We start from the raw sequence: 72089 nt of genomic DNA on the forward strand, positions 1-72089 counted from the left end.
ATCACCCCTGGCCTGTTGGGAGAGAGGTGTTCTGAAGCTTTTTTCCTTCCCATACAATGGCTCTTCTTTCCTCTATCATTCGATATCGTCTTTAAAGAGGAACTCGATGAATATCAAAAAAAAGGGACAGTGGCCATAAGTTAATTTTTGAAAGTTTAAGGCTAGTTGTAGACTCCAGAGATTTCAGTGAAACTCTCCAAACACTGTGCTTAATTGTAGTTTGCTTTTCCAAGCCGATAAAGACTAACAGAAGTCCTGCCTGCCAAGGCACCTTTGCAAACTTGACCTTCCTAAAATTAGAGTGGGGCACCTGTAAATATTTACTAACCAAGCCAAGGCACTGCCAGAGCACACTGCCAGCGTCTATGAAAGTACACCGTGCCCAGAACAAGGGCACTCCCATTCTGCAGGCCTGGATGGGCCTTGGAGGTGCTCTGATAGAGGGGCAGAACCTTTGGACTCTTTCTATTAGCACACGAGGGAGGCAGCAATTCACTGATAAAAAGAAATACACACAGGATTGCCCCCAGCCTTTTCCGCGTCTTCCCTCCAAAGCTACAACTTGGGAGCAAGTAGTGGGGCATCTTTGTGGAGAGACGACACTGGATTAGGATCAAGATTTCTGCTTTTATCAGTCCGATGGCATCTATAGGCTAAGCCTATATGTCCTCAAGTCAGCAACATGGAACTTTTAACCCAAGGGCATCCAGGTGAGAACCACGATTACGACAATCTGTTATCCGTTCTCTTGTAAGTACTTTTCGTAGTCTTCTGGGGCAATAGGAAGATGAACCAGATGTTTCCTGATTGGATTAGAACTGAGTTTTGATAAACAATTTGGAAATATATGTTGGTCAGGAAGGCCTTTGAGGGCATGTTTATTCCATTTGCATTAGTGTTGGGTTTTTGGGGGGTTTTTTCCTCTTTTTCAATATCTATTTTTCTCTAGAGGTTAAAAATGCTTATTTCTCTCTCTAGATTGAGTTTTCCACAAGTACTAAATGGTTACTTCTTGGGAAGAAATGCGGGCTTTTCTGAATCATTTGGCTTTTCTGAAGCATTTGGCCTTTGGTTCTAAAATCACCATTTACCTGAGGAGACTGTGATTCAGGTGTTGGAGTTGATGAGATGGCTTCCGAGTGTCTAAGACATTCCCCTCGTGCTTTGTTCACCTCAGCACAATCTCTGACTGACCCTCTCCTCTCTAGATGATCCAGGTCACTCAGGGACTAAACGATAAACCTGGGAAGTTGGCCTCATCGTACGGACAACAGCATTTCACATCTAAGCTAGTTAGATCCAGGCAAATTCCCTTTTGTGGGTTTCACCAACATTTGTTGATGATGATGATTATTTTCCTTGATGTGGGATCCTTCACAACACTTCCCCCAACTCTTACAAGACAGCAACACCTGAAGGGCCATGGCCTTCCTAAGGAAGTCTGGAGAATATAATCTTGCTTGGAACATGCACTAGGATTTAGCAAAGCATTCTGTTTTCTCTCTGTGGATATTGATTGTGTGTCATTCCCCTGAGGTATTAAACAAATAAAATCAGCCACATCATATTTGTTTGCTCTGGGAGCAAGGCATGGTAATCTCGCTTTTGCGAATTTTACTTCAGGGAATTCACTAGTGCGTGGATTTCTCTGATACCGAATTGCTCAAATGAATAACTCATTCCTCATTCACTTTTTGTTTTCCATGATCTGTTGCCTCCTAACGACTTGGGTGGGGACCAGCTCATCTCATTTTGTTGCTGGTCACCCAGATTGTGCTTTTGACTAGAACACAAAGCCATCAGGGAATACATGGAGGCCACACTGGAAAGTTGGTGGGGACGCCTGAGAGGTACCGTCACTGTGTCAGTATCTGCTGTGTGGTGTGGGCCTCCATCAATCAGGAAGCACAAGACACATGAGGAAGCAGAATCCCTGGAATTATTAGTCTCTTGCCTGGTTGCTAAGGCCCCTTGGGTCATGGGTGGGAAGGAAAGTAGGTGAAACTTTTAAATGATAACTCTAAACAAGGGTGTCTCAACTGCAAAGCAATTAACATTTGGGGCCGGTAATTCCTCTCTTGTGAGGGCTGTCTTGTGCATTGTTAGGATGTTTAGCAGCTCCCCTGGCTTCTACCCATTAGAGGCCAGTAGCACCTCCCTCCCCAGTTAGGCCAAGCAAAAATGTCTTCAGACATGGCCAAATGTCTCCTGGGGAGCAAAATCTTCCCAGTTGAGAACCACTGCTGTAGATGGAGAGATAGCAGTTTGTTTACTGGGGTTTTTTGGTTTGGGTTTTGTTTTTGCTTTTCTTTCCTTAGTCATTTTAGTTCTAGCATCTGGGTTCCCTTGGTTCAGATAAGGCACTTCCAAACACTCTTAAAACAGAGCAGTTGCGCATAGCACAAAGCCTTGTGGGATATTCTGGTGGTTCTCAGAGAAGTGGGAGGCTTAGGAATAAGAGTTTTGGATTAACTATTTCTGACCCTGTTGTCTTCTCATGAATTTTGGAGGATTTTAAAAAATCTGATTTTACTGAGGTATAGTTGATTGACAGTTTCTGCTGTACAGCACAGTGATTCAGTTACACGTATATATACATTCGTTTTCACATTCTTTCCATTATAGTTTATCATAGGATATTGAAGTATATGGTTCCCTGTGCTCTACAGTAGGACCTTGTTGTTTATCCATCCTATATATAATAGTCTGCATCTGCTAATCCCAAACTCCCACTCCAGCCCTTGGAGGAATTTTAATGTTTCCCTCTCTCTCTCTCTGTTTAGCTATATTCATTCATTGATTTGACGTAAAAGCAAACAGCTTCCTAGCTCACTTTGGAATGTGAAATGCTCATCCTTCTTTGTCCCAAATCTCTCTACCTAACCTAGAGCCCAGGCAATGGGCAGGCTCCGGCTGTCCAGGAAACAGGCAGGGGTTGCCAATCCTGTATTCAACCCAAACCATTTGATGAGACTCCAGAAACCTCGCTGCAGCAAATATCACTCTGGATCCCGCCCACGTTTTCTGGATCCCGAGCTGCCTCTCGAGGGAGTCCACTCCCCACCGGGGGCAAGGTTTTCCTGCCTTGAGCCCAGAATAACACGTCAGCTGCTGAGAACACCTCGAGACCTTTTGATTTCTCCCTCTAGTCACGTTTTATGTTCCGTTTCCCAGACGGGATGAACCAGAAATCATGCTTTTGGGGGGAACAGATTTTTCACAGGAAGGAACTAAAACACCCTGAGTCGTCAGCCGCCTAGCCAGTGCCCTGAACCCCCCAGCCTCGTGCCATTTCAATTGAATCAGATGACAACTTCCCAGTCACCTGCTTGGGGCGTTCACGCCTCCTGGTGTTTTTTTTTTTTTTTTTTCTTTTTTTTAAACAGAATAACAGGAAAGCGTGAGCAGCAGCTAAAACCACGGAGCCATGAAAAACGGGCCCCTTTTCTAGGCCTGTCTCCTTGTTCCAGGAGTAGTGAGTAAAGAGACCAATTAATAGCATGGATGGAAGCCGAAGGACAGACGGTTTGCTTGAGAAGAAAAAATGAACATTCCCGCTCCTTGATCTATGCCAACTTTGTACGGGGACAGCTGTTGCCACGAGTAAACGCCACTATAGGTTAGCCGTGCCCCAAGGTGTGTGTCACCGCGGGCCCCAGGATGGCACCGGGACGCTGGTCTCTCCCCCGCTCACACCCCTGAGCTCTTATCCTTAAAGGAACTTTGGGTTTTGACCAGCTCACTAATTGTGATCGAAAACACCAGCTTTCCCAGCAAGGCACAAGCCCTGGAGTTTAGCAGCAGCAAGACAGGCCCTAATTGCTCCATTTACATAAAAGTAGAAACATACAACTTCTAAATATACATCTCTGGCACATCGCGCCTTTTGCAATTACAGTAAAATAAGGTACCACAGTTTCCCTCCCGGCTCCTCGAAGCAAGCTGCTCCGCCGGATTCTCCAGGGGCCGCTCCTCCAGGCGAGAACAGAGCCCTGCAAAAGGCTCCAGCGAGGAGTCGGGGAGCTTTGTGAAGTCGCCAGTAAATCAGGCCGCCTGCACTAGGTGAAAAGCGCGGTGGCAGCGGGCCACCGCGCTCGCGCAGTGGCTGGGAGGACCCGGCTCCGCGATCGGAAAGGGGACAGAGCTGGCGGGGCAGGAGCGCTCCCCGCGCGCGTCTGTCCGCCCCGGAGCCAGCCCGCAGGTCCCGGTCCTGGTCCCTGACATTGGCCGTGCTTTCAACCCTGGCCCTGATGGCTGGGTTCAGAGATTCCCAGCTGCCCTCCCTGATCAGAGATTTTTTTCCCCCTCCCTCTCTGAATTCTCTAGCTGCCAAAAGGGGGGAAAAAATCAAGAGCTGCTCTTAAAACAGAAGTTGCCCTTGCTGGTGCTCGGGGTAAAAATAGAGGCGGCCGCTTGCGCACTGCTTGGCCCGGACTCCGGCCCCGCGAGCCGGGCCCGAGCAGCGGCCCCGATCCGGCGTGATCCCCGGGAGCTGCCAGCAGGTGTTGCTCAAGGTACAGTAGCAGGCCGAGCAGCGCGACCGCAGGGCCGGGGTCGGGGAGCCGCGGGGGGGGAGGGGGGCAGGAAGTGAAAGAGAAACCAAGCCGAGGACGGAACGGGAGACGCTGATCAGGAGCTGGACGAACCAGCTCCCCGCCCCTGGGCCCCGGAGTCCGGGACGGAAAAGATCATTCCGCCATCCAGAGTAGTCGACAGAAGTTATTTTAACCTGCCAACTTCCCCTCCCACTCCCACCTCATTTCCACTGAGTGAGGAGGCATTTCCAGCGTGGCTCAGCTCTGAGGCTGGGGATTCAGGTGGAGAATGACATCACAGCTGGTGGGCTGACCGAGGCAGGTGGGCCCTTCGGTGGCATCCGTGGCCAACGCGATCTGAGTCACCCGAGAGAGGGTGTCTCCTCTGGTCGGGGTGCCGCAGATTCCTGTGACACAGATTGTTCAGAGAGAGGCACCGGGGCATCTCAGAAATCATATCACCCAGTATTTTCTGAGCACCGTGCTTGACCCTGCAGTGGAGTATTGTGGATCCACTTTATAGATCAGGACACTGAGGCCTGATGTTATCTGGTTAGTAAGCAGTGGAACCAGGGTCTCATCCGGGTTGGTTTGTGCCCCCAGACTCATAAACATGGTGGTATTTCCAGGACGCCAACGTTCATGTTGGGGGGAGGGGTGCATTTAGATGCCCGGCCCGGACACCGCTGTCCCGGACGGCTCATGCAAAAAGGATGGGGAAATTCCTTTCTTATAGAGGGGCTGGGTCCGTCCAGTTTGAAACTGATGGGCAGCTTTGGAGTTAACCAACACTGATCCAGTTTCTATCTTTCCTTCTCAGATTCCCTCTGTTCCTGTACAACCTAACGATTTTATTTCCTACTTCATTTCTGCATATGCAATTCTTAGAATACTCCCCCCACCCCAATACACAGCTCAGCACCCACACTTTCTCTGTGTTTAGCCAAGACAGACCCCCTGAGACAGACTTCTGGTGTCCTAAAGGAACCTGCTTAAACTACACATCAGGAGGCCAGAGCCTCTATATTTTGCTTGTGGGCACAGTGAAAAGTTTATTTTATGCATGTTAAATCCTGCATACAAAACAGCATATCTGGTCATATGGCTTTCATTAGCTCCCAATTTTGCACATTTTATTCAACTTGTCATGAGTACCCGGCTTAGGCTTCAGCTATACTCCTTCAAACAACCATTCCCCAGCATTCTTGTCTGAGGGGTCCTTTCTCCTGTGTTATTTCCCTGGCTTGCTAACACTGCCTCTTCCCTCCCCCAAGACACCCTGACCAACTTAAGTCCTGTTTCAAGAAACGTTCACTTCTTTTCATTAATCTCATGTTATATTTGTAACAATTTAGAAATCATAGGACTTGACGTTCTGGTAAGGAAGAATGATGTAGTATTTTTTTTTTTTTTTTTTTTTTTTTGCTAGTTAGACTGGGATTCTTAAGACTGGGAAGGATACACATAAAGTTCACTAGCAGAGAATGACTATTTCCAAAGTTCTTGGTGATAAATGATTTATAAAGCAGGCATTCAATTTCAAGATGTAAAATAATAGTGCAAGTCGGCAGAGGGGAGACTATCAGCCTGTAAGTATACATATTTTCCTTTTCTTTTTCTCAATACAGTATCTTATTTTTAAAAATTCAGTTATTCAAGATGGAAAATAATAGTGTAAGTCAGGGGAGGGGAGATCATCCCATATAGGTATACATATTTTCCTACTGTTTTTCCCTTCCTGAACTATCTTATTTTAAAAAGTAAACTCAGAATCTCTCTGAAGAGCGCTGTGAGTTCTTCTTCCCTGTTAGAAACAATAAAATACTTTGTAAATAGAGGCAACTTCATGAAGTAACAGATGTTTTATGTGAAGATATAAAACCAAGCCTGAATATAATGAGAAGTGTGTGCATGATTGGTCAAAGAAAAGTTGAAAGTTGGAACCTCAGTGAGATAGAGCTGTTGGATTCCGGGATTTTTCTAAAAGGGAGTCCAGTCAGTCAGAGGTTTTTCACTGCCTCAGTGATCACCCAGTAGTGTCACAGCAGCCAAGAAAGGCTTTCCATTAGATAATGAGTTATGAAATATGTCTCACACTGGAAAAACCAGTCATCTGCTGATGTCATGCTGATCCTAACCAATCCCAAACAAAGCCCCAGCCCTCTTCTGCTTGACTGGTACCCGTGTGTGACTGTACAAATAAGTAGTACAGTATAAAACTGCTCAGTGCCAATACCATGAAGAGGAACTTGGACAGCTCTTACCACATGAGACAAGAGTCTGCTGGTGAGAGGACCGGAAAGGTAATGCTTTTTCACTCTTACTTCTGAGCTCTTTCCACGTTCATAGTCAGATGGTGAGCAGGACTTTTACAACTTACTGGCACCTCCATGCAGATTGTGATCTGTACCTTTTTACGTATTCAAGCAAGTTAGTAGAGCTTTTAATAGTACAGCATGCAAATAGATTATGTGTTTCTACAACCCAGTTCAGCACCTCTATACAAGGACCTGTGCCAAAGAGAAAGCTGATTTTTAAGTTACATTCACAAACAGTAAATTCAGGGAACACAGACAAACTCACATACAGAGAGAGTTCAAATGATGGGTTGCTCTTACCTAAATGCAGCTATTGGGACTCTCAAGTTGTTTGGAGTCGTGAAACTTTGAGTTCTAGTTCAGCCTCTCTTGTAAAACTTAATTGGGCTACGAAATGCTTTGGGTATTGCATATGTGACGCCAAATAGGTAGATTATAAGTCTTCTATTTCCAGGGTATTTTATTAAGCGATGATTAACACAAATGCTCCCCCTCTTTCCCCATTCTCTTTCACCATCCCCCAATTTAAAAAAAAACTAGACTCTTTAGGGAAGGTCAACAAAATCTTAAAAATAGTAACAGAGTGTAATTGATGGTAACAGAGAAAGCCTCGCAGGCAGATGCTTCAGCAAAGGGGGGCAGGGTATCCAATTCAGAAAAGCATTGTTACCTGTGCAAACTGTAATTGTAACTTAGTATCACACTGGTCTCACCCTCCTCCCCTTGCCCTCAGCTCTTCTGCTTGCAAGTAATGCTGTTTATTAACTTTTCCCACCCAAAGTGCATTGCTTGATTCTAATGCTCTGAACACACTAGGTGTCAGATATAAGCTGACTGTATCTACAGAAACTCAGAGGGCTTACTTGTGGGGAAAAAAAAAAAAAAAAAAAAAACCCGAGAGGGAAGGAAAGCTTTAACAGATGGACCTCTTAAAGATACTTCTGCAAGATAAAAGCAATAAGACAGAAAATGAAAAAAAGGGGGGGGGGGCAGGGGGGAGGAGAATTTAAAAAACTCAGAGAGGCATTGTTTAAAAATTCACATTTTTCTTTTTCCGTGAACACTGAAATCCATGATGATTTCATCTGTGTTGTTCCTTTGAGAGAAAAAGAAGCCATCAAGAGGCCAGTCCGTGAACAGACTGGTCCGGGATGGGGGTGGGGGGCAGGCTGAACAAACTACCACATGACAGAGAAAATAATTTGCCAATATATTTTAGAGATTCTTTCCCCCTAGGACCAGTTATTCAAGTCACAGGAGTGCATTATTTGTATAAAATAATGTGGGAAAGGCCAACGGAATTTTGCATTTTGCCTGTGAAGTCAGGGCCAGCGGTGGTGGGCTGTCATCCCGGAGTGTGTGTGCCGGGCAGGAGGGGCGGCGGCTAAAGAGAGGGGACAGAGCTTCACATGACGAGAGCATGTACCGTGCTGCCTGCCTGCCTGTGGATCTTTCAATGCCCGGCTGCATTCTGCAGTTGGGAAAAGTAGAGTGTATTATATGACCCCAAACAAAAGTTCTATTGGGCTCCCCTCTGATAGCCTGCCACTGTTGACGGCCCTGAACATTGAAATATGAATGAATGGGGGAAAAGGAGGGTATGCAGGATTCCCTCTGGCCAGCAAGATCAGTCTGGCCCCAGTGACCCCTCTTTCCGAGCCCCACCTTCCAGGCTGTGGCCGGGCAGGATGGAGGGGTGCTGGGGGCAGGCTGTTTCCATCTGGTCCTCCCTGTCGATGGAGACAGGCCATTGATTGGGGCTTTGCTTTCCCCTGCAAAAGAGGAAGGAGGTGAAGCAAGGGGACTGGGCAGAGAAAGAAAGGGGAAAGCAGCAGCAGCAAATCAGGAGAATTTCTTTCAGAAGGGAAAGTAGAACTCCAGAGGAGAACGGTGATATTTGAAGAGAGGTGTGTGTGAGGGAGCGGTACGCAGAAGGCAGGCAGCCTGTCAGAAAGAGCTGTCCCTCCCCTTCCTAATCACAGCCTTTACTCACAGACAAACTCCCTCCCTCTCCCATTCACTCACTCACTTAGGGCCAATCACTCCCTCTCTCTCCCTCTCCCTCTCTCTCTCTCTCTCTCTCTCCCTCTCCCTCTCCCTCTCTCTCCCTCTCTCTCTTTCCCTCCTTCCCTCCCTCCCTCCCTCTCTCCCTCTCTCTTCTCTCCCCCTCTCTCCTCTTTCCCAGTCTCTCTTTCCCTCCCATCCATTCTCTGTCTCTGTCTGTCTCCCCCCCCCCCACCCTGTCTCTCCCTCCCTCCCTCCCTCCATCCCTCCCTCCCTCCCTCCCTCCCTCCCTCCTTCTCTTTTACTGGGAGACAGTCAGAACTCTCCTCCCTGACAGCCACAAACCTACAGCACTGACTGCATTCAGAGAGGGAACCTGCAAACAAAACTTCACAGAAAACTTTTTGTTCTTGTTCCAGAGAATTGACTGAAGAGGAGAAAGAAAAAAAAAAAAAAAAAAAAACCCAAAAAGGAAAAAAAAAAAAAAAAAACAAAAAAAACAAAAACCTGTGCGTGAGTGGGGGGGAGGAAAAGCAGAGCCTTTTAAAAGGGCAATCACAACAACTTTTGCTGCCAGGATGCCCTTGCTTTGGCTGCGAGGATTTTTGTTGGCGAGTTGCTGGATTATAGTGAGGAGTTCCCCCACCCCGGGATCCGAGGGGCACAGTGCAACCCCCGACTGCCCGTCCTGTGCGCTGGCCACCCTCCCAAAGGACGTACCCAACTCTCAGCCGGAGATGGTGGAGGCCGTTAAGAAGCACATTTTAAACATGCTGCACTTGAAGAAGAGACCCGATGTCACCCAGCCGGTACCCAAGGCGGCGCTTCTGAACGCGATCAGAAAGCTTCATGTGGGCAAAGTCGGGGAGAACGGGTACGTGGAGATAGAGGATGACATCGGCAGGAGGGCAGAAATGAATGAACTTATGGAGCAGACCTCGGAGATCATCACGTTCGCGGAGTCAGGTGGGTGCCGGCCCTGGGGGGATGGGACGGGGAGGGGGGGGGGGTGGTCACGTTGGTCTGACAGTCCTGGGAGGAACTTCTTGCCCTCCAGGGGTACCCTGCCGGGCAAGGTCAGGAGTTATTAGGGGACGCAGGGGAGGGGGAGAGGACCGCACAGAGCTGGGCTCCTGGGCTGAGCCCCGGCGGGAGGTGACTAGGTCACACTTGCGTATCTCAGCCCGTCGCCCCGGAGGAAGCTCTCGGCCCGATCTGGAGCAGGAAGCCGCTCTGAGAGAGGCTCCCTCGGCCTGCCGGGGAAACCAGATCAGAGCAGCCCGGAGGAAAAGCCGGGGCATTTTCGGGTGCTGGCCGGGGGGAGGGGGGGTCGGGGGGGAGCCTGGAGGCTTCCGGACCCCATCCCAAGTTTTTACTGGGGGGAGGGGAGGGGCGGCGAGCGCGGGATCGGGGCGGCATGGCACAGATGAAGTCATTGTCTTAAAAGCAACCCCTTTCCTTTAAAAAATCCAATCAGGGGCCACATCCGAGAAGCAGGGCATATTAGTGACAGTCATTTTGACCTTTAGAAATTCTGCCTGTAAGAGCACAGACATCACATTCTAGGCAGCGAAGAGCAACTTTGGGGGCTGGGGGGTTTAGGGAACAGATGACATTGAACCAGCAGTCCCTTTCGGAGCACTGACTTTTGCTCTCTGAACCAAAAAAAAAAAAAGAAAAAAAAGAAAAAAAGAGTTTTGTTCTCTGTAAAGTTACTAAGAGCTCTCGGCCAAGGAATGCAACCTTGACAAAGTGCTCTCAGATACTACGCTGAGCGCTCCCTCAATCCTTAAGAGGAAGAACTTTAATAAATAGATTCTCATCGTTGGCTCAGGACCCAGCTAACCTGTTGCTGAAGAAAAAAATTACCTGTCAAAAGGGCGGGCTGGAGACCCTGGGGGCCAGGTTATTTTTACAGTTAGGTGACCCAGATCCTTTTGCCAGCCTACAAGCCCCTGCATGCAGCCCAGGCACACAGATGTGTTAATTTCATGTTACTTTCATGGTAATGCCAGGCTAAAGAACTGTCTCCCTTGCCAAATCCATTTGAAAGGAATGCCATTGTTTTGTTTGGTGGAGCATATGGCCAGTAAAGTATGTGCCGGGACTCCCAGCATTGCTGTTTAAAAGTTTGCCGCAGTAGTATAAACAATTAAGGCAACACTCAGAATTTCCAGTCCTGAAAACCTGTTGACTCAGATGTTATATTTCCAAGAAAACCATGAGAGACCTGGGCATCCTTCTGGGGGAGATAGCCTGCTGGTTTGCTGGCTTCCCCTCGTAGGAAAAGCCCTGGTGTCCTGTGGGCAGTTTAGCTGTCTCACCAGAAGCTTCTTTCTTTTCAAGAACGTCTGACTTCCTTCGCTTAAAGCTTTTTTTTTTTTTTTTTTTTTAATGCAGCTGCAAAGGACATGATACTTTTGACTTTATCTCGTGAAGCTTATTGAGTGAAAAAAGGCAGGTTGGAGTTTTTGAGTTGCCACCCAGTTTTTCTCAACCATTCCTGGGGTCCTGAGCAGGGAATGGATTCCAGTGGTCTAGGGACTGCTCCTTCTGCCACAGAGGGACCCTATATATGTTCCTATATACCAATTGCCACACAGAATGGCCTTAATTGCAGCTCTTCCTCAATTGGCTTTTCCCACATCATATGACTAGGTAGACCTCTGCCTTTGGCCACTTTTAACTCTACGCCTGATGCTAGCAATATGCCCACTTTCTGACTTCTCTGACTTGTGTAGCAAACTACTCTCTTGGCACTGAGAGATCTTGCAGTAAAAGAATTTGACTCTTTACCGTCTTTCTCACTTATGGCCCTCATCTGAGTGCCAATCTTTTTCTCAGTTATATGAAATCTCGTCATTTTTAAAAAGATCTTTTCTGGTAGGTGTTTAGTTTGAAAGAAATTGAGCTACTTTTTGAAAAGGTGGATTCATTTGACTCACATGTGGACTGAAGTTTAAGGTCTGTAATGCAAAAGTCCTCCTGGTTGAGTTTACAACTTGACTTTGGGTGAGCCGCTGGATTCTTAGAAAAGGTTTATGACGCGCTTGCTTGTTCTTCTCGTTTGAGAAGTTTCACGCCTCAACTTTAAGTCGATTTTGTATGATTTCACAAAAACGATTGCTCTGTGGACAATCTACTCTCCAAGGAGAGTAAGTACCATGTGAGTATTTTGCTGTTCTTTTGCTGACCCAGGAAAGAGATTTATCTTCGGGATGATTGTAGTGAATATATGAAAATGTCTTGTTACTTTTGGAACAATTCAACCTTAGCAATGCTCAAATGACGTCAAACGTCAAGGTTCTGGGAGGTAGCAAAGGGCATTCATTTTTCTTTTCTTTAGAAACTGTTCTGTACAGCATAGAATCCAGTCAGTAAGTCATCTGTCACCTGCATGCATGTCACGGATGTTCACCCCTAGATGCATCCTTCAGCCTCAAAATTCCTCATTTGGGGATTCTTGTTTAATTGTGGCCTCTGCTCATCAGGATGGTTGAATAAGGCCAAGACATGGCCACCGCAGTTGAGGAACTCCAAGAACTCAAGTGCCAGGAACTTGTTGGACTGAGTCTGTCCCCTAGTGCTCAGGTGGAAAGCACCCCATCTTGGTAAAGCTGATATGAGCTGTTATTGACTAATCAGCGAAGCCTTGCCCTCAGGCTCTCTGAAACGTATTCCCACAAACAAAAATGATTTTCAAGTCTGTCACCCCAGATTGCTCACCGAGGTGACTGTATTCTTTGCAAGGCTGGCAACAGAATCCTCTGTTGTTTACTTTAACACCTTAAAGGAAAAGAGGAAGGGATGGGTAGGGCCAGGCCAACTATCACCATAATTGTCCTTGAAGTCAAAATCAGTGGTCTTCTTGACCGCTCTATCTTAATTTCTCTCTCTTTTTTTTTTTTTTTTCATTTGTGACAATAGCTGGTCAAAGTACAATAACACTGTATCCTTGAGTCCTCCTATGAGGCCAAATTTATACTCTGATTCTGGTAATGAAGTTAGCAATTGATAGCACTTGTTGAAGAAAGGATAGGGGAAGAAAGGCAAATCAAGCACCAACAAATAGAAAATGCTCACATAGCCCAGCCATGTGGGTTTGAAAGCAACACATAAAGCTCCTCCCTTGGAAGATACTAGGTACAGAAGATTTGAGTTAGAAATGTACACAAATGTTCCCAAACAGGGGTCGAAGGCAGCTTGCTGGGATGACTATTTTCCTCCACCCCAAGAAAGCCATCTCAAGGTGGAGTTGACTCCCATCACCCCACGCCAGTCTTCTGAACTTGCCTGGGAATGAATTCACCCTCACTGGAGGGTGTCTTTAGGGGTTACACACTTTCTTCGCTGAATAATGGGACATGATCGGCCACAAGAGGGCGCATTCCAAAGACTTTTGCTCCTTAATCAGTTAATCTTTTAGGGAAACACAATTTCACCTACTGGAAGCCCTAGCCTGAATCGCCCTAATCTTGGTGATTATCAGCTACCCCCTCCTTCCTACCATTCTGCAGGAAAAGTTAGGATTTTATGGGTTGGGAGGGACATGACTACTACCTGTAACATTTTAAATGAGACAGAAGGAAAGGAAATGGGAATTCTAGTGATACATGTGAACATTCCGGAGCTCTACGGAAGACAGAGGAATGAGAAATTTCAGAAGCAAACAAAGCAGAGCGGGGAGAAATGTGACCGTGAATCATCAACAATACTGCTTTGCTCACACGTCTCTCCCTAATACGGCCGCCTGGGCTTTTACAAAAAAACCTCTTCCATCTCCCCTGATGTTGTTGCCTAGTTGTCCTGTCTCATCAACGGTTTTCACCAGCGACAAATGACAAGTGACTTCGAACAGGGAGGAGAAAGTCTATTTATTTAACACCTTGTGGGAACAGAGCTTAGGGCTTTGGAGGATGCGTTTGTTTCTGAACCGAGAGCGTAGAGAGAAATGGTTGGGAAAAGATGTGAAAAGAGATGTGTTAGTGGTTTGGGCCGGTGGAGGAGGTGCACTGGAGTCGGGGTGCGGGTAGAGCGTCAGGGTAGAAATGCAGTTTTCATATTTGGAGAGCCAGGAATCGTACCTTCCTAGGACTTTTCGTCTTGCCCCCTCTTCTGCTAAAATATACTCAGGCACGATCTCTGAGCTGTAGTTCAGAACGCTTCCTACCCAACTGATTCCTAGCTCCAAAAATTCATAGTGTAAGAGTTCTCAGGAACTTTGGAAGAAGTCTCTGAAAGACTGTGGGTTGAACCTTCAGGATTTTTTTCTACTTCTTTTAGGAAACTAAAATCCCTTTCTCTCTAAATATTTAAACTTTTTCATCACCCTTCAAATGAAAGATGCAGGAATGTGGCCGAGCATTTACAATTCAATAGCACATCCTAAGAAAAGATATTTCAGGCTAAAAAAATCAAAAGATAATTTATAACCAAACTTGTAGTTCTGCTACAGGCAAGACCCTCTCCTGTAGGTTAAAGGAGGCATAACCTTTAAGGCCTCACTTGCTGCTTTTTGCAGAAACCCCTGGGAACAGTCCAAATGCAAAATTAGTGCTTCAGGGAACACACATGCCTTCAAAGGTAGCTCTGTCTTCTCCCACCCATGACTATACCACATCTAGGCACAGGGAAACCTTGGTGAAAGGACGGAAAATTGAAGTCATAGCTGCGTTTTACACCGAGGTTTCCCTCCATCCCCCATGGTGACTTTAACTTCTCCATAAGCAACAAGGCTCTTTACGTTAACATTAGGGATTTAATCATTACCCACATGGAGAAGGGCAGCATGCTTTGAGCAGGACCCCGGTGAGGAAGAAACCATATCAAAAATGAAACCCTGCTTGTTACTATTGCTTATTTCATTGGAGTTGTTCAGGCGCCCATGAACCTGAGATGCTGGAGGGGGGTGTGTGGGGTGGATGAGCAGTGTTTTGTATCCTGATGTGGGCGGAGGGGAACAACCAGGAGCCTGGCTGCTTAACCCTTGGCATGCCGGTTCAGTGAGTGAGTTCTTAAAAACACTTGAAAAATTCTGAAAGCACAAAAGCCAAGGAAAATGTGCTTTCAGGTGTTGTCCCTTCCAGCCTCCCAAAGTCTTTCCTCCCGTCCGGCAACATTTCTGAGGTGTTCCCTATAAGGTGCAGTAGTCGTCCCTCCTACCCATTTTTAGGCCCTTTTTTTCTCTCCTCTTGGTATGTGTCCACCGAGCTCAAGAGAGGTTTAAGTGATGAAATATTATCACCCACATGGGTTTGCGTGGGACTTTCTTAGTGAATTACTCAGGCGGAGCAGGCTGTGATACAAGCCTTGCTCACAAGCCTCGGGAGAGAAAAAATAGCACAGAGGATGAAAAGAATATTATCAGAGAGTAGGTAATGAAAGGTTAGCAAAGCCTCCAGCTCTATCTAGATAGGCAGGTAACAGTGTAGGAACCCAGTGCACACCTGTATAAACTGATGCTGTACCACAAAGCACTATGGGAAGACTTCCATTCCGAGATTTTATAGCAGGAGATATTTAAGTCAAACCTGAAACTGACTAGCAATTGATCCTAAACACCTCAGCCTTAGGCAACCTCCTTCCATTTTTCGAGTTGCTGTGCGTAGAGATTTGAGGATTGGAGCATACTGAAACCATCACTGCAGTATAGCCATCTGTCTCAGGTAAAACACAGATAAAGCAAATATAATCAAGTGGCTGACTACTTATATTTTTCATGCCTAAGAAATTTGAGGGTTGTAATATCTTTCTGAGACCTACAGCCCTGGTATATATGAATTCCATCCAGCGTCTAGCTGTCTCATTCTCCCCACCCACTTCTGCAATGAAAGCTAGATGTAAAAGAAAAAAAAAATATGCACTGCTGAATAAGTCAGAATACAATAGAACTTTGAAAATGTACCTGCATGTAAGGTAGACATTAGGAAGCCTTGAATCTCTCTCTTCCCCCCGTTCTCCTGAGCATTATGGCAACAGCATTTTCATGAAATTGGATCTCAGTTTTATTTTTTTCCCTGATAAAACCTCATGCAATATACAAATAGCAGTTCCAGAAATGGACACCAGGAGAAGGAGGCGACAGGCATGTCAATTAGTAGGGGGAAAATCCAAATGTCAGAAATATGGGGGAGAGATCCGTCCGCAGGCAGTGGAGGCAAATACAGGGAACCGAGTCTTTCTGCTCAGATCATTAAACCGATGCATATTTCAGCACGGTGTCTCTTCCCAGGACGCAGGCGATGCCATGCAGTTAATTACCAGCCAGGACCAGGATGAAAGTCATTTTATGATGACTCTCTGATCCTAATATAACAGCACCTGACAGATTGAGCCCCCTCTAATGAGTACTCTCTTTGTACAATCCTCTCTCAGGAACACTAAATCATTTGCTTCCAAGTACGGCTGCCTGTGAAGAAGGGGTGGAGCCATATCTTGCTTTAGAAACCAGCTCTTGTGAAATGAGGGGCCGCCCTGTAGGCTGTTGCTGGAAGCAAGGGGCCTCGGCCTCGCTGACCCTCCAGAGGCAATTTGCATGCGCTCTCGCTTGTACAGGTCGGCCAGTGAGCATCTCACCACCCCCTCCCAGCATGTGTAGACTTCTCTGGATTTTATTCAAGGAAAGTCCAGTGTGGGTGGGTCCTCACTGCCACCTGGACCCTCTCTTTACCCGGGGACCATCTCCCTTCACCCTCAGCGCCCCGCTGGCAAACATGGGTTACAGCAGAGCAGAGCCTGTGGGAATGAGTTAACGTCAAACCCAGAGGGCTCTCCCAGCCCGGGGACGGACAGACTCTCCCGTTTCACACTCTTTCCTAGAAAAACAAAACAGAACCTTGTGGCCTCTGGCTTCTCTAATTTTGCAGCTACTACCTCTTTGTCTTTAGAGTGGCACCCTGTGCGGTTTAGGGTTTCAGAAGCCGGCCGGGGGCGGAAGCAGAAGGGAGAACAGCGGGGGGCTTGTCTAACATCCTCCGCGGGGCAGGGCGGATGTGCGGGAGCTGGAGGGGACCACACTCTCCTCCGGGCCGGGTCGCAGAGCCTAGGGCAGCTTCCGGCAGCTTTTTCCTCTGGTCTCGGCAGGACCCTACCACTACAGCCGACCCTCTTTTTAGATTTAAACCATGAAGCTCGGTCTCCTGGACTCACCTCTTTTGCTTTCTTAAAAGACCAACAACCACTACCATCCCCCTCCCCCCAACCCCCCAGCACCCCGCCGTTTTTTTAGCAAAGGAGAGTACTGGATTCCCATTTTGGAAAAAAAAAAAAAGTCATCATGCTTCCTAAAAAAAGACAGTTTCCTCCTCTGACTGCTCCCCGCTCTGGTGATCTAATCATAAACCTAACTTCATGATTCATTTCAACTCCCGCCAGAGATGCGAGGTCTGCCCCTCGCCACCACCGCCATCAGGGCCAGTGTCCTCCCAAGTTTCTACAGAGATGCCGGAGCACCTTTCCTATGCAAACCTTCTCGGCCCCGGCCTCCGTGAATTTACCACTAGCACAATCACACTGTGCAGAGCGTGTTAAATTAAGAACAGAATCTACAGCTCGCCATGCACAGAAGAGCCTGCATTCTGCCGCAGAGAACTTGAAACCGGGCCTAAAATTTATAGTACCGTAAACATCTCAGGGCTGAGAGTGATAAGTATGGCTGGATTTCCGTTAGCTATAGAAATCCAGGCAGGGAGACCACCCCCTACCCCCCACTCCCCAGGGAGTTGCGAGTTCTAAGATGAACTTTCAGATGGTTGTCAGATTTGGACTCGGGATGCGTGTACTCAGAGTGGGAAGCAGGTACATGCAGGCAGTGGTCTGGGGGATGTAGGGGGTAAGGAGATGGACCTCTTAATCTAGCTCAATGCTAAGGGCACCTCCATGTGTTAATAAGGAAGCAAGTAATTGCCTACTTTCTGCTAAATTCTGGGCTATGACAGTGAATGAGACAGACAGGACCTCAGACCTGGGGCGTCCTAAGCTAGACTGGCAGGAGGGTGTGGGTGGAGATGTCAGAGGTGGCTTAGGAAGAGGGTCGTCCCGTCGGAAAACTGAAACCTTATTAAGGGCAGCCACCGAGGCTGGTGTTTTGGGAGCGGGAGTCTTCTGGGCAGAAAGAACGGCAAGTGTCCCTGCCTGGAGGTGAGAGATTGTGTGAGATGCTCAGGCTGCGTGGCTGGCCCGTGAGGATGGGGCAGCGGGAGACAGCTGAGCTGGAAGGTGGGAGCAGCTCAGGCAGAGCCCAGAGCTCTGTGCAGTTTCTGTTTTATACTGAGGGCAACAGGAACTCAGTGAAGGATTGGAAGGAACAAGTGATGCAAACAGATACACCTGTGGGAAAGATTCCTTTACCTGCTTAATGGAGAAATGATGGGAGAGGGGGCCTGACTCCATGCTGGCCTGGCGGCTTGCACATAAAAGAAAAGGCTGTCGCAGTGACCCGGGAGAGGAATGATGGGGAGTGAAGTGGCTTGTGGCCGTGGAGGAAGGGGAGGCTAGCTCTGTGGGTACAGGCCATGCAGACTTACACGGTGGGGGTGTGTGTGTGTGTGTGTGCATATTTGTGTTGGGGATAATAGTATTCCCACAGCTTGCTAGAGTTTATAGTGTGTCTTCATCTATGTTATCCCACTGGGTCCTTCCAAACCTATGGGATAATGGGTCAAATGTCGCTATGTCATTCCCCTTTTATAAAAGATGAAACTGAGGTTAAGTCAGTTAGTCAACAGACCCAGTCTCCCAGACACACTCAGATCCAGACCCTCTTCTTTCTAGAGCAAGAGTTGACAAACTTTCTCTGGAAAGGGCCAGAGAGTAAATCACTTGAGCTTCGTGGGCCAGACGGACTCTGTCTGTCACGGCTCCTCAAATCCAAGTTCTAGTGCAAAAGCAGCTGTAGACAACCTATAAAGAAATGAGCCTAGCTGTGGTCCAGTAAAACTTTATGGGCACTGAAATTTAAATTTCATATAATTTTCACATGTCACAGCATCCTATGTTTCTTCAACCATTTAAAAATGTCAAAACCGTCCTTAAGATCTGTGGGCCTTCATTTGAGGAGCCCGGTTGGAGATGGTCTGTAACAGAGCTTGCCTGAAGTTAGGGAATGGCCATGAACCCCAGAACTAACCGTATCCCCGCTCTCTCTTGTGCTGTTTCGTCCTCAGGCACAGCCAGGAAGACGCTGCACTTTGAGATTTCCAAAGAAGGCAGTGACCTGTCCGTGGTGGAGCGTGCAGAAATCTGGCTCTTCCTGAAAGTCCCCAAGGCCAACAGGACCCGGACCAAAGTCACCATCCATCTTTTTCAACAGCAGAAGCACCCGCAGGGCAGCTGGGACGCAGGGGAGGAGGCCGAGGAAGTGGGCTTGATGGGGGAGAGGAATGAAGTGTTGATATCAGAGAAGGCGGTGGATGCCCGGAAGAGCACCTGGCACATCTTCCCCGTCTCCAGCTGCATCCAGCGGTTGCTGGACCAGGGCAAGAGCTCCCTGGACATTCGGATTGCCTGTGATCAGTGCCACGAGACCGGTGCCAGCCTGGTGCTCCTGGGCAAGAAGAAGAAGCGAGAAGAGGAGGGGGACGGGAAGAAGAGGGACGGAGAAGGAGGGGCGGGAGGGGACGAGGAGAAGGAGCAGTCGCACAGACCCTTCCTCATGCTGCAGGCCCGCCAGGCTGAAGACCACCCTCACCGGCGCCGGCGGCGGGGCTTGGAGTGTGACGGCAAGGTCAACATCTGCTGTAAGAAACAGTTCTTTGTCAGCTTCAAGGACATTGGCTGGAATGACTGGATCATTGCTCCCTCTGGCTATCACGCCAACTACTGCGAGGGTGAGTGTCCCAGCCACATAGCAGGAACGTCGGGTTCATCCCTCTCCTTTCACTCGACGGTCATCAACCACTACCGCATGCGGGGGCACAGCCCCTTTGCCAACCTCAAGTCGTGCTGTGTGCCCACCAAGCTGAGACCCATGTCCATGTTGTACTATGATGATGGGCAGAACATCATCAAAAAGGACATCCAGAACATGATTGTGGAGGAGTGTGGGTGCTCCTAGAGCACCCGGCCCGGGGGGGATGGGAGCAAGATGGTCCAGAGAAGACAGTGGTGACATGAAGACATGTTTAAGGTTTCTGACTGAAACAACCAGAAGAATAGAAATTTAAAAAAATAATAATAAACTTAAAAGAAAACCTGAAGCAGATGAAGGAAGATGTGGAGAAATTCCTTAGCCAGGGCTCAGAGATGAAACAGTGAAGGAGGTGGGAATTTGGGGGGAGAGGGAAAATGGGGTACCCTTCACTTCTCCCTCCAGCATTCAAGGGGTGACAGCAGTTGCTCAAATGGGAATATTGTCCTCTCCTTTTCGGTTCCCTTTCGGTATGAGCCTCGAAGTCAACTTGTCCGGTCTGCAGTAATGTGGGCTGACACAACCCAAAAAGCATCTAGAAAGCCATGAGTTTGAAAGGGCCAGTTATAGGCACTTTCCCACCCAGTAACCCAGGTCGTAAGGTATGTCTGTGTGACCCTCTCTCTGTGTATATCAGCCCATGCACACACACAAAGACACAACCGCACACACACACACACAACCCACCACACACACGGACACACACACAGACACACACACGCTGCACAAAGACATGCACAACCCCCCCCCCCCCACACACACACACGGACACACGGACACAGACATACGCACCGTACAGACACCACACACACAGAGGCATTTCCACACCACACGCACACACACACACACACACACACATTCTGGTAAAAGAACACTCGTGTGCAGGTGGTCACACCTTCTTTTTCTGCACCACTTCCACAACAAAACAAAAACCAAAATGAAAAAAAAATTGAGAACAAGAATGGGAAGCATGAAAGATCAAGGAAAAAAGAATACCAAGTTACATTTCGTTAAGGTGCTTATGATCTTAGAACTATGCAACCTAATAGGTTTGAAACTGTTTACCTGAGAGAGAACAAAAAAGAGAGACTTTTTTGTATTGGAAGTAACCTGATTAATTTTTATTTTCTTCAAGGAGAGATACTTGAAAGGAATATGTTTGTCCATCTGTTGGATCCAAACATTTCTATATTTTGTAAATGTTGTGTTTTTTTTTTAATCGTTTACTATTTGCACTACAATGGTGTTCGACCTGTCTAATCCTTATTTAACAAGTATTTTCTTTGGGTGGGGCGGGGCGGGTTCTGAGCTGCACTTAATGTGAGCTATAAAAGAACTGCTACAGCACACAAAATAGCTATTTTTATTATTATAATTCTAATTATTATTATTATTTTGTACCTTAAAAAATAGACACATACACCAAAGACATTTGTGTGAGCCTTTAAACAGTCTGTCTGTGGTTGGTATCATTCACCGTCGATGAGTCAGGGGTTGGGATCCAAGGTTGAGTAAGGTGGATTGTGTTCAGGCTTGAAAGACCTGAGAAGTTTGGTTTTTTGACTCCTTTTACATCCATGAAACAGGACATTTCATACTGGATGTACAGTAGTTGTACACTGTTGGCTATCAAGTTCAATCAGATTCATGGAACGCTCCATGCTTGTATGTGTATATATACAGTGCTCGGGCACATGCATGTCTGTGTGTATGTATACATGTGGCGCACCATGTCCATACACATTTTAAGCACTTCAGGCTGTCATTTTTTAATGTTCTTAAAGCAATGAATGTTTGTGTGCAAAACACAGTATTTTTAAGAAGGATAGGCTATCGTTTTTGCTTTTACTCTGAACTAGGTGGGCACATTTCAGAAATTCGGATGGGAAAAAGCCTGGGAATTCCAGTGAATATTCAACAAGACCCTCTTTCAATGTACAGGGATCCAATTCCCTCCTCTTTCTTGTCCCCCACCCCCATTCTACAAGTTATTTACTCCCTGCTGGGAAAACAAAACAGGAGACTCATGTTCAATCTAGGCCGATTATTTTTGGATAACATATGTATTATCTGTTGGAATCAATCTTAAATCAGAAGCTTTTGCAGACAAAAATTAACCTTTAGGCCAGGATAAAAGAGGTGGTTGTGTTTGTTTGGTTTTTTTTTAATCTTTTTTTTATGATTCAGGCCTGCTTGTGAAAAATACTACCCTACACAGCTGGGCTCAATAATCATGTTGTCACTAGTAAAACAATAAATAATTCGGGGGAAGGTGTTTAAGAGAGCAGGAGTAAGGAAAAGAATGGGGAGCAGGGATGGGGGGCAGTAGTAAAAACTGCGAATATTTTAATTTACAGCCCAAACTCTTGATGTATAGATTGGTATGCGTTGATTCGGATGCAAGAAGGAAAAAAAACAAAAAACAAAAGCCACTTTGTTTTATAAATATCAAAGTACCTGCTTAAAGCTAAATTGTTACTAATTTATTCTACAGTATTTAGCTTGCCTAGATCGGAAGTTATTCATTTATGTGCTTTTTAAAATACAGAACCTTATTTGTACTGACTTGTTTGAAGTTTGCAAAAATTGGAAAAACAAAGTCTAATTCAGAAAATCACGTTATTAGCGTTTTGCAAAATATTGAAGCTTTCAGCCCTATGTCAATTCATAGATTTTTTAAAAATATTAATAGTAGGAAAATAAAATATCAGTGAGAAACCCAATATTACTCAAGGTGGTTTAGCTCCTCTTGAGAAATAGACCAGATCAGTCTGCTATCACACTAGGCTGTATGGAGGCAGATTTAATGTCGTTACCTGGCTATATTTACTAAAGTCTAGAGGTTGGAGGGCTTTTTGAACTGCCTCTTTTTTTGGCACTGGAACTAATGGGAACCTGTAAATAGCCTGGGAAACCAAGTCGTAGTTCACTGTGTGATAACAGAGCTGGCCCAGGCAATGGCCAAAGCAAAAAGAGGTTAAAAAAACAGCTGATCCCCCTTTGTGGCTTCCATTCATCTCAAATACATATGCCATCTACTAAAGCCTTTAAGTCCTGGACGTATTGAAGGTACGATGGGGTTTGTTGAGTGGCCACAGTAATTAGAAGCAGAACTAAATGATATTCCATATGACAATATTTTAATGGGAAGATTTCATTTACATTAAATTACACATCTTTGAACTTTAACCAAAATATTTTATTAAGTGTATATGGCCTTGAAATAAAATGATAAACTACTAACTATCTTTAATAATCTTGGAAGTTATGCAGCTCTGCGAACAGCCACACTTTTCGTGGAACAGTATGAGGTCAAAAGAAAAAGCTTTTAAATTCTACCAGATTGGGTCTTCCTTGTCTGTTTTCCTAACACAAGTGTGGCTTCATCTGATCTTTGCATCTCTTTACTCTTTCTGTAGGGCCATCTCTAGGCTTTTAAAAATCTACCCACACCAATCTTCAAAGCTCTGAAAAGCCTTTATTACCAAATTTTTTTTTTTTTTACCAAATATTTTTTTAAGAATGATAAATATGTTGTAGATTGGATTAACATTTTCTTTTCTTTTCTTTTCCAAAAAGTAAGGTGAATTCTGGCACACTGAGTTGGGATTTTCTTGTCCCTGAAGATCAACCAATTTCATACTTATTTAAGATTGATTCCACACTCTGATTTTAAGGAGAGTACCTGCCTTCTCCTCTTAGATAGAGCAAGTGAATTTTTTGTCACCCTCGTGGGATTGCACATCAAGATGACTCTAAAAATCAGAGAAGGTATTAAGCTTAGATTCAAATTATCATGTTCACTTGATAAAATGATTTCCTGTGGGCCTTTTGGCGACTTCCCTTTTCAATGTAGAGAAAACTTAGTCACCCTGAAAACCTACACAATAAATGGAACTTGTAGAAGTGGGCAGAAGTCTTGGGGGTGGACATTGTGTGTGTTTAAATTAAACCCTTTATCACTGAGAAGCTGTTGTATGGGTCAGAGAAAAATGAATGCTTAGAAGCTGTTCACGTCTTCAAGAGCAGAAGCAAACCACATGTCTCAGCTACATTATTATTTATTTTTTATGCATAAAGTGAATCATTTCTTCTGTATTAATTTCCGATGGGGTTTACCCTCTATTTAAATGCTTTGAAAAACAGTGCATTGACAATGGGTTGATATTTTTCTTTAAAAGAAAAATATAATTATGAAAGCCAAGATAATCTGAAACCTGTTTTGTTTTAAAACCTTTTATGTTCTGTGGTTTATGTTGTTTGTTTGTTTGTTTGTTTTATTTTGATTTTTATTTTGGTTTTTTTTTTTTTTTTGGTTTTTTTTTTGGCATACTACATGCAGTTCTTTAACCAATGTCTGTTTGGCTAATGTAATTAAAGTTGTTAATTTATATGAGTGCATTTCAACTATGTCAATGGTTTCTTAATATTTATTGTGTAGAAGTACTGGTAATTTTTTTATTTACAATATGTTTAAAGAGATAACAGTTTGATATGTTTTCATGTGTTTATAGCAGAAGTTATTTATTTCTATGGCATTCCAGCGGATATTTTGGTGTTTGCGAGGCATGCAGTCAATATTTTGTACAGTTAGTGGACAGTATTCAGCAACGCCTGATAGCTTCTTTGGCCTTATGTTAAATAAAAAGACCTGTTTGGGATTTATTATTTTTATTTTTTTGTCTTATTGGTTCCCCAAGATCAACCTTGCACACATATTGCCACGTCGTTTGCTGGGTGATAATTTCATTTCTACTGTAATTATCTGGAAGAGTATGAGAAAAACAGATCGAATGGGAGAGAGAGAACAAAAGCTGAATTGAGAGAGCGCATATAGAAAAAGAATATATATTGCTGTGGCAGAGGTTTGTAATGGGCTGCAGGTACTTGGACCAGCAATATTTATATTCGATTCATTTTTTAAAATTTCCCATTTCTCAATGGGAAAATTCTTGTAGTGGCAAGTAACATGAAATAAAGAGACATTCCCTCTTTCCCTCCCTCCCTCCCACTTTCCTCCTTCCCTCCATCCCTCCTTCTTTCTTCCCTCTCTTTTTTCTTCCTCTTTTTCTTTCTGGATAAACAACTGGAATTGCATGGAACAACCAGGGCTCAAGAACTGCATACATAGGAAAGAAAAGTACTGGGACCAACCAGACCAATTTGGAATCATACAAGTACAGTCCAGAATGAATTGATTGTACACCCTTTTCTTCTATAGGTTTTTCCTTATTATCTGTGCCCATCCCAGAGGTTATATGGAGAAACTAACTTCCATAAATGCCCATATGAACAGGCATGTCTCCATTCATCATCTTATTTGCTGTTCCCACATTGTTGTTTCAGCCAACCAGAACAGTAGATACCGACAACCCTGCTTTTACAGATGAATCTGAGGCATGGTTAAGTAACATTAATTGGAACTAGGATTCCAAGCCAGGTCTGTATTCAAGTCTCAAGTTAATTTTTTTTTTTTTTTTTTTTTTTTTGCTGTTCCATACTTCCATTTCTTTTGTTAGTTTCCTTATGTTCCAAGGAAAAAAAGGTGGTGGTGGAGGTGAGGGTTGAGAGTTGAACACACTTCTAACTTTTTAACACAGGTCCTTTATTTATACTCACCAGACAGCTTACTTATCTCCAAGTGAAATGCCCAGTTTATGTAGATTCATACCAAACCCTTCTTATCTGTTTTAGGTAGGAAAGTTACAATTTTTTAAAATTAGAAAAAGAGAATGGTTATAGTTTTGCTTTATATTTATTAATTTGTCTTTTCTATGCTTATATTTTGCTAGAGGAAACCTTTCGTCCGAAGTATTTTACTTTATGGGCTCAGTGATGTGTGTGTGTGTGTGTAATTGTGTGTATGTGCACACATTAGCACATGCATTAGCCTTCATTTCCTGCCAAGTTTAATAATGAATGTATATTAGGAACTAAGTAAAAACCCCACTGAATTACAAATGAGTAACATATTATGAAATTTATACAGATGTTATCATAAGTAAGAAAAAGTAACTAAAAGGAAACAAAAGTCAGTTATAGAAAAAAATATAAATATGTGTACGTGTAAAAACACATATATGTACATGTAATGCATATATTACACATCTAACATATGTGACGTATATATACATATATATGGGGCAGAGAGAGAGAGAATTTGTCATCATTTAAAGCAACCACCTAAATCCATTTCATTTAGAGGTTTGATCCTTTCTCAGAAATCAGTTGCCTGAGGATGTGTTCAAACAAAAGGGAAGAGAGCAGTGCAGTAATTCCTTCCTGCATCAAATCAAGTGTCTGCTCCCTTAAAAGAATTTTGGTGTTTCTTCTATGATCTGATGTTTTCTTCTCTTTGGTCCATGAAGAGGCAGGATCCATAGAAATTCTCCATAACTCCCTTTCAGGGTTTCTTTAATTGTCATGTCACCAGTGCCTACAGTAAGAAAAAATAAGGAAGACAAATTGTTTATCCACAAGCAAGGCTCACAGAGCTGTTTCAAGACTTCTTAGTTATAGACGATTGCCCCACTTGACCGTGTCCACTTTTGAGAAGAGCCTGTCATCCTAGGAATCCTACCACGCCTTCAATTCACTAGAGGGATACCAGAGAAGTACTTTTCTTGCAGAAGACTTGGCAGATAAAATCTGAAAGGAGTTTTGGGAAATATTAGGACAACCGATTGCATAAAAATGATGAAGGATCGTCTTTTTAAGAAACTGATTTCTGCTCGGGAAGCAGTTAGAGGAAGTGTGGAGAGAAGGTCTAGTCACTGTCAGAAAAGAGCATCAGAAGAGCCACCCAGGGCAAGAGTTACTTTGCTGCTGTCATTCTGACTGTCATGGTGGTGGTGGTGCCCGCATCATTGTCATGTGGGGGACACAGTGTTTTAAGACAAATACAATAACGAGGCAACAAAGATCCCAGGGAGTACGCCTTTCATTAATGAAGTTGTCCACAAAGTTCAGGACCATAGCCTAAGCTGTTTGAAAAGCTTGGTACTCACATGGGAGAAAGACATTCATTATGGGGAAACTCTTCCATTGTGAAAGAGAGAAAGAAAGAAATAGCAAACACCACTAATTTATGCCAGAAAGGGCAGGCCTGAGGCAGGGGAATGACAAAGCATTGGGCTTCAAAGTGTTTATTGTCCTAGAGTTGCCAAGCACTTTGAAGACAATCATCAAACCCTTCTAAATGGAACCAGGGAGGCTTCTCACCATTGATCTCAATAACAAATGTTTGTGTTTCATGGTCAATTTTTTTTTTAATCCTTCAAAGACTCTAAGTAAAATTGTCATTAAATAGGCTATTTTAGAAGATAAAACTAATTTTCCATCTGAGTAATCATATCCCAAATATGATCAAATTGCCAACTAGATGAAATGGCTTGACATGGTATCGCAATAATACACTTAGTAGCTATTTTTATGCCAAATTATTATGGAGATTCACAATCCTGAAATCAACTAACCCTTATGAAATCAACTAACTAAATCACCAGTCTCCATAAGATCATGGACAGGCCCATGTTGCCAGGAAGTTACTACTAATGGCCTCAGATTAAAAACATGGAGCAAGCAAATACAGCCTCTTCCTTTTGGACTTGGGATAAGATTTGAATTACATTGAAGATTCTAGCTAATTTGGTTGATTTAATCATTCATTTAGCTGCTTTACAAAAGCAGTCTGGGCAGAGGACTCAAAAGAGTTTTCTCCAAGTTAAATGTTGCCCAGTAGGTAGGATGGCCCTGTGACTCCTCGAAAGCACATGCTCGATGGCCCCATCAATGTCTCAGCAAGCCAAGTGTCAACAGGGTACAGAGAATCAGGATAAGCATGGCTTCCTTTTCCTAAGAGAGCTTGTTCTCATGCCTGTACCTGGGGCCCCTCCAGATCACTCCTGCAACCAGGCATCATAGGGTGAAGGTGAGCAGCTTTTATCTTTGGGCTTTAACCACTTCACAAGACAGGAAATGTAATGGGAACCCATTTTATAAGGAACAAGTACCCAATGATGCTTCTGATTCGATCCATCCATCATTTGGAAAACTGATGTTCAAAGTAGTCATCCCAGAACTGGGAGAACATGAATTAAGCACTGGAAGTACATTCTATGGAAATCCCTGTAAAAAAACATCTTTCAGATGATCAAAAAATGGCAGGGGGGCAGGGGAGAAGGAGATGAAACACAGGGCTGGTAAGGATGAGGTCAGCTGTGACTTAGCCTCACCAGGAAGTGATCTGATCAGTACATGTGCTGACCCCTAGGAATCAGATTGCTTGAGGTTTCTTTTTGTCGTTTTCCTGAAGGAGGAGTAGGTGCCCAGGGGAAAGCAGAGTGGGGAAAGCTGCACCCTCCACCTGTCAGACTTCCAGGACTTGGGTCTACACCAGTGGAGAGAAGAGGCTGCAGGCAGAAAAGGAAGAAGCCTTTACATCAATGACTTCGTGTAAAGGGGCCATTCCTTTGGTACCCAAGAAACAAATTGAGATACTCTATGGAAAAGAGGACGATATTCCCAAATTATGCATTGAAAATAGCACTATGGGTGATGCATAGAAAATGATCCAACAGCTTTGGGAGCCGTGAGAGATAGGACCTTCACCAGATTTTGGCATTGTCAAGGTGGCCTCTGGAAGCAGTGGCATTATGATGGATCCCCACTGGAGGTATGGAAGAACCTGAGAGAGACCTTGTAGGAACTGAAGCTGAATGGGTGGTTTACGGGCACATGTGAAACACCTGAGGTTTCCCAGGCAGAACTGGATAAAATTTAGGGATGGGCTATGGACTTGACTCAGTTCCATCTTTGAAAAGGTGGGGGCAAGAGCTGATGAAATTCAGCCTGTTTTATTCCATGCTACCATCTCTGCTTCTACAGATTTGTAAGGGTGGAGGAAACTGGGTTTACATTGGCATTATATATGGTGACACAGAAAAGTGTGGTAGGTCCTCAGGAAATATTTTTGAACCCAAATTCAAGCAAATCACAAAGGTATTTGTCTTATTAATGAAAGTCTTTAAAAGCAACTCCTTATAAGAACTCTAGGGGGCTTCCCTGGTGGCGCAGTGGTTGAGAGTCTGCCTGCCAATGCAGGGGACACGGGTTCGAGCCCTGGTCTGGGAAGATCCCACATGCCGTAGAGCAACTGGGCCCGTGAGCCACAATTACTGAGCCTGCACGTCTGGAGCCTGTGCTCCGCAACAAGAGAGGCCGCGATGGTGAGAGGCCCGCGCACCGCGATGAAGGGTGGCCCCCGCTTGCCGCAACTGGAGAGAGCCCTCGCACAGAAACGAAGACCCAACACAGCCATAAATAAAAATTAATTAATTAATTAATTAATTAATTAATTAAATAAAAGAACTCTAGGAGGTGGGACTTCCTTTTCAAAGATGGACCATAGCCACCATTTTGCAGGTGAGAAAACTGTGGCACAGAATAGTTAAATAACCCATTCAAGGTGAAACACCTAGCATCTGACAAGAAGTAGGGTTTCAACCCAGCGAAACCTCGAACTCACCATTGCACCCTCAGCCATATGCTTTATTGCCTTTCCACCAAGAGCATGATTGCTCTTACCCTATGATTCTGCTGATTACACACAACTGCCTTATTCTACTTCTGCCTGTGGATTGTGTATTTACAGCTGATACAACCAACTACTTCTTCAGCTGGTAACCTGCGGAGCAGAGACATTTTAGTGAGGAGAAATAAAATGCTGGAGCATGAGTCAGGAAATCCAAGCTTTAGACAGCCTCTGTCATGAAATAACTCTGTCTTGTTCAGTCCCATTTACATCTTTGGGTTTCAGTGTCCCTGTCTATAAAAAGAACTGCGTTAGAATCTCCCCAAGTGCATTTCGGCCTCAAGATTCTAACATCCATACTGTCCAGATCTGGGTTAGACACATATCTTTTGGCCAGAGGACCTGCTTCTCCCTTTGTAACAGATATTACCCCCAAGGACCTACCTAATTATGAGATATACTTTTAAATTGATTGTCATTCTGTTTTTGATGTCCCATTCAGTGCTTTTGTTGTAACAGGAACAACAGTGAAACATTTGGCTTAATTACTTCTTGTGGAAAAAATAATTGTCAAAAACACTCAACCAAATTGGCTAGAAGAGGTGCTTCAGAATTACTCATGTTGCTATGAAAGAAGAGGTCAAAGCAAAGAGATGAAGTTTGGCTACACGGCAGATGTATTTACGTACAACTTAATGTTCTTTTTAGCCTATCTGGGTGTTTCTTGAATGCATTTATGTATTTCTGGACTGTGTTTCACTCTGCACATCACTGGATTTCTACCTCTTTTCTCTTTCACTATAAAGAGAGTGTAAGTTTTTGCTTCCGTGTTTTTATTTTCAATCATTCTTTATTTCTTTAGAGTATTCTTCTGGCTTTTTCTGAAAGCCAGGATAAGGTCATTAAGAGTAAAACAGTTAGGCAGAGAAAGTTTCAAATGGAGCTTCATGTCCAAGGCCAGAAATTCTCCAACTTTAATGTACACAATCACCTGGAAACCTTCTTAAAAATACATATTTCCGTGCTCCACTCACCAAGATTTTTGAGACCGTGGGTCTAGAATAGGACCCAGGAATCTATTTTATAAAAGTTCTGGAGTGGTAGTTTGCTGCTTTCCACTTTTAAAATTATTCAACAAGTCAATACAGGGGAAGGGCTCAGTGAGGATGAATTTTGATTGGTTTGGTTTTGGTTTTGGTTTTGGTGTTTTTCCAAGTGAATGGAGATAGCCAAGTTAGAAAAGTTGGGACCTGCCATACTGTATTGGTAACCCTGAATTCCTCTCTGGGAGCAAGTAGTAGGTGGTGTGGCTAAAAATTATACCTGCCCGGTCTGGGTTTTTTTCTCTGTTCCAATAGTCTTTTCCAGAAATATGGGTAGGAAATGCGAGCCCATGGTGTAATGACTGAGGAAGTAGACACTTTCTTCAAAAGATTATTAGTAGTTGTTATCTAATTAGAGATGGATAAGGTTTTAAACTGTATATATAGGGCTTAGTGATATATTCCTACCTCCTTGTTCTCCTTTTAGATTTAATATGAAGGCAATTTTAATAATCATATAAATTCATATCTGAAAAAATTCAACCTCGTTTCACACTGCATTCACCTTGCTGGAAATTGTGTATGCATGGAGAAATGGAAGATCAGGGGATCATGAAGTGAACACTAAATGTATTTGGTCCAGGCTGTCCTTGGACTTGATGATGTGACCAGATGTTCAGATTCTAGATTCTAGATTCTTCTGTATGTGGGAGCTGATGATACCTATTCCGCTTATGTTCCTGAGGTGCTATAACAGTGAGCTTATGTCAAAGTGCTCTTTCCATTTTCTTTGGTCAATAAATACAATCTCCCAAGGCATCCATTTTTTTCTAACCTTTATTTTTTTCCATTCAATAACTAACCACTAATAACTAAACCACTCAGCACACCACTGTGAGATGAGTGGATGAAAAAGCACAATCTGTTTGAATATAGTTTTTAAAGAATGATAGAGACTAACCTTCATCAAGCTGGATTTTTGATAGTTAGTTTTCTCCTAAACTTGAAAAGCTATTTCTCCATAAAATAGTAGAACCAGTCTCAGAAGCTCTTTGGATGGATGTGCTATACATTTACCATCTCACTCCAAGGTAAAGTCACTGGAAACGCATTTATTTTACCACTTTCCAGAAACCCACAACAGAAAGCTCTTTTATTTGAAAAGGCAGAAGGACCCCTTTGGCCCATTGAGAGTGTACAAAGGAAGCTGAGTTAACTGTCAGTAAAGGAAAGTGTTGGAAGATATCTCTAATAATTATAGTTATGCATGTCCTGTAATACTTGGCTTCCAAGGTTTTTTTTTTCTTTCTTTTTTTAGCTTTTGAGCTAAAGAAATGAATTTAATTAAACATATAGTGGTGAAGAGAATAAATTCTAGGTTAGGTAACAGAAATTTTAGGTCAGCTATTTAGTGGTACTGTGACGCTGGGCAAATTATTTAACTTCAATAACCGTGTTTCTTTCTCCCCTTATCACCTTAGAATAACTACTCAAAAAAAGTGGTACAGAATCTGGGAGAGGTCCAGTGTTTTCCTCCCTTGTACTTGGTCAGCAACCACAGTTCACTCTGGTGTCCTGAGGGTTAGAAGACAGCCCACAGGGGAAGACAGCTGTACCTGGTGGGGATGGTCCTCTCTGGGAGGACCTGGCAGGATAGGTAACAGGGAGACACTTTGATGAGATATTGAAGAAGAAGAGAGAGAGCGCAAAGATTTTCACAAGCCCAACTGAGAAGCAGAAATGACATGCAATAAATGCTGTATTCACTCCAGAGTATGAGCTTCCTGATGACAGGAACTCTGTCCACCTGGCCCTAACATCAAAGAGTGTCTGACACAAAAAGCCCAATAAATACTTGAATGAATGAATGAATGAATGAATGAACGAATAGCACATTTTATGAATCTGTCCAATATGGAGTTGGATACATATGTCTGATCACAAGAGAAAGAGATCTTGGTTCAGTGTAGACATGGGACAATTAAATCAAGGCTTTGAACACAATTCCAAGGACAGACTGAGAGACAGGAACCTACAGGGCATCAAAATTCAAGGAGTGAGTAGAAAAGGAGAGGACATGAAGGGTCTAAGGGTGTGGCTGTAGAAGCAGGAATAGTGCTAGGAAAGAATGGTGGAGAAATCACGTGTAGAAGAAAGGAGTGCTCAAAAGGGACAAATGCCCCAACAATAAAAAGACCAAGGAAGATACTGACTGAAAAATATCTGTTGGATTGAGCAACAGGGAGGTCATCTGTAACTTTGGGGAGAGCCATTTCATTGGAGTAACGGAAGCAGAAATCAGATTATTCTGACTTAAGAAGGCAACGGAAAATGAAGAAGTGAATACAGTGAAAGTATTGTTTTAATGAGCTTAACTGTAAAGGGAAGGAAAGCCACCAGACAGTCCTCAGAGAGGAGCAGAAAATGAGAGATAGCTTTTTAAATGAAAGATTTCACCCTGTTTGAAATTTTAACCCAAATTTCAAATTGGACTTCCCTGACTCTTTTTTTCCCCCCCTGACTCTTGTGATCAAAACAAGATTGACTTGAAGTCCATCCTCAAGTAGTTGTTGTGGTTACTGCTTGGGGTGGGGATTATTGACTGCTTATTTTTTTATGGTCTGACCTCATTTTTTCCTTAGCTTCCTCAGTCATCACTGAATTGACCAGACTGGAAACTTAGCCCCTCTTCAAGTTCATTAAAATCTATACAAGTTGGCAATTTGGGGGCATTTAAGGGGTGTTGCTGAATGTAAGCTATTATCCATTTTTTACTTCCAAAATAAGCTTAAGTTCTACTTTCTAAGAGTCTCTTTCTTTCTTTAGCTACTTCTTGGCTCTACGCATTACAGAAAAGTCCTTGCTCAGTCATCTTTGGGTTTGATCATACATGACCTTATTATTATAATAATTATTAATATTATGAACATAAGATCCTCCTCTTCCAATAGCCCCTTGAATAATGGTTCTTCTCAGTTGGCCATGTTTGTTTGCCTTCTGTTTTATGCTCCTTGCCAGAGACTTGTAAACCATCACCATGTAGATCATACCCCGGTAATACAACATTTTTCTTGACCTGCACAGTATTTTTTAAATTAAAGTTTTAAATTTGAGATATTCATAGATTCACGTGCTGTTGTAAGAAATCGTACAGAAATCTCATGTACCTTTTACCCATGTTCTTCCAAGCGTATGCACAACTCTGGACAATAGTACAATCAGGATATGGACATGGATACAGTCAAGATACAGAACAATTCTCTCACAAAAAGATCCCTTCTGTTGCTCTTTTATAGTGCCACCCACTTCCCTTCCATTCCTGTCCCTCCTTAACCCCTGGCAACCATTAGCCCATTCCCCATTTCTGTAGTTTTGTCATTTCAAGAATGTTATATGAATGGAATCACACGGGATGTAACCTTTTGAGGTTGGCTTGTGTTCCCTCAGCATTATTCTCTGAAGTTTCATTCAGGTTCTTCTGGGTATCAATAGTTCATCCTTTTTTTTATTGCTGCGGACTATTTCGTTGCATAAATGTACCACAATTTGTTTAGTCATTCACCCAGTGAAGCACATCTGAATTGTTGCTAGATTTTGGCTATTACGAATAAAGTTGCAATAAATGTTCATTTTGTAGGAAGATAAACCTTCATTCCCCTGAAATAAATGCCCAAGAGAGCAATTGCTGGGTCATATAGTATTTGCTTGTTTAATTTTATAAGAAATTGCCAAACTGTACCATTTTGCATTCCTACCAGAGGTATATGAGTGATCCAGGTTCCCTGCATCCCCGCTAGCATTTGGTGTTGTCATTTTTTTATTTTAGCCATTCTGATAGATTGGTAGTGGTATCTCATTGTAGTTTTAATTTGCTTTTTCTTGATAGCTAATGATGTTGAATATGTTTCAATGTGCTTATTTACCATGGCTATACCTGCTTTGATGAAATGTCTCTTCATGTCTTTTGATTGTATTATTAGCTTTTTCACTTTTGAGTTTTGAGGGCCCTTTGCCAGATACATGGTTTGCAAATATTTTCTCCCACTTTGTAGCTTGTCTTTCCATCCTCTTAATGGGTTCTTTCACAGAACAAAAGCTTTTAATTTTGATAAAGCCCAAGATATCAAATTTTCCTTTTATGGATCATGGTTTTAGTGTCAAGTCTAAGAATTCTTTAGCCCTAGATACTGAAGACTTCCTCTTACATTTTTTTCTAAAAATATTCTAATTTTGCATTGTACACTTAAGTTCACTATCCATTTGAAATTAATTATTGTATAACACACAATACTTAGGTTGAGTAGTGCCTGTGTTCGTGCCCCAGCATCATTTGTTGAAAAGGTTAACTACCTTCCACTGAATTACTTTTGCATCTTTGTCAAAAATCAGTTGGGCATATTTTTGTCGGTCTATTCTGGGTTCTCTGTTATGTTCCATTGGTCTATGTGTCTTTCCTTCTGCAAATATCCTTCTGAATGAGTATCGAATTTTGTCAGATGCTTACCTGACATAGCTTCTTTAAAACCTTTGTCAGATAATTCTAACATGTCTGCCATCTTGATATTGGCATATATGGATTGCCTTTTTTTCATTGAGTTTGAGCTTGTCCTGGTTCTTGGTTTGATGAGTGGTTTTCAGTTGAAATGTGGACATTTTTATATTGTCTTATAAGACTCTGGATATTAAACCTTCTGCTTTTGCTGGCTTCCACTGGCACTTGTTCTGCAGGAGAGGAAGGGGAGCTACCTTGTTACTGCCAGGTGGATGTGCGCATCCAGGTTCTCCAGTCAGCCTGATAACCAAGGTGGAAATTCCTTGTTATTTCCAGGTGGGGTGACAGCTCCATCTCTGCATGTAGTTTCCACTAAGACTCCACTGCATGGTGGCCTTATTACTGTTGGGCGACAGTCCTCACTCTCTACTAGGCTTCCTATGACACCACCCTATATCAGGGAAGGGGAGGCGTGCCTCCTTACTGCCCAGTGGGGTTGGATGTCCAGGATCCCCATGTGGTGTCCACTGATACAACAGGACTGGATGGAGCTCATTGTTGGTTGGTGGGGATGAAAGTCCTAGCTCCCTACTTGGCCTTCTCTGATCCCACCCTGTCAAAGGTATTGAGGCACCTTGTTACAACTTCATGAAAGTAAAAGTCTAGGCTCCCCACTTGGCTTTAGCTAGCGTGAGTTGGGGAGTGGCTACAGTTTTTTCTGTGGTACTTTACTAGAGGCAGTAGACCAGTCATTGTCTAAAATTTTCTGACTTGATAGGCTTCCCCTTTCCTGGTCCTTTGATTGGAAAGAGCAGGGTTTGTTGGGCTCTTTTGTCTGTGTCTGTTGTTGTTTCCAGGTGGCCAACTTCTTCAGCCCCAAGTCTGAGATATATGAGAACAAAGAAAACCCTGGAAACTTCCCAACATATTTCTCCTCCCATTCTAACGTCCTGATAGATCTGCCTTCTTCTTTCTACCTCTAAGAACCTTCCTAAGTTTGTTTTATAAATAATGTACAGGGTTTTTAGCTCTACTTAGTGTAGGAATAAGGAAAAGTATGTCTACTTCATCTTCCCAGAAGTAGAACTCTGCTCCCCTTAACAGTGTTTTAAATTCTTGTTGCTATTCCCAAATCTAGATTGCTCAACTAGACCCATCCACTGAGCTCCAGGCAGGTGAGTTGACCTTTCTGAATGTTTTCACCTGTATATCCCTATACCTAAATTCAACATGAATATATGGGTTCCCCGTGGTTGCTTAACGCTTCTCCTTCTTAATAATTCATCCTGGTTACTATCACCATATGGCCATCCAAGCCAGAAACCAGAAATCATTCCTACATGCCTTTCTTTTCCTCATCTGCCATGTCTTATCCAACCAAATATTTAGCTCACGCCTGCCTTTCTCACCCATTACTTCTGTGGATGTCTCTTTATTCAGGCCCCAGTAAAACTTAAAATTTATAATGTCCAAAAATGATCAAGTCACATCATCTTCTGTTCTAATCATGCTTCTCTTCCTTGTTGAATTTTAATTAATGCCTCCCTCATTTTCCTATTCCCTATAGTTAAAAGTTTTACTGCATTTTCTACTCAAGTTTTCCCTGTATCCAATATTTCCAAATTTTGTCAATTCTATGGTGCTGATACCTCTCCCATCGGCACCTTCCTATATGTTCCCACTGTCATCATCCAGTGCCTAAATTTTAGTGGAACTATGTTTATGTCCAGTTCTACATCCCATCTCATCTATATTATTGCAGTTGCCTCCTAACTGGTCTCTCCTCCAGTCTATGGCAATCCTTCAGGTACAATTCAGGTAGGTTAATTTTCCTGAAGCTCTGTTTCTTAACTTGATTCTCTTGCTTCAAGACCTCCAATGACTCTCTATTGAATCATGTCCAGGGGTTTTGGTTTGATGTTCAGGATCCTCCACGCTCACTTCTTTTATTCTGAGTTTCTTCTCTGGGTTTTGTTTATTTCTCTCCCGTGGACCTGGTAGGTCCCCTGCAGCAACTCCAGGCAGGTTATGAATGATCAGCTTAGCTGTACCACTGCTTTAATTCAACAGCAGCACATATCATGTTGTTTGGTTTATTACTTCTGGTCTTTGCTACATGAAATGTGAGGTGAAAGGGGGAAGAAAATATAACAAAGCAAAGATGAGTGATGTGAGAAGATGTGGATAAAAAAAATCAACTCTGTGTTGAAGCGATCCTCATGTAAACAAGAGTGCTGTGTAGTTATTCTTCACAAGAAGAGGAGGAAAGTATAGGCTCACAGTGAGCCATGCATATGACTTCAAAGATAGGAACACATCAGTTGGCAATAAATATTTATAAAATGAGACTTAGGTATTTAGACCATTAGCCTGCCACATACTTCTTTCACACAATGAAATATGAAGCTTGAATCATGATAAAGACAGGCAGAACAAATAATAGAGGACCTAAATTTAGGCTTGGGTAAATATTCAGGTTTATGTTAAAATATGGATCTACGCACACAGGCATTATAGACAAAACCAGATTTTCAAATGGCCGCACTGTTTTTCATTCATTTCCCTTTGTTTTTACTATACTTTTATGAACGGAAAACATTTTCTTTCAATTCATAGTATCTTTTCTTTTGTCTTATCACACTTCATCATATCCATTATGACTAGGACATTCTTGCCTTGTCAAGTCCTGAGATTCATTTGTTAAAATAAAGGAAAGAAGAACTTGAGGCTGATTTCATCCAAACCAAATTTTCAGACTTTCTTCAAAGTCTGTGCTAATTGATTCCCAGCTAAGTGTCTAATGCAGAGTCTTCTTTCTCCACTGATCTTCCTATAAATTCATCTATCACAACCATGAAATAATAAGCTTTAGGAGCGAACGTAGGCTCTTGTTTAACAGAAGGGGTTGGGTGAGGTTCAGAACTTATTCAAAATTCTGGCCTTTTTGAACTTTTTACTGATTAACAACTAAATGTCTCATTTTCTTTCCTTTGAGACAGTAGGAAGCAACCAACTAATGAGACAAACCATTTAAAAGAAGCAGCTAAAGAATAGCTAAAGTAGCTAAGAGGTTTAATGATGTGCTGTCTGTCCCAAATGAAAGGAATTCTTTTTCTGAGACCTTCAAGGTCTCCAACGCTGAGGGCTGGCTGTGGTGGAGGGTGATCTCCCAGTCTGAAGCACTGCCTAAACCCTACCACTTAAATGAGGATTTCTTCTCATAGCTGTGTGGAATAAACCACTATAATCTCCAGTGTTACGGTGTGGAAAACAAGCATATAGTTTAGAGCTAGGTGATACAAGATTGAGTCTCACCTATGTGACCTTGAACCATTTATGTGAGATTTCTGGCCTTTAGTTCTCTCACCTAGAACATGGGAATGATGTCAGGTTCCCTGGTTTTGTGAGGATTAATTGAGTAGGCTCTCTGCACACTTATGATGACTGTTGTTATTGCAGGTAGGAACAGCAAGAGCAACAGGGGACTAACTGACCAAGCTAGTCCACTGAAGAGAAGGACAAGTTCAAAACACTGATTTTTGTGTTCTATCACTTCCTACTATGATGTTATTCAATACATTTATTATCAGGTTTTTGAAAACATTTTCTCATCTCCCGTCTCACTGTATCCTTTCAACTGCCCGGTGAGGCCAGGTAAAAGTATTATGATCAGTCCCCTGTGACTGGAGCAAAATATTATATATACAGAAAAGAGATGCCCAACTCCATACTGCTATTTTGTTTATAGCCAAGTCAAGAACCTTCCTTATGCTGTATATATAGTGGTTAAGTTCTATAGAATCACAAATTCTATTGGCAAAGCCTTTTTCAATTGAACAAGAGGAATTAAGAAATTCCCAGGAAAGAAACTTTTGACTATGGCACCCATGAACCCTTCATAGCCCGCATCTGAAGTTCACTGGGTACCATTTCTACACATCTACAGTGGTTCATCGTAAAATCCTTGAAAACGTAGATATTAAGTATGAATATGATTAAAAGCTGTTTTTTCTGCCTTTCTCCTTCCTGCTGTACTTTAAGCATCATTACCAATTTACAAATGCACAGATCACAGCAGGAGTTACATAACTGGGGCTGTAGCTTGCCTGCCATAGTGGGAAAAAAAAGGGACTTGGGAGCACATGACATGTAGTCCTGAATTCTGCCTTTGTCACTCCCCAGCTCTGTGACCTTGGTCTGGTTATCGACCTCATCAGCCTCAGTTTCCTAATATATAAAGATGGTGATAGATTGAGGAGATGATAACTACTTCCTAGGAATATGGAGAAAATTAAAGGAAATAGTGTTTGAAAATTGCTAGCCCACTGTCAGAGGCATAATAAACACTCAATAAACATTGTTTGTTTATTTCCTTTCCTCCCACACATTGTCTTCAGTACATCTTTCTTGGGCTGAAATCAATATACCGAATCTCAGTTTTGGTGGAATCTTAGGAAGCATGGGTTTCCTCCTTATGAAGTAGGATTTTAACTAGACTGACCTGTTTGAGTCTAGCATTCAATGAATGCACAAGCCACTTAGCTGAGTGAAGATTTTGCTGTGACCATTCCTTATAAGAATGTCTTTAACATTTTTGAGGTTTTTAGAGCATTGACGAGCTTTTGGAAGAGGGCTTAGTTAGTTTGTTGCTTTCTTTTTAAAACAATCTTATTAATGAGATCTGTAAAGACAGCTAGGCTATCCTAGAGACAACCCAAGAATGGGAAAAACAGATCCACTGAAAGTCTGACCTGAAATCCAAGGAGCCGAACTAAAGAGGCCTTCTGGTAAGAAATCAAATGTGTTGAGAACTACAATGGTTATTTTTTCATGCTCTATTAGAGGGGAAATAATGTGTCCTATCTCTGGAATAGCCAACAATTTAGTAAGATGGGGATAGCTGAAAATCAAAATAAAAAGTACTTTTATGGAAAATATTTCATGTTCTTAAATATCCACTGAAGTTTATAAAAAAACACATATGTAGAAGGCACCCTAGCCTTCTAGCTCCCAAGAATTTTGAAGATGGGAAAGAAAACAAGCCAGCAGTTCTTGCTTCCAATCAGTAAAAATTTCAATTTACCTTTGGGGTGTATAGTTTTTTTTTTTTTAAACAACGCTAGGGTATATTTATTTTGGGGATTGACTGTGGCCTTGAAGAAGGCTGAAGATCGGCAGTTAAGCATTCTACTTAACAATTTAAACTGAGAGCAAGTGTCATGTGAATGACATCCTCATAGAATAATACTACTTTTATGGGATAACCATTATTTTTCTCTATGTGGATTTAGACTCCTCTATGCCTATATAGTTATTACATGTCCTGGTGGAGTTGTGTATTCACTCACTCAAAAAAATTCATTAAATGCTTACTATGTATTCACTACTATTCTAGACACAAGAGATACAGCCATGAAAGAAAGTCTAAAAATCTTTGCCCTCAAGGAAATTATACTCTACCATGGAAAATAGTCATATATGAAGACATAGTATTTACTAGTTAGTATATTAATATAGAATATGAGTATATAATTATTGGCAGGATTGAATATCTTCAAGTTGAAAATGGGCAAAAGAGATCACTGAGTGTCCTTTCAGTGGAAAACCTTGTCTAAGAGATCCTCAGGGGATGATATGAATCTATAAGGTGTGCACCTTGATTGTCTTTGATAGACTAGACTACCTTACAACTCTGTAGGGACAGAATTTAAGTTGTAGAAACTGATACAATTATAAGTTTCCTACTATAGCAATGAAAATGCTTCCTGTGCATGGCAATGCAAATGAATTTTGGTAAGTAAAGGATATAAATCTGCAAGATGAATTCTCAGTGAACCAGTTTTAAAATCTTACTGATTCATTCCCTAGAACTAAATAAAATCTTTGATTTGTTTTCATCTTATATTTGTACAAGAATTATGATTTTACCTTTTTAAAAATTATACATTAGCATAATCTGTATATACAGTTATATAAAATATTATGGTAGTATATAATGTGGAATATGATAAGGTCATCTGTGCTATGAAGAAAAGTAATCCAGGAAAAGAGATGGAGGGAGGAGAATTCCAGGCACAGGGAACCACCAGTGCAAAGGCCCAGAAAGGCAAAGCCCTCTAAGTGTCCCAGGAACCACTCAAGGGCCTGGACCAGATGAACTTGGAGAGGTAGTGGGGGAGGCAGGTGTCGTATAACCTTGAAGGACTTCAAAAGATTTTGGCTTTTCTCTGAGTGACATGGGAAGAGCAGGCCAGCCTCTCACAGTTCTGGGGCCAGGGAAAGAGGACAAATGAAAGTCCACAGTCACACCCTCGACCCCACCTCTTGGCCATCCCTCAAGCCTAGAGGTGTGCATGAGTCCTGCATAGTTTATCCTAGAGATGATAGACAGAGTAGTAGTCTGGGGCTATTTGGTCAGAGGATTCCTGTTCAGGGTACTCAGATTGCAGTGGTTATGGGGGTGGGGGAGGGGAGGGGAGAGGAGAGGCTCTGTGTGGTTACCTTTTTTGGGCCCCTGAAAATAGCTGTCAACCGGAACTGGCGGGTGGAGGGGCGCTTGAACATGTGGGGACCAGGGCACAAGCTCTAAGACTGGTTACTGGAAAAGGCTTGGAGGGTTCTGAGCAGAGGTGTGAAATAATAGGACCTAAATGGTAACAGAGTCCCTTTAAACTATTGAGTGGAGAATATGCTGTTAGGGATGGGAGAAGCAAGGTATAAAAATGGTGGTGAGGTAGGAGCCTCCTTCATTAACCCAGGAAAAAGATAATGGGTGTTTGGAGCAAGTGAGAATGGTGGAGGTTGAGAGAAGAGTCCAGATTCTGGATATATACTGAAAGTAGAACTAACAAGATTTATGGATGCATTGGATATGGGTTCTGAGAGAAAGGGATAGTTGAGAGAAGACTCCAGACTTCTGGCCTGATAACCTGGAAAGAGGGAGGAGTTGCCACAGAATGAGATTAACTTGAACTAAATTTTGTTTTTCTTTCAACGTATTTTTTGCCATCTTTCTCAAGAGGCTGGGGCAGAGAGGACTAGGAAGACTTGACTGAGGTATTCCTAATTCTTTGGAGCCTGGTTTTTGAGATCAGAGTTCAAGAGAAATTGTTGGGGGGAGGCAACTAGCCTATTCAAGATGATGGAAACCTGCAAGTGAGGCAGTGATGTCACCCTTATTGGTCCAGGAGCCCCTGGTCATAGTCATAAGTTGTTTGCTGAGTCTTTCTTGCTTTCAATTATTCCCCAAATTCCAGCAGTGTCTGAGAGGTTGGAGCCCAGTCTTCACTATTACTCTGGGAAATTGAGGCAGAGCCTGTGCTCAAACTCTAGACCAAACCACACAGAAAATAATAACACCATCTTGAAGGAATCCAGGCTCCAGGCAACAAGAGGTGCCCTGCCATGACCTTCTCATGAGAAGACCAGACCGTTGATTTGAAGCAAGATGTCTCCTCAAGATGAAAATGGCAGCAAGATGGAACCACAGCTCGTTCTTGGAGAGGGAAGCCCTGGGTAGAGCCTGGAAATCCCACGGTCCTTTTGAAGGGAAGCTGGTGCTTTTATACCTCGAGTGATGAGTTCTCACAGACTAGTACAGTCAAGACGACACCTGACCTACTTCACAACTAGTGAGAAATAACAGTATGCAACCCAAAATAAAACAACTTGAATTAAAAATCTCAATATTTCTAAAAATTAATGGGAACAATACAAACAATAAAATACATGGTGAGCTTTGGAGTTTTGTGCCAACTTTGGTAGACGACCCAGAGTGCAGTCTGTGAGGAGATGCAAAAGGGATCAGGTGACAGGGAAAGTGTATGTCCATCTAAGGAAACCCTGTCTGAGGACAAAATCAAGACATACTGGGGGACCCTCAGCTCCTTCTCATACTTTCTTGGAGATGTGCTATTTATTCAGTCTTATATCTGGAGATTTTTATGATTTTTCTCTTTGCAGTGTTTTTTTTTTTTTAAATCACAACCCAAAATCTATTAAAAATTATTCTGACCTGATGATTGAATATGTCTAACTTATTATGTTAAACTTCCTTCCACATCAGTTATCTTTCCTCTCCAGGTGTCAATATGTCATTTTGATTTTGAAATGGGACAGCTTATCATACCACCAATTCTATATCATTCAACAAAATTCTCCTCTTTCCAGCCTCACACCTATACCCAGGCTTTGCTTTTTCCCTCCTAAAAGTAAAGGTAACATTTATGGACACTTAAATGATCCTATATTTTTATCTGCTGTTTCAGAGGGATAGCAAATCACAGCATATTCGTTTCCTAGGGCTGCTGTAACAATTTATCACAAACTTGGTGACTTAAGAGAAATGTATTCTGTCACAGTTCTGGAGACCAGATGTCCAAAATCAAGGTGTCAACAGGGCTGAGCTCCCTCTGAACACTCAAGAGTAGAATGCTTCCAGTCTCTGGCAGCTTCTGGTGGCTTCAGGCATTTCTTAGTTTGTGGTGCATGATTCCAATCTTTGACCCCATCTTCCCAGGGCCTTTTGCTCTGTGTCTGTGTCATCTATCTTAAATCTCCCTCTGCCCTTCTCTTAAAAGAGCACTTGTCACTGGACCTAGGACCCACCCTGATAATCCAGGATGAACTCATCTCAAGGCCATTAATTAGATTTACAAAGATCCTTTTTTCAAATAAGGTCACGTTCATACATTTCAGGGATCAGGACATGGACATATCTCTTCAAAGGCCACAATTCAACTCACTACACTTGGTCATGGGGGACTGTTCTCTACTCAGAGGTCTTTGTTACCACAGTGGTTGTTGGTTATCAAAAGTGATGTTGCCAATGTGAATTTCATCAAGAAACAGACTTCATTGGGTTCCAGGACGAGCAGTTGTGGTATGAGTCCGTTCTTCACTAAGTATTTAAACCATCTTAGGCCAAACACAAATATTCTTTCATTGTAAAATTAGAGACCATCGGCATACAGTGTGCTAAATAGTTCACTTAAGAGTGATACCAACTCCCGAGTAGACTCCCCTATTTACATTTCCTGTTTTATAAGAGCAGAAAACACTTGAAATTTCAACATTGTACAACAGGTGGTCAGATTTAGCAGGTGTCCAAGGGAATGTGAAACTGCTTTGAAAGTAAATATTTTCTGGTTGGATGTCTTCAATACTTCAAAGAAGGATTGCAACTGGGCACACGATGGCTATAGAATACAAGGGCATGGTGACCATAAACTGAAATTGATTCAGACTGAAAACTTCCAAGGAACAGAAAGCCACAGCTTGGAATGAGGAACAGCAAATGAATCTATTAGTTAAGATAGAGATACTGTAAGTAAATATAACAATATGAGATTGCCATTTTGAATAAGCTTTATTAATTATGTGAATTAGTACAGGCAGCCCTCAAATGCAAATCTATAACTTTCATTGGCCAGATGGGTTATGGTCCCAATAACAGACATTGACTCAAAGTATGTTCATGTGTGTGTCTGTGTGCTAACATATGCTCATCATTTAGCCATGTGCAATGCACTCCTTCTTCTGTAAGAAATAACTTTTGAGTGGCCAAAATTTGAAGCACATGTTGTTGCCATAATAAGATAGGGTACCAAGGAAGAATTCACTAATGTGATTAGCAAAGATCTAGGAGTTTCTAAGCAATTCTATTATAGGTAGACATTCTGGTACAAGGACGGAAAATTGATGACTGTTTTTGATTTAGAAGTATAATACTCTAATTATAGTGCAGAAACAACTTATAAATCTATTAAGAATTAGAAATGGCAGAATGGGTAGGATTTTGAGATGTCTCAATGACACTTAAACATAGTGGATTAGGGATGTTCTACAAGGGACTAGAAACCTATCTAGTTCAAGAAATGAGATTTGGAGTACTCCCCTCCCATCCATGTGAATTAATTCTGACCAATATTTTTGACTGTGTTCAGTCGCACTGATTTAGGTCTGAGTTACAATGAAAAATGTTTTCATTTAAACCTCACTTAGTAACTAAATCCTTGTGGCATTGCCTGAAATTTCCCATGTAAGTGCAATAGAAAGCTGCCAACCATTTTTCCTTTTGTTTAGAATTTAGACAACAAGTGGTTGCTTTATGGGGCTGGGCACAGCTTCTAAAGGGAATGCAAAGATGGGAATTTGGTGATGGTGGTGGGGTTCTTTCAGGAACCAGACATATAAAAACAACCCACAGACCATCTCTTCATAAAGCAAGTTGAAGACTGAGGCAAGGGTAGAACTCCAGGGGTTTGGATTCATTGGTTCTTATACTTTTCCCCGCAAAGTTACTAAAATAACTAAAATAATTTCCACTGACAGTTATGCCACTCCAAGAGAGGCAAGGAAATTGACACCATGCTGGTTGCCTGGGTTTAATACACTCTGGAACTGGATGTTATGGGGGATGAGAGAGAAACTGATAGGTGAATTAAGCCTTCCAATTTTTTTTTCACTTGACCTGAAGGAATGCCAAGGAAACCCCATCATGGATGTTATCTCAAGGATAATGTTAAATGGCCACCGTAAGTTATGACCATTTAGAAGTTTGTTTTCAAACTATTTCATGCCTCAGAAGCCAAATGTTTTATGGGAACCATTTATATTTACTGTCGGAACTGTTTTTTGAGAGGTAGTGGAGCCCTGGACCTGGAAACTCATTCCTCTTACCCTCCACCCCAGCTCCACCTCCCTTGGGGTCCCCTGAGGCAGAATTTTAAGACTACATGAAACAATTGTTTGAAACATTGTTTAAAAAAATCACTCATCTACCATGAAGATCAGGGAAATGCTGCTTTAGGCCCAGGAAATGATTCCATATCATATTTTTCTTCTGTTCTGCTGTCACTCTTTCTTTTTCTTTCCCTTCTTTCTTTCCTTTTTTTTTTTTTTTCCTTCACTTTAATTTTACAGGTTTGGTGTGTCATTTTCCCCTAAATTACATAATCTTAATGATTCTACTATTAAGGTTAGCTCAGTCTCACCCTTGGGAGAAACAGTTGCGTGTTTCTGTTGTGTACCCACCCACAATTTACGTCATCAGAGAGCTTCCTCCATATTCTATTATCACCTCTTCATCTCATTTGTTTCCCACTGTAAAACCTATTTTCCGTTGTCTTGACCATGAAGACGTCCTAGCTCATTCATGGAAGATCGTCTTCCGTCTCTGTCTTACTGGAATTGGCAAAACCACCTGCCTGGCCCACCAGACTGGCTAAATGAAAGCTGACCTTTGATAAAGTGGACATCAAGATTGTCCACGTAGGGGGTGAGCCCAAAAAAGAATTGTCCACACATCTGTGCGCCCCGACTTGTCCATAACATCGTGGTGCGGAGGACGTTCATTGTGGGAAGAGAATTTTGGTTGAGGAGATCGCTCTCTGTTTCCTATGAGTTTTCTAAAGATCTCTCTCTCTCTCTCTTTCTCCAATGGTTGATGTAGAATCTGATGCAGAACCTACTAGTTATTGCTAACTACTTAATGCTTTCAAAAGCAAAATTCTTACAAAATAAAATAAGCTGAGGAGTGGTTGAGAAATCTAAGCCCAAATAAATGTAAAATATTAACAGGTAGCTTGCATGACCTCTTTTGCTCTCAGTCACTATTTACTTTCAACAGGAAGTGAAATTACAAATGGTAGATCATAGAAGTTTGCTCATGATGTCTCCGCAGAAGGCTTGTTTCTTGAGAGCAGGGACTCTAGGAAGGTTTCATTAGCATATTCTACTATATACGCCTAAGTGCATAATGCTCAGTCTGATTGAATGAACGTGTGTGTTGAGCCAGATCCCTACCAGGCTCTGGCTGGAAGCTGAGCCCTGGGTTATAGTCTGTACAGATGGGGCAAACACACCCGTGCTACTTGCAGAGGACCTCAGTATCGTTTTCCTTCTGGAGAGCCTTATCTTCTTCATTTCACCTGGGCAAATCCATAGATTAAAACAGCCGTAGTGATTCTTTTTCTTCATCACATAACCTGAGTTGGTTATCTGCTGAGTAAGTACCAGTAGTAGGGAGGGCAGTCACTCCTCAGGCCTCCCTCAGGCAAGATGGTCTCTGCCCATATGACTCTCTCTCTCCCCAACCTGCATTCCCCTGTAGGAAAAGAATGCAACACTGATGCTCTTCTGTGGTTTGATACACATGTTCTAGATGAATTGGGACCCTCTTGTCTATCTACATTTAAATCTGGAAGGTCTAAAATATATCCAAGGAAAATTCCTCTCCAAACTTCTTAGGTTGGTGGCTAGTGCCCTCCTGAAAGAATAATGGAGAAATTGTTCATTAATTGTCTGGTATGCTCCTAGGAACTGGCTCTGGTTCCGTGGAATGGGCTGGGGCAGGGGAAAAGCCATAGTTCTCTCTGCCAAGGAACACACATGGCTGACCTTTCCACTGGGCTGATGTACCAGCTGCCAGCAGCTCCGCCCAACTGCCAGCCCCAGTTTCAGAAATGGCACCGTTAGAAATTAATTCCTTTGGGTCCAGAAGCCTTTAATCTGCAAAGACTCTGTATTACCTCATTCTCACAATAAAATGTAGATATGTCGATTCTCTTGAGATTGGTCAGTTCAGTGAAAGCCAAGATCAATAGAAATGAAATTTAGGTTTCCTAAGTTATGGATGAGTCAGTGTTTTTTTACTTTTTTTTTTAGTAAATATGCTGAGTTTATCTAGTTAAGTATGAATTTTAAAATGTTATCTTCTATAAGGCAGGGTGTTTATTTCTTTTATTTGTACAGTGGCCATAATAAGAATGTTCACAAGACACTATGTAACTATAAGTGACTCTTGGAACCCTAGAGATGTAAAGTTTTATGAAAAGGCTGTAAATACCTTCTAATAATTATCTATGTCTGGAGTACACTAAAATTCATTCAAAAGTACAGAAGTTCTTCTGATTTAAAAAATTATTTCGGCAATTTTGTTTCATATGGTAAATCTAATTTCAAATTAAAATTAAAGTGTGTGAGCTCCATGGATGTGGTCCCATATATGGTCAAAATCCATAAACACATTAGAAAGCTATCTCAGAACAGAAACAGAAGGAAACAAACACTAATGCTAAATGATTGGAGTAAAATGGAGGATTCCTCTTGTTGAATCAATGATAGAGTGGTTAAAAAAGAAACAAACTAGCTTTGCAGAAATAAATACAGTGTTTATCTTATTCTTATTCTTTGGTTCAGTTTGTCTTAAGTATTTGAAGCTTATTACCTATCTGCTGGAAGTTCCAATAAACTCTTCACATTATTGATACTGTGTTTGAAATATTGGCCAGAGATCCTGGATACGGGAGATGAGGAAGCACCAGTCATCTGTCTACGCTGCCTACTTTTCTTCTCTAGTAAATGTTTTGTGCTTTTAGCCAGGAGGGGCCACTTCCGGTGACCTACTTCTACATTTGGGATGTGTTAGGAAATGAAGGCCAACCACCCTGCTGACCAAAGCTGGAAGATACACAAATCCAGAGGACTCTTTGGCAGTATTGGGCATATAAGACATGGCTTAAGGAAGTACCTGCCAGAATAAGAGGACATTATTGGTGGTTATTCTCCGACCATCGGACATGGTCTTTCTTGAATGTGTCTACAATTTAGAGAAACTGCAGCTGCAACTGGAACCCTGAATTCACTCAGGAAATGTGGCAGGGATGTGTGAGACATATTCCTGATCCTGAGCCAGCTTCGTGGGCACAGTAATGCCAGGGACGTAAAAGATGGAAATGTGGTTTCAATAAGAACGCTCTCAAGGAAATGTGTGCATTGGAGATAACTTAGATCTAAGTGGAGACTTGCACAGACCTCTGCAAAGCCCTAAGATGAATATCTGAGATCTGCGTAATGTAAAACAGTAAATTTAGAAAAAAAAGCTCATCTTCCTTCCGAGACCGACTCCTTCTTTTCTCAGCATGACACGCTGCCAGATAGCATGGTTTCTTTGGAAAATCTTGTTTTTACTAATGGTTTGCCTAGGACAAATTATAATACAGTTATTAAAAATTGAATCATGAAATTTTTGAGTATGTGGAGTATATGTAGATCACAAGTTATTTTACTATGTAGGGTGTATGTCGATCACAAGTAATTTTATACCCACGTACTTCACTTATAAAATATGAATTGATAACCTCATCTGCTAGAAATAATAATAAAAATCAGCCTAACTCTTCTAGGGGAAGAGTAGAAATTTCTGTATTTAAAGGATATGTGGCATAGAGGCCATTTTTAGTTTGCCTAGCTCTACTACCTGTAAAAACATGAAAACAACACAAAAACAGACAAACAATGCCTCCAGATATTTTTTAAGGTATGTATGCTGCAAAGCAGAGCAGGTAATTAACAGTCTCAATGCACGTGAGGTCCAGACTTATACTCTGTCAGCTTCCCTGCCATTTTATGTGCTTTTAGGTTTGGCTCAGTTGATTAGAGTTCAATGCCTTTGTGGGGGGAAAGGGGGGTGAGGGTGGTGGTAGAGAGTCTGGTTGGAGCTAGGAGTTCGGCTCTAGAGCAATTAGATGTGTTGAACCTCAGAAAAGTTCAGACGGTAAGATTAGTTCCTCTGCAAGTATTCAAAGGTTTATGGACACAAAGCTCATATGAACCCTCTAAACCTATGGAGTGGGCCAAGTTGGCTAGAATCACTGACAGGATTGGGCTCTTTCCCAAGCCTTCCATCACTTCCACTCTGATCCCTGCCAGAAATCAGACAAGAAAAAGCCTTTCTTGTCGTGTTTTGACACCCCCAGCTTTAGTCTCTGCTATAAACTCTGCATCCAAATATTTCAGCATATCAGCCGAAGGTTGATAATATACATGGGCAAAGGTTCAAAGGATGGCTAAAAGCCTGAAAAAGGGTCACTCAACGTTACATAAATAATGTGCTCCTAGGATAAATTAAAAAGTGACTGATTACGGGTCCAGCCATGTGAGCATTGACTTTTCCTATTGCCTGGCTGTCCCCAGTAGCATGGCACTGGGTGTGCGGTTTGGTTCAATAGGCATGATACTCCAAGGCTACAAAACATGTCAGTTGTAATTGACAATGTTCCTTCCGTGACAAAAGAAAAAGAAAAACAGTATCCAGTAACTTGGTTGAGTACAAATATATATCTAGCCAGGCATGGTTATAGGAAAAGCTAAAATTTCATTCTTTTTTTTTTTTTAATAATTTTTTAAAATTAATTTATTTATTGTTGGCTGCGTTGGGACTTTGTTGCTGGGCACCGGCTTTCGCTAGTTGCGGTGAGCAGGGGCTGCTCTTCGTTGTGGTGCGCGGGCTTCTCACTGCGGTGGCTTTTCTTGTTGCGGAGCACGGGCTCTAGAGCACCGGCTCAGTAGTTGTGGTGCACGGGCTTAGCTGCTCTGCGGCATGTGGGATCTTCCCGGACCAGGGCTCGAACCCGTGTCCCCTGCATTGGCAGGAGGATTCTTAACCACTGTGCCACCAGGGAAGCCCTAAAATTTCATTCTTTATTGCAACTTTTAACCCACTGTATTCACACATGATTTCTAATGAGCAGCAGTATTGTATTATTTCATTTTCCACTTAATATGCAACATCAATTTGTCTCATCTGATAGTTTCATCTATAGGTTGTGGCTTTGTGAATTACCTAACATAAATATTGTCATCAGTTGCCTCCACCAGAGGAATATTGCCCTTAACTTTAATATTATTTCAATTACATTAAAATTAATGTGTTAATATTAACCAGTCTTACCCTGGGTGTTAGGCAACAAGATTGATTACTATTAACCACCTTGAGATACATGATGTTACATTTTGTGCAAAGATTCTTCTTCAAGTATTTTTTAAGTCTACAGATTGTAACAGATACACTCATAAAATCAATTTATTGAGTGACAAGCAGAAAATTCAAAGATGAATCAGAATAAACTTAACTAGGAGAGGAAACGTCACACTCCAACTTATATAGCATGAGAAACCAGTGTTAAGTATATAATTCTGTGTCAGTTACGTAAGTGTGTGCATTTATACTGGTCATCATATTGAATGTACTTCTTCCTATGGCTCACAGTCAAAAAGTTTGAGAGTCATTGATTTAGACATTCAAGTACGAACTTTGAGACCTCCAGCTACTCCTGGTTTAAATTGTTATTTATGTTTATTCTCACCATAGCAGTCAGAGTGGGACGGTTCCAGACCTGAACCAGACCCCGTCACTCATTTGCTCAGATCCCTCCAATGCCTTCCCCATTTACCTCAGAGGCACCTCCGACCCCTTGATATTCACATTCCCTCACTCACTTCCTTTCTGTTCCTCAAACACACTAGGCATGTTCTTGCCTCAGGAATTCCCAGCTCAGGAATTCTCTCTCTGCCTAGAATTGCCTTTTCCCAGTTACACCTCATTCTCTTGCATCCTTCAAATTTTGCTCCCATATCTCCTTCTCCATGAGGCCTCCCCCACCCACCCCCTTTAAAATTGCAAAAGCTGCCTCCCCATCTGGCCCTATGTACCCCACTTACTCTGCTCTATTTTTTCTATGGCACTTGTCACTATCCTGCATGAGTTACTTGTTTGGGGCTTTTAGTCTCTGTCTCTCTTGACTAAGATGTGCGGTCCATGAAGACAGAAAGTAGTTCTGGTCATGCATATACACCTCTGGCACTTAAAACCAGGCATGCCACATAGTAAACGCTCAATAACTATCTTTGGAATTGATTGCATTTATAAAAGAACTGCATTCAAATCCATAACCCACTTTTCTTTGCCTCTGGGGCCACTGGAGGTGTCAAGATCTTTGCATAATTCGCACCAACTCCAGCTCATCCCTCCTTTCTGCTGTAGATTCACTGAATGGGTGTCCCATGGTTTATGCTAAGCCCAGGAGATAACTAGATGAAAGGCACAAATCATAGCAAAGAAGCACATGCTTTCTGAGCACCCAACAGTATCCTTCTGTGATCTACTTCCCACTGATATTCACAGTATCACACTCATTTTTTTCTGGCTCTTCTCAGACCTCCACCTTCACACCAAAGCTTGTTTTCTAGACCTAATGGAACTGTAGTTCTCTGGATAGGTTGTTATTTCATACTTGCATACTTTTAAACATATTATTCCCACTACTTTGTGTTTTTCTGCCCTTTACCCATTTAGAGAACTCATTTATTCATCAAGAATAAAAATTTTCACTTTGCTTATGAAACATTTTCTGACCCTTCTTTGTCACTTCCTGTCATCCGGGCATTCTTGGTACTCAGAAGGCAGCCTTGTGGAGCAGAGAGGGGACAAAGTAAGACAAACAAAACTTTGCCATTTACCAGCTATGTGAATGTGGGTAAACTACTTTCGCCTGCTTCTTCCCTGTTAAGTGGGGGAAATCTTGGCTGTCTTATGGGGCTGCATTAAACCTAATAAGATGGCATTGTCTAGTGTGATGCCAGGGAGTGGCAATGGTGGGTGTGCATAAATGCCCCATTCCTCTCCCCTCTCCTGCAGCACTGTGTTCAGATTCCTATCAGCACTCACTTGCTTTGGGCAATTACTTTTTTTATTCCCCTGTCTTCCATAATTGACTAACAAACCAGAAGGTCAAAATGATGCTCTACGCATTTTTGTATGTTTAACACCTAACGCAGTTATGGGTACGTAAAAGTGCTCAATCGATGTTTGTAGAAAGATGATGATGATATTCATAATTAGAAGTGGCTAGCATTTCTTAAGTCCTACTGAGTCAGCTCGTAACATAGATCATCTTTGTGCTCCTCACAATGCTGCTGTGAAGCAGTGTTCTCATTACCTCCGTCTTACAGATGAGGTAAATAATCCTCAGAGTGTAACTAATTTGCCCAAAGGCACAGAGCTCTGATGAGATAGAGCCAGAGTTTGAAGCCAGTCAGTGCATTGAATAAGCTTCAAGCTATAGACCACACCTCTGACTGGAATGCTCTTATGTCAAGGGTAAAACTTTGGTCAATCTTGATGCTATTTCCATGGTTCCCCAACTCGACATACAAAACAATCCTGCCGGACAGACCCAGACATCTGGCCAATGGGAACTGGACAAAACTCCATCTGGAAGCCATCAGCACCTCTCATGGGTCAGCTGCAAGGGATTTAATTTCAAATGACCCAATGCATTTCCTCTGCTTCCTCCTCACAGACAAATCTGTTGGCTGCACCATTCTGATAGCTTTGGGGTAAGGGTCCATCTAAGTGGCAACTTAATCTCTAATCAGCGAGTCCCCAAATATTATTCGCTGTTTTTGAAGTGTATGTTTCCATTTTCCAACCGAATCTACGTCAGAGGCATTCGGATGGCCTCCGTAGATTCCAGGTTATGTGAGAACTCAGACCGGTCCTAATTCTGCAAATACTCTATTTTTCCGGTTCGTTTAAATAATATTAAGGTGCATTGCCTCTTTTCAACTGATAATTTGAGGGCATGTGTGTTCCCTCTGCTCCCTACAGCCCAACCAACCGGACAGTCAGAGAGTCAGATTGCCATAAATCCCTTGTAGGCAGCCTCAGCCATGTCCTCACTCTTCCCTGAAGAGCGAAACTAGGGTGGCGGGGCAGTTGGAGCGATAACAAGATCTTTGATCCCTGTTCCATCGTCACAACTCGTAGTTATCTCTCCAACCAGAAAATCTCAACTGAGTTCTTAATAAAACATTGTTAGATTCTTCCCCTTCAAGACTCGAAGACTTAAAAATCATCAAAGTACACATATTCCTTATTCTACTCTTAATAGTAAAATGTCTTCAATAAAAACAAAAATTTTTTTTTCAGAAAGCAAAATACCAGAATTAAAGATAAGCAGCCAGGGAAGCATCTTCAGAAGCGTCCAAAACCTTGCTGATATAATCAGGAAGGAGCAATGCTTTGAGAACCAAATGCTGTATTCTGCCTATATAACAGCATGCTGTTGCATTTTAAATTTCATGCTAATTTTTTCACATGATTCATTTTACTAATAAAACCATGAAATTCCAAAAGTCATAGGAGTACAAGAATGTTGTGATGTCAGTTTTCATAGTAAAATTCATATGGGATTTTAAAAAATTAAAATTTTTATAGCCTATGTACATAAATGTGTGTGTACTTCATTGTAACTTATGTTTTTCAATTAAAAATATGGTGACTCAGGTGAATTCTATCAAACATTTAGAGAAGAGCTCTTCCAAAACATAGCAGAGGGAGGAACACTCCCAGACTCATTCTACGAGGCCACCATCACCCTGATACCATAACCAGACAAGATGTTAAAAAAAAAAGAAAACTACAGGCCAATATCACTGATGAACATAGATGCAAAAATCCTCAACAAAATACTGGCAAACAGAATCCAGCAACACATTAAAAGGATCATACAACATGATCAAGTGGGGTTTATCCCAGGAGTGCAAGGATTCTTCAATATACACAAATCAATCAATGTGATACACCATATTAACAAACTGAAGGATAAAAACCATCTGATAATCTCAATAGATGCGGGAAAAGCTTTTGACAAAATTCAACACCCATTTATGATAAAAACTCTCCAGAAAGTAGGCATAGTGGGAACTTACCTCAACATAATAAAGGCCATACATGACAAACCCACAGGCAACATCGTTCTCAATGGTGAAAAACTGAAACCATTTCCACTAAGATCAGGAACAACACAAGGTTGCCCACTCTCACCACTATCATTCAACATAGTTTTGGGAGTTTTAGCCATGGCACTCAGAGAAGAAAAAGAAATAAAAGGAATCCAAACTGGAAAAGAAGTAAAACTGTCACTGTTTTCAGATGACATGATACTAATACAGAGAATCCTAAAGATGCTACCAGAAAACTGCTAGAGCTAATCAATGAATTTGGTAAAGTAGCAGGATACAAAATTAATGCACAGAACTCTCTTGCATTCCTATACACTAATGATGAAAAATCTGAAAGAGAAATTAAGGAAACACTCCCATTTACCGTTGCAACAAAAAGAATAAAATACCTAGGAATAACCCTACCTAAGGAGATAAGAGACCTGTATACACAAAACTATAAGACACTGATGAAAGAAATTAAAGATGATACAAACAGATGGAGAGACATACCATGTTCTTGGGTTGGATCAACATTGTGAAAATGACTATACTACCCAAAGCAATCTACAGATTCAATGCAATCCCTATCAAACTACCAATGGCATTTTTCACAGAACTGGAACAAAAAATTTCACAATTTGTGTGGAAACACAAAAGGCCCCGAAGAGCCAAAGCAATCTTGAGAAAGAAAAACGGAGCTGGAGGAATCAGGCTCCCGGACTTCAGACTATACTACAAAGCTACAGTAATCATGACAGTATGGTACTGGCACAAAAACAGAAATATAGATCAATGGAACAGGATAGAAAGCCCAGAGATAAACCCACGTGCATATGGTCATCTTATCTTTGATAAAGGAGGCAAGAATATACAATGGAGAAAAGAAATCCTCTTCAATAAGTGGTGCTGGGAAAACTGGACAGCAACATGTAAAAGAATGAAATTAGAACACTCCTTAACACCATACACAAAAAGAAACTAAAAATGGATTAAAGACCTAAATGTAAGGCCAGACACTATCAAACTCTTAGAGGAAAACATAGGCAGAACACTCTATGACATAAATCACAGCAAGATCCTTTTTGACCCACCTCCTAGAGAAATGGAAATAAAAACAAAAATAAACAAATGGGACCTAATGTAACCGGTCAGAATGGCCATCATCAAAAAATCTACAAACAATAAATGCTGGAGAAAAGGGAACACTCTTGCACTGTTGGTGGGGATGTAAATTGATACAGCCACTATGGAGAACAGTATGGAGGTTCCTTAAAAAACTAAAAATAGAACTACCATATGACCCAGCAATCCCACTACTGGGCATATATCCTGAGAAAACAATAATTCAAAAAGAGTCATGTACCACAATGTTCATTGCAGCTCTATTTACAATAGCCAGGACATGGAAGCAACCTAAGTGTCCGGCGACAGATGAATGGATAAAGAAGATGTGGCACATATATACAATGGAATATTACTCAGCCATAAAAAGAAACGAAATTGAGTTATTTGTAGTGAGGTGGATGGACCTAGAGTCTGTCCTACAGAGTGAAGTAAGTCAGAAAGAGAAAAACAAATACCGTATGCTAACACATACATATGGAATCTAAAAAAAAAAGGTTCTGAAGAACCCAGGAGCAGGACAGGAATAAAGACAAAGACGTAGAGAATGGACTTGAGGACAAGGGGAGGGGGAAGGGTGAGCTGGGACAAAGTGAGAGAGTGGCATGGACATATATACACTACCAAATGTAAAATAGATAGCTAGTGGGAAGCAGCTGCATAGCACAGGGAGATCAGCTCAGTGCTTTGTGACCACCTAGAGGGGTGGGATAGGGAGTGTAGGAGGTAGATGCAAGAGGGCGGAGATATGGGAATATATGTATATGTATAGCTCTTTCACTTTGTTATACAGCAGCAACTAACACAACAATGTAAAGCAATTATACTCCAATAAAGATGTTAAAAAAAAACAACAAAAAAACCCAATATGGTGACTGTTTCCATGTCAATACACGTACTTCTAGATCATCAGTCACAGAAGCTACAGATATTCAATTAGAGAGGTGAATTAGTATTTATTTTATTCGTGTGTTATTGGAATGAGAGCTTATTTCTAATTTTCCCTTATTAAAAATAATATTGCAACAAAAATCTTTATGTATATACATACTTACACACACACTTAACTCTTGGTTTACCTCCCCAAAACCAAATCCTAGAAGTGGATATGTCAGATCAAAAGACATGCACATTTAAGAACAGCTATTTAGTCAAATCACCCTCCAAGATTATGTATTGTACCAATCTATACAAACAATAACAAATAAGCTCCAATTTTTTAAATGTGAGAAATAGTTACGTGAATAAATTATACTTAGACTAAATAATATTTAATTACTGTCTACCACGTGCAAATGCAACATAAAAGGCAATGTATCTAGTTATCTTGATTTACCACTTTAGAACTTAATGGCATAGGGTTTTCTGTATTCTCTTGTGTCCTTGAAGTAGGCACATAGCATGGTGGGGTCAAAGGTTGTAAATGCAAAATCAAGTATATGTCAGTAAATTTTTTTTTAGAGTTTTTTTTTTTTTTTTTTTTTTTTAATGCTGGTGTGGGCTGGGGCTGATCCTTCTATCTTCCATGAGGTCCACTCTTCAGTTCTGTGATATCCTTACACATCCTGATTTTCTAAGGCAGTATAGCTGAGGATTCCTGGATGATGTGCCTCAAAATTATTGGGCAAGTTTAATTAGAAAATGTCATTATTGGGAAATGTCAGGCTAAAAAAATCAGATGTGTTAAGAAATAAAATGTCTTGGTATATCAGCTCCTTAAGCTTAGAGAAAATAGTAACTCTCATTTCATTCATTCATTCATTAAATAGATATGTATTGAGTGCCTATCAATAAATACCTGTGAGCACTGAGTCACAGGCTGGGTAGCCAGTGGTGAACTAAACAGATATTATCCCTGCCCTTATGGAGCTCATGTCCAAGTAACTATAGAATCACAAATTTCACGATTGCTATGAAGTACTGTGTGCTGTGTCAAGGTAGAACTAAAGTACAGGAGAACTAAAGTATATGGGGGGGGGGGGCGGGCAGGGACATATCTGAGTGTCTTTTGAAGGATGAGGAATTAACTAGATGAAAAAAGTAGGAACTCTGGCAGCTCCTCCAAAGTTTAAACAGATTACTATGTGACACAGCAATTCCACAACTAGGCATGTACCCAAGAGAAATGAAAGCATTTATCCACACAAAATCTTATACCCAAATGTTCATAGCAGTATTATTCATAATAGCCAAAAAGTGGAAATAATTCAGATGCACATCAACTGATGAATGGATACATAAATCATATGCTATGATATGATGGAATGTTACTAGGCAGTAAAAAGTAATGAAGTATTGACATGTGCTCGGATATGGATGAACCTTGACAACACTATGCTAAGTGATAGGAGACAGACACAAAAGGCCATATTGTACAGTTCCTTTTATATTAAATGTCCAGAATAGACAAATCTGTAAGGATAGAAAGCTTGTCTGGGCTTGGGGTGAGGAGGTTGGGGGGAAATGGGGTGACTAATAAAGGATACAGGGTTTCTTTTGGAGGTCATGAAAATGTCCCCAAATTGACCATGATGATAGCTTGCACAACACTGTGAATATACTAAAAATCATTGAATTCAACATTTTGAGTGGGTGAATTGTATGGTATGTGAATCTCAATAAGGTTATTATATTAAAAAAAAAAGAGAGAGAGAAAAGGGAGCAACTCTGGGAGATTCATTAATGACACAGAGTCCATTGGTTGAAGCATGTGGAAAAAGTAGCAGGAGCTGGTTTCCTCTGCCTTGGGTTCCCTGGAAACTCATTTTCCTATAGAAAAATGAGAATAAAGTTAATCAAATTTTACATCATTCAAGTCAGTTTATTGCATGTCATTTTAGCTGCGAAAAAAACCAGGTCAGCCTAACATAAAATCATTGGCCTTGTGTGTCTTGCATGTCTCTCCCTCATTATGTGCTTATATCATAGCCACAGGGGAGATTAAGGTGGAGTCACATAATTTTAAAATGTGTAAAGGTACGCACAAGGTACAATCATCTACACTTTCAGAAGATGTTCAACAGCCTTAGTTGTCAGTGAATCTTCTAGTATACAACCGAGGCTTGAATTTCCCTTTGGGTTTTGTACAGTGAGTGACTGCCAGACAAGTTAAGGCCAAGAAGCATTAGCGGCTTTTTCTATATTTTAATTACATATTGAATCAGGATTCTTCTAAAGTAGAAAAAGTTTCTCAAATCACTGTTTAGTTTTTTTTTTTTTTTAAGGTAGGATTTATCTATTAAGCAACTAAGTATAATGATGGGAGGTGCATCTGTACTAAGAAATTAGGTTCTGATGGAGGAGATCCATTCCAAAACATGAGGCAACAGACTATAGATATATAGATATAAAATTGGCGTGGTCTAAGTACCTGGGGGGAAAATTAGAAGGCCATCCTAACAGTATACAAACTTCTGGGGTTCTTTTAAACTTATTTTAGACTGTCATAGGACATGGATTTTGAATGACTATTTTAATCACTGGCATGAGGAAGGACTTTTCGGAGGAGCTGGATGCTATTCTTGCCAAGATCTAAGTGGGATATCACTCTGTATTTGAGGTTGAAGTGAGATTCCCTTTGAACTGTCCTCAGATTTTTCTTTTCTCTTTATGATGTTCTCTTTTTTTAAGAGAAAAAAATGTAAACTGATTTTCCTTCTGCCTTAAAAGTTTGATACAAATAAACTGGAAGGAAATATACCATAAAATCATGGTTATCTGTAGTTTATAAGACCATGTTTTCAAAATTTTCTGCAATGAAGTTTTATTACATCTGGGTCAGAGAATAAAAATATGTGCCCTTGAATTTCTCTAGAAGAGTCATTTGCTCAGAAGCTTATTTGCTTCTCACTTCAAGATAGCATCTGGAATTCTAGTTGTTCTAACGCCCCAAGGCCTCTCTCTATTTATGACATTATAGAGCATGGGTTTTAGAGTCAAACAAACTCAGGTTTAAATCTCTACTTTGGCTGACAAGAAAACAACTAATATAAGATGCTGGCTCTTGATGCCAAAACCAACTCTGGAGATGAAATAAAAACAAGACAGGAGTTGACTGCTCTCAGATCTTAAGAACTGTGAAAAACTCTTGGAGAGACAAATATGGAAGGGAAAAGAAACAGCAGGCAGGAGCAGAAGTGGACCAAGTACCCGAGGGGAGGAAAATGAGCAGGAACTCTACTTCTAAGGGATGCAGAACAGCAGCTCTGGGTGCTGGGGTGAGCAGAAAATAATGAGGTCAGTCTCTGGGTGCCACCCCTTGCACCCTGGAGAAGCTCCCTGTTACAGGGAAAGGCTGATCTTTCTCAGGAAAATGTAAAGGGAGTTTCCTTGGGGATTAGGGAAATGGGGAGAGGATGGGACCAGGTTGGAAATACTATAAGTTTCCCACTTGAACTACACCCCTATGGTGAGATTACTCTGTATGATACTGCAATGGGGGATACATACTCTTTTGTCAAAACCCATAGAATATACATCAAGTGTGGACCCTAATGTAAACTATGGACTTTGGGTGATAATGATGTGCCAGTGTAGGTTCATTGATTGCAACAAATGTACCACTGTGGTGCAGGATGTCCATGATGGAGGAGGTTTTGGGGTGTAGAGATGAGAATTTGTGGGAACTTGTACTTCCTACTCAATTTTTCTGTGAACCTAAAGCTGCTATAAAAAAATAAAGCTTATTAATTTAAAAAGAAGGGTTTATCACAATAATTTGAAACAGTTTAATGTCAGAAAATCTATCAGTTTAACTCACCTTATCAAAGGCAGAAAAATGGGCCAATGGGGGAAAAAAAATCACATTATTATCTCAATAGTTACAGAAAAGAAATTGTTCAAGTTCAATGGCTATGATAAGATTCTCCAAAAAAGGATTAGAAGGATATTTTCCAAACCTGATGAAATCTATTTATTTAAAAAGCTACAATAAATACCAATTTTAATTAATAAATATTAGATATGTTCTTTTTACATAGGGAGCAAGACAAATATGTCTGCTCTCACACCTACCCTTACTATAGACCCCAAAAGTCCTGGCCTAAGCAACAAGACATGAAAAATAAATAAAAAGATTAAAGATTGAGAAGAGACATAAGTATTTTATTATTTTCAGATACTAAAATTATTCATAGAGAAACCTTGGCAAAATTAACACATTTATTGGATATTATGAGTGTAAATCAAGTTGCCAAATATAAGATCAACACATGAAAATCAATAGCTCCTTTTCATACTAAAAATAATTGAGTAGAAAACTTAACAGAAAAGAAGACTTGCTCCACAAAAACAATAGCACTTATAAAATACCTAGAAATTAACCTATTAAAAAAGCACAGGAGAAAAAAATTTTAATGGAGAAACAAGTAAACTCCTATTTAAAAACCTAAGAGAAGGCCTGAATAAATAAAGAACTGCAGACCATGTCCCTGGATGGTACAATTTAACATGTTTTGATATCAATTCTTCCCAAATTAATCTATATATTCCATGCAATTCTGGGCAAAATTCAAGCAGATTTTTTACAGGAATTTGTAAAAGTGATTTCAAAATTGATATGTAAAAATAAATGTGCAAAATTTTGAAAAAGAAAAGCAAAGTAGTCCCAGAGTTTGGTGATGGGGTGGGCAGTATAATTGTTCTACAAGTTATTAAGAAATATTGCAAAATCAAAATGATTAAAAAGTAATGTGCAAGAGTAAACAGAACCCATCCAGTAAAATAGAGGATCTGGTGTATATGAGAACGGGTATAAAATTGACAATACAAGTCCATGAGCAAAGAATGGACTGCTTAGTGGAAAGTCTTAGGGAACTGGCTCACTCTATGGGGAAAAATAGATCTCATCACATATAAAAGTGAAAGTAACACTTGGAAGTCAACAAGAAAAAGAAAATTCCACAGAGAAATGGATGGATGCAATTTAAATACGGGCAAGGCAAAGAAAGAGAAATCCAAATGGCTAGCAGGTAGATGAAGATATGCTCAACATCTGTAATAATTAGCAAAATACAAGTTAAAACAATGATTAAATCTAATACAGTAGCAAAAAAATAGACAGTGTACAATATCCAGTGTTGCTGAGAAATGCCAACAATGTTAATCCTTATGTATGGACTTGTGATAGTCCATACTTTTACATCCATTCAGGAAAACTCTCTGGTAGCACTTAATAACATTGATAGTAGTGTATCTTCTGATTCAGAAATCTCTTCCTGAAAATAGAGCTTTAAAAAACTGTGGTTCATAATATTTGATGTTTGGGGTTGTTTGTTCCATTGTGGTGATAGCAATGATTTGGAGAAACCTAGGAAAATATGGTAAAAAGTAGTTGACACATATGATGGAATACTATGCAGCAATCAGAAGCAATAAACTACAGCTTCATGGATAGATCATGGAAACAGTGTAGGGTTAAAAAAAGTAAATTTAGAAAAAGAACAAAATAAAATTATATCTATCATATAATAGCACTTAGACAAATTAAATACATACATCAGAAAACTATTTTTTTTAGGAAACATATATATCCAAGGAGCTATATCAATGAAATACATTAAAATGGTGACTTTATGAGAGAAATTAATGACAGCAGGGATGGGTAAATCTTGAGAAAATACTAGTAAAGCACAGAGAGCTCTTGCTAAAATGATATTTAGTGTACCACAAACTGAGCAGTAAGATGAACTCAAATCTCTGTACTTGAGAAAAAACAAACTCCAAATCATTGCTCCACCCCTTACAGCTGCGTTCTTCATGGCTAATTCACTTAATCTTTCACAGCTTTAGTTTCCTGATCTGTAAAAGGTGATGAAAGAACTGCCTCATTCTTTAAAATTAGGATTAAATGAGATAAAGTACAGTGAGCTCTCAGCACAATGCTGGAATATGGTCACTGGGAGACTGTCCATGTGACTTACTGATTTAGGATAGAGCCCTTGGTGCCAGGCAGGCCTGCTGTTTTCAGAACTGGCTCTGCCACCAGCCAGCTGTGAGCTTGCTAAAGTTGTTTATACTCCTTAAGCCACAGGTTTGTTCTTTGTACAATGGGTATAGAATAATAAGTTCTCAGCTATGTTGTGGGGATCACTGTCTTAGTCCATTCAGGCAGCTATAACAAAAATACCATGGACTTGGCTTACAAACAACAGAAATTTATTTCTCACAGTTCTGGGTTGGGAAGTCCAAGACCAAGGCACCAGCAGATTCTGTGTCTGGTGAGGGCTCGCTTCCTGGTTCATACACTGCTGTCTTCTATCTATGTCCTTGTAGAGCAGAAGATGGAGAGGGATCTCATTCATGAGGGCACTAATCTCATTCATGTGGGCTCCACCCTCATGACTTGATCGCCTCCCAAAGTCTCCACCTCCACCACAGCATTAGGGCTTAGGATTTAACATATGAATTTGCAGGGGGGACACAAACATTCAGGCTATTGCAATCATATACCAGCAATGTAAAGAAAGTTGTTAGCTAAGAGCTGACTCAGTGAAAATTTATTATTTTTATTATTATTACAATTTTAAAAATTAAAATTAGGTTAACCTAAACATTTTATATGAATGATAGCTGAAGTAAAAATAACAGCAAGTCAAAATTCGATTTTCATCTTTCATTCATACAATTCAATGGTTCTCAAATTTTTGATCTCAGGACCCCTTTACACTCAAATATTATTGAGGGCCTCAAAGAATTTTTGTTTATATGGGCAATATCTATCACTATGTACCATATTAGTAATTAGTAAACTAAAAATATTTGTTCACTAATTCAGCTAATATAACAATTAGAAACCCACATCATGCTAACAAAAATAACATATTATGGAAAATATTATGTATTTTATGAAACAAAAAGAATAGTGAGAAGAGTGGTATTGTTTTGCATTTTTACAAACCTCTTATGTCTGGCTTAAGAGAAAACAGCTGAAATTTTCTCTCTACTTCTGTATTTAATCTGTTGTAATATGTTGTTTTGGTTGAAGTATGTAAAGAAAATCCAGCCTCACACAGAAAGGTAGTTGGAAAAGAGAGGGGTGTTTTAGCCTGTTCAGATAATTGTGTCTATTCTTCTTTGATATTGTACCAAAACTTGATAAGTGGTAGCTTCTTAAAGGTTAATTGCAGAATCTGCAACTAATGTAGTATCTGAAATTCTATCAGTGAAATTTTATTTCTGTTAGATTAAAATCCACTGATTTAATTGATATTTTAAATAGATTTTTAAGCATTTGTGATTTTGTAGCATCGTGCATAGGTCATTTGGGAAATATTGACTTAACGAGTTAATGTTGCCGTGTTTCATTAAACAATAGCGAAAAGTCTTACATGTTAATATTACCATCAAATCTTACCTACAACTCCTGTAAGTATTGGGACACTCTCTAGCTCATCGTGGCAGATACACATTTTCCAAAATTCTAATTTTGGCTTGAAAGCTCAAATTTTGTCATGAACAAATATTGTCAGCTTTTTTCCTTGAAGTGACAAGTGTATTTTCGAGAAACTGTCTACCATATACCCAAGTCTGAATAACTGTTTTCTCTCTTTCAGGTATTCTTCCAAATAAAAATGGTATTTCATGAAAAAAAAGTATGCACCAAAGTATACTTCCTACTTCATTATACAAAATATTTTAAAAATATATTTAAATGTTAGATATATAAAATTAATATTTTTTTTGCATCAGGAAGGACTTTTAAATTATTTTTTTGTATCATGTGTGGTGTTGAGTGCAGTTTGGTGCCACTACCTTAATCCACGCTAAGGTGCCAACCGTCTTACCCACCACTTATTCTGCAAGTAACACTTTGCTGTCATTTTGAAAATAGTTGTGATTTCAACTCAGCCCCCTGGACCTGACCTTGAGCACTGTGCCTCTACTCTGTTGAAGTTAGGATTTCCTTCTTATTTCCCAAGGTGGTGTCTTCTACCTTTGACATCCAATCTGTACCCAGGGCGGCAATATGAAGGAAAAACTGGTGAAGGAAATAGTTGAAAGTAGAAAGGTAAGAAAAGAATAAATAATAAGAAAAACACATGAACGTGTGTGTATGTGTGTGTGTGTGTGTGTGTTTGTGTGTGTGTGTGTGTGTGTATGTTTAGGGAGGCTCTACCACCCTCCCACATAAGAAAACAGAGCACGAAATTCACAAAGATATGAGTTTTGGTAAAGGAAGGCAGTATAACCTGTCTACAGTTCCTGCTGGTTTTACACATGGTGAGTAATAGGGCCACTGCAATCAACATCTCTGTTTAAGGCAGCCCCAGCATAGGCATCCAAATTGTAGAAGAAGAATAATTAACCTCCAATCCTTCCTCACCAGCAGACCATTCTAACTTATTTAAAGCAAGGATTCTGTTAGGTAGCAAAAAAAAAAAAAAAAAAAAGATGCAAGCGCGCTCCTTAAGACTTTTTTAATGCCCTCTTAATACTTTCCCTTAAGTCCACGTGCCCTTTAGGAAATTCTGATTGCCCACAGCTATCATCACCAATTACTCCTTTATTAATGGAACCCCACTGTCAGGTTCAACATTCCATAGTCCCTATATTTCATGAATATATATGTTGTACCTCACATTTAACTTGTTTTCACTCTGCCCTTAACATCGTTCCTCCCAGTCTCCCCATTCAACACTGTAATTATTAGCTGCTCTGGTAATAAGGTATAAATCACTTTTTATGGCTTCTTCACCATGTTTCTGCTAACAGCTACCATACCACGTTAATGTGACATTGTGTACTCCAAAGGGAGGGGTATGACCCAAACACACACTTTCTAAAGATTTATTACACGGCTGGACTGCTAGGCCGATGAACCTCTTCGTCTTACAGCACCGGGAGCTTAATATGTCCTGCTATTCCCCCACCAGCAGCCCTTCAGGAAAACGTCAAGGTAGGAAACCCTGGTAGTGTGTAATCAGTTAAAATGTTTGACTTTTTAACAAAGGAGATAATGTATCTCCACTCCTGTTTAATCCTCAGGCAATCACAAAACACATTAAAATAAATCCTTTCCTTTACCACCCAACCCCCCTTCTAAGACACGTACACAATAAGAAAACCCTGAGAACAGCATGGAGTTGTGTTTGTTTTTCTTATCAGAGATTCATGATTTGAGATTCGGTTTCATTTTCAAATTTTACCTTGATGGGCATCAGGGAGACACAGTGGTGGTGTTGAAGCAGCTGCTGGGAAGACAGATAACTGGGGAATGACTCAGGAAAACCACGCAGTAAAGGTAGAGAGCTGGAGTTTTAGCTGAGTGAGCATTCGCCAGAAAGAATATTTGGAAAAGTTGATCGGGAGGACATAGAAAAAAAGATGAACTTGTTCCTAGACCCAAGAGCCATTCAAGACTGGTAACTCCGCCTTAGGACAGAGGAAACTCTGGCAGGACCCTGTGCTATTTTAACTTCAAAACTTCATTTATGTGGCCCAAAGAGTGAGCTTCTACATCTGGGAACACTGACTGGGGAGATAGTCCAGACGGTAATCAAGAGTGGATTAGATACTGACAGAAAGTGTGAAAGACTTGGATTTGGGTCCCTTTCTTGCCTCTTACCACATTGTGACTTTGGAAAATGGGAGTAGACACTGTGGCTATTGGGAATGAAAATGGCACAGGCACTCAGAAAGACAGTTTGGCAATTTCTTACAAAAGTAAACATACTCTTACCATGTAATACAGCAATTGCACTCCTTTGTATTTACCCAAAGGAGTTGAAAACTTACGTGCACACAAAACGCTGCACATGGATGTTTATAGCTGCTTCATTCATAATTGCCCAAATTTGGAAGAAACAATGATACGCCTCAGTAGGTAAATGGATAAACTGGTATATCTAGACAATGGAATATTATTCAGCACTAAAAATAAATGAAGTATCAAAACATGTCAAGACACAGAGGAATCTTAGATTCATATTACTAAGTGAAAGAAGCCAATATTAAAAGGCCACATACCGCATGATTCCAACCATATGACATTCTGGAAAAGCCAAATCTTGGAGACAGTGAAATGATCAGTGGTTGCCAGGGGCCATGGATGGGGTGGCAGGAATAAATAGGTGGAGTACAGAGGATTTTTAGAGCAGTGAAAATACTCTGTAGTATACTATGATGGATACATGTCATTCTACGTTTGTCCAAATCCATAAAATGTACAATATCAAGAGTGAACCATAAAGAAAACTACTATGGACTTTGGAAGATAATGATGTTTCAATGTAGGTTCATCATTTGTAACAAATGTACACTCTGGTGGGGGAATGTTGATGGTCAGGAAGCTATTCATGTGTAGGGGCAGGGAGTATATGGAAAATCTCTGTACCTTCCTCTCAATTTAGCTGTGAACATAAAACTGCTCTAAACATTAATTCTTTAAAAAAATATGTAAAAGAACAACTAAAAAGAAAAAACACGGGCTCTAGGCACACGGGCTTCAGCAGTTGTGGCTCTCAGGCTCTAGAGTGCAGGCTCAGTAGTTGTGGCGCACGGGCTTAGCTGCTCCGCAGCATGTGGTAACTTCCCGGACCAGGGCTTGAACCCATGTCCCTTGCATTGGCAGGCGGATTCTTAACAACTGCGCCACCGGGGAAGTCCCCTGTGTGTTTTCTTCTGGTCCTTTTTCTATTCACACACACATGCATACATACATACACACTTCTTTGGTGCAGTTGGGGTCATATTGTCTATATATTTTGTGTCTATTAAAAAAATAATGAGTAGAGGGCATTTTAGTCTTTATAAAGACATGACTTTTTAAAGTGATATATTGCTTACTATATCAGATGGACATAAATTAGTGATGGATTAATCCATTTAATGATGAATTAGAGACTTCCCTGGCAGTCTAGTGGTTAAGACTTTGCCTTCCAATGCAGGGGATGGGGGTTCGATTCTTAGTCGGGGAGCTGAGATCCCACACGCCTTGGGACCAAAAAAAAAAAAAAACCCAAAACATAAAACAGAAGCAGCAATATTGCAACAAATTCAGTAAAGCCAAAAAAAAAAAAAATTGATGGAATAGATGGATCATTTCTCTTTGATTGGACATTTAAGCTACATCTAGTTTTCCTCTTTCATTAATAACATGTAGTAAACATCTTTATAAGCAGGCTATCTAAATAATTATTTTCTAAGATAATTTTTGGTGTGGAATTACAGAATCAAAGTATATGACTTTCTTTTAGTTCTTGATAAATGTTGACAAATTAACCTATGAATGGATATACCAGTTTATTCTCACTGACAAGTCGTGGGGGTATCTATTATACTGCCCTGTTAATAGCATTTATTATTATTTTTCCTTCTCAATTTCATGGGCAAAATTTTATCCTGTTGGTTTCACTTGCATATACACAATTGTTTTTGATTGAATATTTTTCTATAGGTTTATTGGTCTTTTTTTCTTCCTACATGAATGTTTTCTTTATATCTCTTGTTCATTTTTATATTGAGAAGCTGATACTTACATAATTGACCTCTAACAGTTTTTTGACTATTAAAGATATTACCCCTTTGCCTGCCATTTGTTACAATTTTCCATCTGGCCTGTCACTTTATTACTTAATTTTGTTTATTGAGTCTTGCTCAGACATTTAAAATTCTAATAATTTTCCCTCTGTGCTTTTATATAATGAAAAACTTTGTCCATTTCAGTATCCTTTCACTTGTCATCTAAGCACAATTTTTGTTTTTATAATTTGTTTTACATTTGTTTTATTAAATTCATTGGGATTCTAGTTTTTCATAAAGCATAAAATGAGATTTTATGGGGTTTTCTTCTGGAAAATAGCTATAGTTCCCTCAATGATTTAGTGAATAATTCATTCTTATTAGGTTGTGGTGTTTTTATCTATTGTATAAGATGTGTGTGTTTGAGAGAGAGAAATCATTTTTCTGAATCTGTTGATACTTACCAGTTAATTGGTAAATCAGGAAAACTGATTAAAGGAAAGCATGATATAAAGTTGTCCTTACTCTCCTTGAATACTTCACTGTGTTAATTTATTTGTCAGCCTTTTAATGTGATTCCAGGGTCTTTTTGAGTATGTGTCCATTGATTGGAATGCTCAGTCCCCTTTCTTGAGTAAACTACACCAATACTGCATCATTTATATTTTCTGGATTTAGTTATGTGTTGGCCAAAACCCGAACAAACTTTTTGGCCAACCCAATACTTTAAGGTGGAGGAGAGAGCACTTACAAAAACAAAACAAGATCAGGATCCTTGCATATTTTTTATGATTTTTTATTTTTAGTGGCTTGGTTTTGTAGTCTTTCTGTAGCATTCAACATAGCTTTCAGTATAGCAACAACTCTTTCACACCCACATTTCACTGGTTCTACACAATACTAAAATGAAGTAATTATAATACAAAAATCAACTGCATAAACAGATTGTAGAGAGACATCACTCACTTGGGAAGCAAATGACTCTATTAGTACAACAGAGTATATATAAATATATATATATATGCACACCCATATACATATATCTCAATCTCTGAGTGCTCTGGATTCTGGGCATTGATCATTTTGCTTTGTAGAGGGAATGGCAAGTGTTGGATTGTGCAAAGTTCATTGAAAGAGTGTTTTACAATCTGTATACAATACGTGTGTGAACATGAGTTTGTATTTATAGAATCTGTTTGGGGCTGGCTCTTCTTTTTCAATGATTTTTCAGTTTCCACATGAGTGAGTAGTATTTTAATTTTATCTTTATGTTTTATAGTTTTTAGAATACAACCTCCCACATTATCATTTCTTTTAATGTTCTTTGTGAATCTCACCTGTGAAATCTTCCAGATAAATATTAGAATAGGTTAGAATAATTTTACATATTCAGAAAAAAAAATCCCAGTGGAATCTTGATTGCAATTTTCTCAAGGGTATAGAATAACTGGAAAGATTTTATTTATTTTTCTAGACAGCAGCCTCCTTCCCTCTTCTTCCTGCAACCAGCTCCCTACTCCAGACACCAGTCAGAAACCTCTCCATGAGCACATCATTGTTAGGTCACTTCCACTAGACCTGGATGAAATACACCTAAAATACACCTTCAGGTGAACTCCTCTCTGGGATATTTGCATTGTGATTAGATTGTGAGAGAAGGAAAAGGCATTCCCAATCATGAGAGAACAATTACATTCTGGGATTCAAAACTAAGAAGTCAAGAAACTTGGGCAGGGAGGTAGTGGGTGGGAGGAGAGGGGGGATAAGTTAGGAGCTTGGATTTAACAGATACACTACTATACATATACTATACATATACACTACTATATATAAAACGGATAAACAACCAGGACCTACTATATAGCACAGCAAACTATATTCAATGTCTTGTAATTACCTATAATGGAAAAGAATCTGAAAAAGAATGTATATATATATATATATATATATATATATATATACACCACTGTGGGAGGTGGCCGGACCACATGACAGCATCACCTGTTGCAAACACTAGGCTGAGGAGGGGGGCTTGGACCACCTTGCAGAGATCCCAATGCCACTGCTTTGCACGGTTTAAAGTAAGCATTAGTGGAACTAACTAAGACTTCTCTGCAGTCTTGCCACCCACCTGTTCCAAGGCTGTGTCCAGGAAGTGGCCACCAGAGTCTCTGCCTTCTGTTCCCACCAATATTCCTGCTATCCTCATTATTCACACAGGTCTAGCTTAAATAGAGGTGCATTGGAACTCTACCATAAAATAGCTGAGAGTTTTGTTGCTTAAAACACCTAATCAACATATTTTACTCTAAAATGTTGCTTTCCTAAAAATATGTTCAAACTTCTAAATTAACAACTGGTGTTCAATGAAAAGAAAATTTCTGGAAAAAAAGATTACATATGTATTTTTAGGTGCATAACAATTTCTATCTTAGTCTAGTTAATAAGATTCCCTGAGTATGTTGTTTCTAACTTAAAGTGACAAGATTTCTACTGGAGCTTAATGAGTCAGTCAGTGGATTGATTTAAATTCTGTCACTTCATCCTTAAGGTATTTGAACTAGCTAATAAAATTCAATACAAGACAATAAGGGAGATCAGCTCGGTGCTTTGTGACCACCTAGAGGGGTGGGATAGGGAGGGTGGGAGGGAGACGCAAGAGGGAGGGGATATGGGGATATATGTATACATATAGCTGATTCACTCTGTTATACAGCAGCAACTAGTACAACAATGTAAAGCAATTATACTCCAATAAAGATGTTAAAAAAAAAAAAAAAGACAATACCCTGATCAAACCCCTAACAGCCTTTGCAAAAAATGATATATATTTGAGCAGTTTGGGTAAATATACTTCTGCACTCCATAAAAACCACCACCGAAGGTGATACAATATGGTACTTTTGATAACTTGTAAGTTATCAAAAACAATATCATGTTATATGTACAGAAGGTGGATGTAATATTTTTGGTAAATAAATGTGGAATTCTTTTGTAAGAAAAAAAGAGGTACATTGATCTTTCTAAATATTCACTTGTTGAATTTAGTTGGATGTTAATGACTACTTCATTTTTGTAACTTCTTATCTCTGAGGACTCCCTTTTGTGTGTCCACCTTTTATATTATGTTTTTCCCCTTGTATTCAGCCCCCAGGGCTAGTTTGTAAGAGTAGGGGAATAGACACTTGTCCATAACTGTATGCTCTTATAAAATACCAGTTTCAATCATGTGAAATTGCTGTTTGGAGAGTCAAAATGGTCCAGTGTTAGCAATTCTGATTTGACCTAATTAGAATTATGAAACAAATGTCATGACAAAAATATTAGAAATACCAATCTGCAATCCCCTTTTTTTTTTTAAGTCAAAAGGTGTGTTTTATTTATTTATTTGCAATCCTTCTTTATTTCTACATAGTCTCTTTCACTTCTCTTATTTGATGGAGGTGGTTGGTCCTATGTTCACTGCCTCAGGAGACGGATGTGACAGGGTGTCTCCCAAACCCGAGCCCTTAGGGCGGTGGTTTCAACTGGGTAGAAGGGGCAGGATTGGTTGTCACAATTGGGGGAGGAGGGAATGCTACTGGCATCTAGTGGGTAGAGGCCAGGCATGCTACCAAACATCCTATGGTGCTTAGGACAACCCCACAGCTGAGAGGTGTCTGGCCCAGAATGTCCATAACCCCGAGGTTCAGAGCCCTGCCTCAGGGGAATTATAGGAAACTTAAGAATAAACAAAATATTTTGGAGAAACACCAAGGAAGGACAGATTCTCTCCCTCCCACACATCCTTCTTTTTCCACCGAGACTAGAAAAATATTATGTCAAACTAGGAGAGAGAGAGAGAGAGAGACAGAGAGAGAGAGAAAGAGAGAGAGAGAGAGAAAGAGAGAGAGTGAGAGAAAGACAGCAGGCAGTTTCTCTGTTCTCTAGGAATTTATTCAGAATTTGAGTACAGTAAGCATTAAGGGAACTATAAAATCTGCTGGGCACATTTTGTAAACCATTTCAGAATAAAGTGTGAAATTAGCATTTCAGTCCGATTCATTCTTAGTGATTATTTATTCACTGACAACAAGTGGCTTCCCGAATGCCACTTTCTCTGGGGTTTC

General features: G+C 41.0%; 1 protein-coding gene across 1 annotated transcript; it reads left to right on the plus strand.

Moving 5' to 3' along the window:
• The first annotated feature begins 6737 nt into the window (after nucleotides 1–6737).
• Nucleotides 6738–24437, plus strand: INHBA (inhibin subunit beta A). Its single transcript, XM_068550332.1, has 3 exons — nucleotides 6738–6838; nucleotides 9277–9823; nucleotides 19021–24437. The coding sequence occupies exons 2-3, from the start codon at nucleotides 9436–9438 to the stop codon at nucleotides 19908–19910; spliced, it is 1278 nt and encodes a 425-aa protein (XP_068406433.1). The 5' UTR covers nucleotides 6738–6838; nucleotides 9277–9435; the 3' UTR covers nucleotides 19911–24437.
• The last annotated feature ends 47652 nt before the right edge of the window (nucleotides 24438–72089 follow it).

This window comes from Eschrichtius robustus, chromosome 8, assembly GCF_028021215.1.
Source record: "Eschrichtius robustus isolate mEscRob2 chromosome 8, mEscRob2.pri, whole genome shotgun sequence".
In the NCBI taxonomy this organism is placed as follows: Eukaryota; Metazoa; Chordata; class Mammalia; order Artiodactyla; family Eschrichtiidae; genus Eschrichtius; species Eschrichtius robustus.

What these genes read in the sequence shown, in the direction of transcription:
- INHBA (XM_068550332.1), top strand. Translation starts at nt 9,436, where the DNA reads ATGCCCTTGCTTTGGCTGCGAGGATTTTTGTTGGCGAGTTGCTGGATT. An exon ending in CATCACGTTCGCGGAGTCAG is followed by an intron (nt 9,824 to 19,020) that starts GTGGGTGCCGGC and finishes TTTCGTCCTCAG; the next exon opens with GCACAGCCAGGAAGACGCTG.